The 55,272-nt window shown below is 47.8% G+C and overlaps 2 protein-coding genes across 11 annotated transcripts; both read left to right on the forward strand.

The window, feature by feature from the left end:
* The first annotated feature begins 378 nt into the window (after positions 1 to 378).
* unm_hu7912 (un-named hu7912) lies at positions 379 to 6,996 on the forward strand. 3 transcript variants are annotated; one of them, XM_060054944.1, is made up of 3 exons: positions 379 to 639; positions 2,468 to 4,427; positions 4,527 to 6,996. In XM_060054944.1, exons 2-3 carry the CDS (start codon positions 2,520 to 2,522, stop codon positions 5,736 to 5,738), a joined length of 3,120 nt encoding a protein of 1,039 aa, XP_059910927.1. In that variant the 5' UTR covers positions 379 to 639; positions 2,468 to 2,519; the 3' UTR covers positions 5,739 to 6,996. The 3 variants fall into 3 exon arrangements, with proteins under 3 accessions (XP_059910927.1, XP_059910925.1, XP_059910926.1); XM_060054942.1 differs by having other exon boundaries at positions 380 to 639; positions 2,468 to 6,996; XM_060054943.1 differs by having other exon boundaries at positions 380 to 531; positions 2,468 to 6,996.
* A 1,390-nt stretch (positions 6,997 to 8,386) lies between these two features.
* Positions 8,387 to 43,088, forward strand: gapvd1 (GTPase activating protein and VPS9 domains 1). Of its 8 annotated transcripts, none has more exons than XM_060054945.1 (29): positions 8,387 to 8,535; positions 13,170 to 13,388; positions 14,926 to 15,199; positions 16,155 to 16,727; positions 16,825 to 16,908; positions 16,983 to 17,120; positions 17,603 to 17,795; positions 19,711 to 19,734; positions 21,425 to 21,582; positions 22,048 to 22,177; positions 23,632 to 23,757; positions 23,906 to 24,079; positions 26,518 to 26,655; positions 28,291 to 28,425; positions 29,251 to 29,370; positions 29,623 to 29,697; positions 30,395 to 30,735; positions 31,194 to 31,281; positions 32,628 to 32,660; positions 33,952 to 34,023; positions 34,135 to 34,227; positions 35,114 to 35,240; positions 35,402 to 35,514; positions 36,278 to 36,437; positions 36,701 to 36,888; positions 37,221 to 37,434; positions 37,809 to 37,881; positions 39,259 to 39,456; positions 39,934 to 43,088. In XM_060054945.1, exons 2-29 carry the CDS (start codon positions 13,204 to 13,206, stop codon positions 40,072 to 40,074), a joined length of 4,368 nt encoding a protein of 1,455 aa, XP_059910928.1. In that variant the 5' UTR covers positions 8,387 to 8,535; positions 13,170 to 13,203; the 3' UTR covers positions 40,075 to 43,088. The 8 variants fall into 8 exon arrangements, with proteins under 8 accessions (XP_059910928.1, XP_059910930.1, XP_059910929.1 ...); XM_060054947.1 differs by having other exon boundaries at positions 28,294 to 28,425; XM_060054946.1 differs by having other exon boundaries at positions 16,986 to 17,120.
* Positions 43,089 to 55,272: the final 12,184 nt, after the last annotated feature.

A 55,272-nucleotide genomic window follows, 5' to 3' on the forward strand; every position in this document is an offset into this window, starting at 1 on the left:
GTCTCCTTCAAATGTTTAAATCAATACATAGTTATTTGTGCTGGGAATTATGTTTGATTGTTTTTGGATTCTAGGATAACAATAAGTATGCATTCCTTAGTCAATAACAACAAAAAATTTAGCAATACATTGAGAGTAAACGTGATCTACTGGGACCCCAGAACCAGGGAAAATAACAAGCTGAACTTGCTTGCAAGCAGGCTGGGAAACAATAGGCTAGTGGAACCCTCGTTTAGGAGACCGCATTGCTGCTGCTTCTTCTCGACTGAACCGCCTGTATCCCCCATCTCACCCCCCTCCAGCCTCCCCCACCCCCATTAAAAACAGGCGCACGCACCACGCCTACGACACATGCACGCGCGCATGTATTATTCCACGTTCACCAGCGCAGGCTCAGACACACCTCCTCTCTCAGCCCAGATGATGACACTGCCAGAGCGGAGGAGTCAGCTTCCGACCGGAGATCTGGAGGCGAACTCGCTCACTACGATGGAGGACGGCGTCATGGCTCTTCGGCGCGGATAGCTGCAGGTGCTGACGTTTGACAGCTACAACCACACACACAAACACACACACACCAGAGCGTCGTAGAAGCCCCGGATCTCAGGCAGTCCATCGGACCAGGGCTCTTATGAGACGGTAGGGCCTTTTATTATTGGATCAAATGTTCGTCTTATCGTATCAAACAAAAGTTAACTATTTCTGATCGTCGGCGGCATCTTATGAGCGGGACGTGTGACGGGTTTACTATCTGTGATCATGACGTCATGGGGGCTCAAAGACATCAGGTCAGCCGCGGACGGTGCGGGGGGCCACCGCTCGTGCTGCAACAACAAGATAAAAAGGGGGGACCGAAGTGCACAAGATTCAAAGAGAGAATAGCGTCCCCTATTCGTCTCTCATCGTGCCGAGTTTGTTTGTGTTCGACTACTTGCGTGTCAGGAAATTGCGATGTTTGGGTTTGCACAAGACAAGACCTGGGTATATGAGATGCAGATTCTGCAGTTAAGCATCGCTGTGATCGCAGCCTCGTAAAGCAGCTCAGAGCGGCAGCATCAGAGTTCATGGTCTTCCTTTTGGATTAATCTAGCCGTAGGTATATTGTTGGACACTGCAGATTCTCGCTAGGATGTTTCGCTGCTTTGTGCTCGTTACTAGGCGACTGAGTTTTATGGCATTTGGGCTTTCAGGGAGAAAAGCCTCTGCTGTCCAACTTCAGCAGGAGACGGAGATCTGAGTTACCCTGCAGACCTACTTTAAAACATGCCTTAAATAGATTTTTCGCAGCACCATCATCATGATGTGGCGTAATTACAACATGGATAAGCTGCGCGTCTCACTGAAGCCTAATAGGGCCTTTATCATGAGATATGGAAAACTTGTAGTTGGCCTAAGGAAGAGCAGGATGAGTGGCCTACCCATTGCCAACCTTATGAACCAGATTGTAATAAGCATGAACGTATACAAAAACAAGAACCCTGAACATTAATCTCAGCAACAGCAACATTACCACAAATTACATTGCGAATGGTTGGGAATGTGTCTGTTGTGTGTGTTTGTGTGTGTGTGTGTGTGTGTGTGTGTGTGTGGGGGGGGTGCATGTCAGGGACATGGTCAGTTTTCCTCATTCAGATGAGCAGATGGTAACTCAGGGTTAGCTCCTGAGCGAGAGCCAAGAAGGTAATGTGTGTCCTGTTGGTGGTGGAGGCGTTCAAGTGTATGTGTGTGTTGTTGTTGCATGATTTTCTGCTTGATGGTTGTGTGTGTGGGTGTTATGGTGGTAGCATGCATGTTCAAATTTGTGTATGTGTGTGTGTGTGTGTGTGTGTGTGTGTGTGTGTGTGTGTGTGTGTGTGTGTGTGTGTGTGTGTCTGAGTGTCTGAGTGTCTGTGTTTGTGTGTGGTTGGATGATTGATGATAGTGTGTGTGTGTGTGTGTGTGTGTGTGTGTGTGTGTGTGTGTGTGTGTGTGTGTGTGATTGATGATTGTGTTCATGTGATTGTGTCGTGTGTGATTTAAACATGTGTGTGTGTGTGTGTGTGTGTAATTTAGTGTGTGTGATGATTCTATTATGTGATAAATTAGGCAACGACTAAAAGCTTGACATATTTGGAATCAGTGGTTAGAACATTTTGTGTTCAAACCTTTTCAACAATCTGTACAAATATTTCTAGCAACTGACATAACAGTATTCATGGACTAATGCTTTTAATATATTAAGTTGCAGCTTTAACTGTTATGGATTGAATCTTGTACAAGAGTGGCTAGTCTTTAATTTAATAAATTTAGATTTTTGATCCACTTATCTCTATAGTATTTAGAAAAATAAAATTTAGCCTCCAATGAGCCTCCAAGGTACATATGTTACGACAATGTGTCAAGATTGCCACAGATCACTTTACATTATTGCTTTCCTCTAACTTTGGTTTATAAATATGACAGCTAACCTATTTCCCTCTTTTCACAGGCTGTGTTGATCTTGAATCACACTGCATGAAGCCTAGGGGAGGTTCTCAAGGATGACACGGACACACCCACCTGATATACTGGTATCCACTCTATATCAGGACATCATACCCTCCAACCCCATCACAGGGCGCTCCATTTCTCTCCGTTCCCCCCGGCAATGTGACCTACAAATGATTGACAAACCGGAAATCATTAACAAAAGGCACTGCCGCAGCTTTGACTTTATCGAGTCCCTTGATGACCCAAAGTGCGTCTCTTCCTCCATGGAGTATCCGTACACGACGGCAGGACAGCACCAGACGCCGGCCAAGGATGCCATGTGGAACAGCCTCGACCAACCGGGGCACCTCCGCTTCTCGTCCCCCGACCTGTTCAACGCCCGACAGGTCCAGCAGCACGTCAGCCACGACGCCCCAAGCCCCCCCACCTGGTCCGGTTCCAAGAAGAAGACCCGGTCTAAAAGTGCCCCTCGCTTGAAGCCCACCCTCAAGCCAGTGCCCATCTCGGTCTCCCCGCCGGGAAGCAGGAAGAGGAGGGACATTCCCCGCGCCGTGTCGGATCCGGTGAGGACAGTCGATTCTCACCGCGAGTCCTACTCTTCCAACCGGGCCTATTTGAATGACGTCCACCCCATTAAGTTGCAGCCTCACTCTCCCCTCTACGTCTCGGACTGTTTTGAGGAGCAGAAACCGGATAAACCAGCCATTGCTCCCCATGTCAGGTGCCGCGTGGACATTAAGCCGGACGCGGCTGTCCTCCAGCACACCGCCTGGCAGGTTCCCAGTGTGAGACCTGAACAACCCTATCAGAGGTACTCCCACTCCAGCAGTAGCAGAGGCTTGTATGTACCCCGCCAGTTTGCCTCCTCGCCAACGCCCACTCCTAGCGAGTGTTACAGTCAAGACTTCCGACCAGGGTTCCACCCTTTTACCACCAGTGTTTCCCCCATCTCATACCAGCATCTAGACCCGCACAGAATGCCGTCCCCGACGATACCATACCTAAGTAGAGAGCAACGAGCATACTCCAACCCTAACATACCCACAAAATTTTTCTACACAGAGGACCCTGTCAGATACCCGGTTCATCCGTATGGGAGACCATACTTTCAGGACGACCAAGTGAGTCTTACCAGCCACGGCAGCACTATGACCAGTCAGTACGATCCGAGGACTCGTCTGGCGCACACCCTTCCAGTCAGGCCCTATTACACAGAGCATCCTGCTCTCAGGGAGCCCATGCAGACAGTCTATGGCAGACCCTACTCCACCAGTGAGGCGGGATCCTACTTCTCCCAAACACCCCTCTCCAGACATTACCACGAGGAGGATCCCAGGAATCCGTATCACCTAAACGGCTCCAGGGTTATTTATTCAAAACCGTTTAGCCCCCCGGCTGAACAATACGTCCCAGCGAGGCCATACTACACAGAGGGCCGACGGCCGGTGCGGATCCCCCAGTCTTATTCCGACGACGTGTATCGCTCCAGTATATCTTCCTACTCCAACCAGTCCTTCATGCATACACCACCGACAGTAAGGCAAGAACCCTGGTTCGCAAACGGTTGCATGGAGCCGACTAGGCTCGGTGTTGAAGTGAAAAATCACTCCAAGTCCTGGGACAACCTTCTGAACCCACGCTATGAAAGAAGCCGGGAGCAGTCAGTGCCCCGTGGACGCAGCTACGAGAACTTGTTCTACCAGGGAAGGCATAAGGCCCCGTCCGGTGTCACGCCTCAGCCAGTAATCCTTAACCTGTCCAGCTCCCCTAAGCGCTATGCTGCCCTTTCCCTCTCGGAAAACTCTTTGGATCGGGGTTCAAGCAATCCTTGGAAGAACTCAAAGAGTGGGCTCTGGTTTGTCACTCCGGAGATCACCATCACAGACAATGACATACGGGGGGGCAACAGGAAGCTGCGAGACGTTCACTCAGTGAGCTGGGAATCGGACCACGAGAAGGTACATGCTTCGTCCAGAAGAGAAAGTCATCTAGAAGGGAATTCTCCCACACCAGACATCGCCAAAGACTTTAAACCCAATAATTTCTCCCTTCAACAGAGTCTTGAACAATTGGACGAGCTGTTAGCCGACCTTGTTGTAGACTACAAACCCCCCGGCAGTGGTAAGTCAAGCGAAGGACTTCTGGACCAGCTCAAACAATTGATCAGTGAAGATGACGAAAAAGACAGGGAATCTTCCGGTCTTCAGAACCTAGGATTCCTTAACATGCAGCTCCCGTCCAGTAAATCCAGCCCAGACACGGTGAAAGACCCGGACAGCGGCTGTGATGGCTTACAGAGGAGTGCGGACGGATGTTCTCCAGACCACAGCACAGACGACGACAATGATACGATGGTCTGCTCAAACAGGAACTGCAAGCGGATAGAGACTCTGTTCAACGCGTGCCTGTACTTTAAATCCTGCCACAGCTGCTACACGTTTTACTGCTCCCGGAACTGCCGCCGGGACGATTGGGAGTCTCATAAAGGGAACTGTTTGTACGGCCGCATCAGCAGCATGTGTCGACACACGCTGAAGTTCTGCAGAGAGAGCGCCGAGATCCATAAAGCCTTTTCCCGCCTCGCAAAGGCGGGCTACCTTTCTCGCGGCCGCGGAGTCCTCTTCCTGGGCTTCGCCAATCCAGGGACGGCTGACAACTTCCTCCAAGTTGGGCTGGAGTGTCTTCTCATGTCCCCGACGTATCTTTCCCTCAGGGAGCTGGATGGCTTCAAGGACAACCTCGGAGAGTACTGCAAGGAACTGCAGCACTCGGGCAACGAATATGACCCCAATGAATGTTTCCTTCTGAACGTTTCGATAGCCGTGGGTGAACTCTCGCCCAAAGTACCGTCCCCCAGGGTCCAAGCTCCCACAGTTCGTAAATATGCAAAGGTGTCCTTGGCCTCCTCCAGTCCGGAGAAAAAGCTATTCAAAAAGGACAGCGAGATGGAGACCCTCATTCTCACCCCTCCCCCCGGCACACCTGACATTGATCAGGAGGGGGAGGGGGGGAGGAAGGCAAGAGAGGTGTGCTTTGTCAACATCCAGCGTCAGCTCAGAACCAGAGGAGTGTTCCTCCGCCACGAGTATCCCAAGATCTACACCCAGCTCTGTGAGTTTGTGGAGAGAAACCAGAGGTTCACCCCCACCACAATCTATCCCATCGATAAGAGGACAGGAAGACAATTTATGTGTATGATCATGGCGGCCTCCGAGCCCAGGACCCTGGACTGGGTGGGAAGCCCCAATCTTCTAGATGATATTATATAGCTTAATGCTATACTTTATATGATGCTATGAAATATGCTAAAGATGTCAGATTCACTTTGTGTACATACTGTGGATATTTCCAATAGTTTTGAGGGTTATAGACCAGATGTCTCCTTGTTTCTCAACGAAAACAACCGGAGAAACACAAATTCAAACACTTGACACCACATGCTGCATTTGCTTTGTTATGAACCTGTAGCACGGGAAAAGAGTTTTTAGCTTGCATGTCGACTGATATATTTTAGATCTGATAATTGAGGCGTTCAGAGATCTAAACATGTATATTCGGTGTCTTGGGCGCTATTGTATGAAGCACACATTATGTATAAGCTAAATGAGGCACGGCACATCTTACATTGCTACAGTCACTGTCTTTTGTTTTCTCTCTATCAAATGGTGTATCCAAAACGTATAATTGTACCTTGTTACAGTGGCTGTACTATTGCAACTGTTCAGTAATAGGCAATTTAGATATTATCTCCAAAATATATTTGTGTAAGTTTTTATTTATCTTATTGCTATTTTAGTTTTTTGGTTTAATAGAAAAAAGGAAGACGCGTGAAGACCAGCCAATTTATTTCCTACACATTGATGACACCTTTGATCACATGACCAGAATTGATGTCATTTTTGTGTATCTCACTTAGTTTGAAAGTGGCCTTTAGTCAAATTTATTTTTATTGACACAAAGCAATGTATCAGCTATCTCTTAGATCCTGACTGCTCTTGGCTTAGGTAATGATCGGCCATTGGATAATTATTTGCTCAAAGCATGTTATTTATATTCAGGTATTTTAATATCAGTAAAGCTAATATTCAAATAATTAAGTTCATAGTATATTTTCATTTGATCCTTGGAAACAAAGTATCTATATTATATTTTGAAATGTTTGAACAGGATACCTTATCATTGCGTTACAACAAAGTTATAAACCATATGCAATACGAATAGGAAAACCTTATCAGAGCAACATAATCACATGCTAGGAAAAATGCTATTTTATTAAAGACGTTGAGAAATTCCTCAAAGCGAGGAGCTTCAACAACTTTGTTTGCACTAAAATGTAAATCATAGAATATGAATGTTTCTAATGTAACTGCAGTTCCCTTAACCAAGATTGATATTGTGATTATTTCCATGGTTACGCTTGAATTTACGGTTGCTATTTTTCTTCAATATTTATCTATGTGCAAAACCTCCCCCTCTATTTTGTGATGTTTATAACCCATATATATATATATATATATATATATATATATATATATATATATATATATATATATATATATATATATATATAATAATAATACAAATAAATGGAATTCAGAGACTTGTCATCAGTGTGTGTTTCTCTGCTCTCTGTTTTCTAACATAGGAAAATGCTGGTCTTAACAATACATTTCATTTATCGATGATACTTGAAAATATGCATTCAAATAAAAGGTTCCCTTTCTCTAACTTTCATAAAAGGATTCTGAAAACCCAGTGTCCCACTCCCCGATAGTTATAGGCAATAATACAAGGGTATATTGCAATATTCATGCATTAGATTGAGTAGGCTACATTAAAATGTATTCAATATAATACATTCCATTTGAATGACTATTAGTAGTGAACATAGGCTATAACTTATATTATCTGTTATAACTTAAACTTAAATGAATCATAGTATAGTCAGCTTTGTCTGCATGATTAAGTCATTCGTTTAATTATTTTGTAATACAAACGTGTGTATGTCGCTCTTATAAAAATCAATTCCCCAGAGAGATTCATTAACTGCAGTCCAACCCCCGATGTAGCTGGAGCAATCGGATTTCTTGCATGGAGTTTGAGCATAGCCTAGTGGTTAAATGGCGCTATTGCTCATGAGGAATTTTGGTTCAACGGTATCACAAAGCTTCAGGATTGTTATTTTTCCAATGTAACATGACATTTATATATATGGTTAGTTGTGTAAATCAATGCACACGCCAGATGTTTGATCCAGACCTGTCATTTAATTGAACAGGTCTATGCAACTTGTTAAACACCCTTTACTTTCCCCAGTGTCTCAAACACCACATATCTGGTGGAGTAGGAAGAGAACTATGGTAAAATCAAGCAAAGTCGAGGTGTTCCTATTGTGTATTTTATTTTTATAACTTCATTACATGAAAAGCGATGGTGACCATATGAGAAATTCTCTTGGTAGACTACACTTATACTAAATTAATGCAAATGGTGAGTCACGCATCTAACAAAATATGAATGAATGTTTTTTTATTCATCAGAATTCCTGATCCTTTTGGATAATTTCAGGGCATGGCAGGTTGCCTGGCCACTGACCAATCAACTTGGCAAGATCAGTCTAAATGAGGCCTTGTCCGCTTGCAGGTATGTGAATCACATATACATCAACACACTTTCTCAATACAGACATGTCTCACTAGTGATGACTCTTGTCATCCAACATGTGGGTCTCTAAATGTCATGTCTTATCAATGAAAAAAACACCATAGACAAACATTTAACACAGTCAAATTTTCTTGAACTAAATGCATTGCACAATCTGTACTTGATAGTAAAAACTGGGCCCTCTATCATGTCACTCTTTGAGAAAGACCTACAACCACCAAAAAGCAGAATCCTCAGCGGAGAATATGGTCCATGCGCATGCGCGTTGCGCAGGTCTCCTCGTGATGATGACAGCGGATGACAGCCAGAGTTCCAGTCGGTTGGCCTGATAACTCCTCCGGGACCGAGTAAACAGCGCTCAGTGGATACATCGCGGGGTCCTACCACACCTTAACGAACCAGGTATGGGGCTGAATCCGCGGGTTAACATTCAGGGAGGATGATTTTGTTAATGAACCGCGGGCTCACGGAGCTAAGCTAGTGGAGCTATCGCGTCTTGTTTTGGCTAGCGTCTGTTAGCGAGCCTCGGCTTGGTTCAGGTTAGCCTGGTGGTTTTCAGGTTAGCATGGTTTGTTTCAGGTGAGCCACTACACGGATCGAGTCCCTCCACCTCAGTCCTCACCGTGTTCCCGGGTCTTTCCGAGTCCCAGATCCACATCCAGTTGCAGGGCGTTGGGTCTCTTGTGCGGTTTGATCTGATATCCTCCAGAATGGCTGCAAGCTCCGCGTTAGCTCGAAGCTAAAGACGAGCTCAGCTGACGTTGTGTTCACCTTCCTCTCCTTTAAGGGACTAAACTCGAAATGGCATCTTGAATTAAGACATTTGGAAAAAGGTACTCAGAGCAGAAAATTAGAGAAAATACGCAGATTGTTTTGGTGTCTTCGTGTTGTTGACATTGGATTAATTTAATGTCAGGATACGAGCAGTAACTTGTCGTTTCCTCAGTAAGTTGTTGAAATCTTTGTTTCTACAAGATTACTGAGCAGTTCTACAAGTAGGTCTGTTTACACTCTCATCGTGGAGTCGGTATTAAGCTGTTGTCAGTGACAACATGGTGGACCTCTGATTGTGTTGTTCAGCCCTGGTCTCCAACATGGTACAAACACCTAGTGTTGGCTGTGGGTCCTATTTCTTTATTTTATAATCCTGGACTTTGTTTTAGGCTCTGAATCTTCTAGAGACCCTGAATGACTAAGTAATTTTACTAACTACTCTTTCTTTTATTCTTTAAATAGACTTTGTTGCGTTTTGTGGTCCATCTTAGTGCCCTCCCTTTAGCTGATCATCCTGCTGTGTGTGAGGATGAATTCAGAAACTGAGAAGCATCATTTGTTGTGTTTTTATTCATAGGTGATTTGTGTTTCACAATGTGTTAAATTTATGACTCTGGTCAGATAAACAGCTGAAAACAATGTCTTCCACAAGATAACATCAGAGGGGATTACGATTTAGCCCCATGTTACCAGTTGTGCATTCTACTTGCTGTAGTTTGGTCTGGCTTTGCGAGACTACCAGTTGTGTTAACCAAGACCAGTCTAAGGCCCCCCAAAACATATCGCAAGCCTCACTACTTTAAAACAACGTGCTGGCCGTGGCCATCCCAGTGAGGCAGTCCGCCCACATACTGGTTGCATAATAAACTCCAGGCTTCTACGAATATTGGCAGCGATATTAAGCTATTCTAAGCTCTGTTTTGTATTGACTTGTCTAGATTGACAAAGAAAATGTAAACATCGTCAAAAAAATCCTTCCATTACTAAGACAACAATTCCGTAGGGGGAATTCAATATTTAGTGTTTGCATTGGTTTTAGTAAATAGCCAAGTTCATGGATTCAATCATACAGTCCTACGACAAGCGTTGATGTATAGTTAAACTCCCACAATCATTTGAGACAGCTGTTTATTTCAACCTGCTGATAACATAGTAGAATCACTGCATTCAGTGCAGCATTAGCTTTAAATAATGCTAGGTGGGAATTTCTCTATCCTTGAAAGACCCTTTATATTCCCTTCTTATGGCAGAGTCCATTAACATCCATATTTTATTATGTTGTGTGCAGTATGCTGGCAGATGCTGTTTCATGATGATAGGGAGTAGTTTAACGGAGTGACTTGGGTGTTTGACTCGCAACCAGGAGGTACTTAGCCCCACTATCCTAAATGTACCAGTAAGCAAGCATACTTGCCCAACCCTCTGACCTGCACTGAAAAGGTAGTTAGGATAAAAGTAAAACGGAACTAAATAATGAAATAGTTTCTATACGTCACATTCAAATTGTGAATGTTTTCTCTTCAGCATATACATTGGCCCGATTTGTCCTCGCGGTCTAATCTGGGCTGTGATTTGTTTTGTATTATCTAATTTCTGTATTCTGACCTGTGTTAGAGACAGGCTATCACCACGACTTTTCCATGCCAAGGTTTGGTCTAGCTTATTTTCTCTTCTGCTTTAGAGTTCCTCTAATAGTCCTCCTGGGATAGACTCTCTGTCTGACAACACAACAAGATTGCCTTTTTTAGGAGGCACCTGAAAGGTTTTGGACACCAAAACGTCCTTTATATGTCTGTCCGTCAATTTATTGATTGGATATGGAACAGCCGCTGATTGTAGACGGTTGAGCATCTATACACGACTGTTATACAAACACTCATCTTTAATGTAAGCTTGATACACAATCCATTAAACACACATGTATCAAATCTGTAAAGACCTATTCCATTTCTCATGCATATCAACTGTGATGCTGTGCTTGCAGAGCACTTGTCTGCCCAACTCCTCGGTCTAGTTTGCTGGTCTTGCATAGCAGCCAACCACAAAGAGTCCTGTTTTGTTTCTCATTCTCTGGGGAATCATTGAAATTTCATGCGTTCAATCTGGTTTTATGTCATTGCTGTGTCTGTTTTGTTAAAGAAAGAACGTGATTTGCATATTCTAGCGTGTTCAAAGACACCCTTAGCTTGGTTGAAAAGATGCTTTAGGAACGGAGCCTTTGGCATTGTTGACATGTCAGAGTGGCCACTAAAGCATGCTGAGTGTACAGTTTTCTGTATGTTGTAAGTGTGAGCTGGATCTGCCAGGAATCTTGAACAGTGAACTAGACATTTTCCTGTTTGCCCCCGTGAATTCTTAAACTTAAATAGTACTATAGTCTATTTAAAGATTTATTTTAGCATTTTTATGCTCTATTATACAGTGAGATATAGAGGAAGGTATGGGCGATAAAGGGGAGGACATGCAGCATATGACCACGGCGTACTCGGGTCGCTGCATTCAGGACTGAGCCTATGTGTGACGTTCTACCCCGTGAGCCACCTATAGTCTATTAGGGATGTAACGTTATGAAAATTTAACCTCACGGTTATTGTGACCAAAATTATCCCAGTTTTCGGTATTATCGCATTTTTTTTTAAGTGTGTTCAATATGTTCAGAAAGCATTGATAGGCCTACGCAAACTGAAATAGTAAAAAAAAGTGTATATTTATCTATATATCATATTATCAAAAGTGCAACTTTTTACATCAAAGGAGCAAGGGTTAAGCATGTTAACAGCTTATTTGTCAGGAACATTTACAGTAATGCAGGTTTAATCCAAACATTCAAGACATAAAGAACAATATGTAACCAAATTAAAGAAACACTAATTGTCTCATGATATACTTATTTTCTTTTATTAAAATGTAAAACTGTAAGCATGAACACTGTACAAGTAAACGGAGATGAGTCATGAGATTGAACGTATTGCTGCCTTTAGCAGAAACTTTTTTCTTGCACGTTCTGCAGACAGGATAACTGTCTTCAATCAACTGTCCCTCTGCATTCTTATAATACCCAAAATATGCCCATACTTCAGACTTAGTCCTCAGAGGGATGGGCAACGATCGTCGAATAGTCGGAGTCACGTAGAAAATCGAATAATGAATATAATGAGACCATCGTTATTTATTACACGGCTCTTCTCAATGCTGTTGAACGCTCCGTTCACTTGCATGGGCCTTCACAACTTGGCATATAATGACCGCTGTCAAAGAAAGTGGATTTTTTTTCTTCTGTCATATCAATCCGCAAGTAGTCCGGTAACAACCCCAGCGTCCTCGGTTGCTAAACGACGTCAACGTCTTTGGCAGACTATTTCTCTGCTGATCAACACTACGAATGCTGGTAACAAATAAATTGTAAAAAGACACACCGTGTGAAGTAAATTTTTTGGCCATAGTTTCCATAATGCTATAGACATGTCTAGTTCACCGTCATGCCGGCTGTGTTCAGTAAAATAAATAGCGATCTGTTTTCGGTGCCTGTAGGCCTATCTGCCCAAGCCCACGTTGAAATAATTTTGATGTTGAATGTTGATGGCGCAGTTGTTGAAATAAACATTGATTTCATACAAATCCACACTTTTCATACAAAGTGTGGGGGGTTCTTGATTGACCGATTTTCGAATATTATTCAAATACTTCTCAGCGAATATTGAATAGTATTTTTGCCAGAAATGCACATCCCTGATGGATGTCTTGAATGCTGTCATCTCCTTCCGCCATGATTCCAACTTCAAGAAAATTAAAAACATTATGTGGGCTACACAGTGTGCCTGCGCGGCAACTTCAGGAGACTTGGATGAAGCCCTGGGAAGTATTTAAGCACACGGTTTCGACACCAGGGGCGCGGTTATCCACCGAGATAATTTTGAATATATTGAATATAATATTGAAATGAAAACGGTAATTGTTATTGACCACATTTTTATCGGGGTTTACCGTAACATCCCTATAGACTATTAAAGAAAAACTTTTCTTCTACTATTGACACCAAGATTTTTTATTTATTTTTTAATTTAAACTGCTATCTTATTTCTGAACCTCGTAGTGCTTTTGCTTCTTGCTACAAGAGATAATTTTCCTCTTATAAATAATAATAGGGAAACTTTGTTTTGCTTGAAGTTGTTGGTTACCATTGCCGCTCCCAGTACTGCTGTTCCCCCTAGCCTTCCACATGACTCATCTAACCAACCTCCTCCGTCCCTCCCTGGCTCCAGCTCCTAGCCTCTGTGCCCACCTGAGCCTGGGAAGATGGTGAAGCCAGACATCCACACGCTGGCCCACCACCTTAAGCAGGAGCGGCTGTACGTGGCCTCTGAGAAGCAGCTGATCCAGCGGCTGAACGGGGACGTGCTGAAAACGGCAGAGCGGCTGTACCGCGCTGCATGGATCGCCAAGCAGCAGAGGATCAACCTGGACCGCCTCATCCTCACCAGGTGGGCTTCACTTCCTCCCTCACTAACAGAGGGGGATCCACGGGGCTGAAGATAAATTTAAGAGGGTCATCAACTTATGAGGACTAAAGTTGATTCAATGGAGTCTTTGTTTAAATGGTAAAGAATTGATCATGGTGGGATACTATTTGAATTGATTAAATAAAGATTAACTAGTTCATAATTAATTACAAATATTTTTTGGGTGGATAGATGAAGAGACCAAGGGCGCATGCAAATTAGTTTTCCTGTCATAACAGACACACACACACGTTACATCAATGCCATTCCTTGCTTAGTTAGCCTGGCTCTCATTTTGGCGTCATCTACGGAACTGATACTGGTACAGGCCAGAAGAATAGGTATCGGTGTATCTACCGAGAACAAAGAGTGGTTGAACACAAACTTTTTATTTTCAACTTCCCTTTTATGCAAACACCACTCTGATGCGTTATTTTTATCTCTGATCAATGCTGTCAATTCTTGACTCAGATTTTACATTACCGTACAGTAACGTTAAGTATCGTTCGTTTCATACATTGTTGTGTCGTTCCATAATTCAGTCTTACAGGAGACCGTGGCTTTTGTTTGTCTTGAAACATAGGAGGTGTCAAAAGATAGAGTTTCAGGCTTTCACAATTTGCCATAGAACAAACCTGTTTGGTAGCAAGTTAAACTGGGACACCAGAATGACCTAAAAGGGTAAGTGCTGGTTTGATTGAGATTGAACCAGCACAGGTCTGACGGCCACACGTCACACTTGAATTTGAACTCTGTGGCCAGACTTTCCTGGTAAGATAAATGGCCTGACATAGCGCCAGGTGGAAGAGTAGCCCTTATTGAGGAGGCAAGCACTCGCTGTACGCATTACATCACTGAGTGCAATTTGGGTTCCTGTGGAGAGAGGGGTATGGGTCAGAGAACACAGCCAGCACTGGTGGGAACAAATGGCTGTTGGAGGGACATCCCTGTGCAAAGTATTGGTAGTAGGCTGACTAAGCATACCAAGCATACTGGGAGAATCCTGGCGGGCTCTCTATTTGCATGGGGTGTGGTTTTAAGGACTTTGCCAGCAGTCCGCCCCCATTGGGACTAGATTGTTGTCCACACCTATCCATTCATCAATATACAAGCCTGACTTAATTGTGATGTTGGCTAGCTTATCGGATCACAACGTGATGAACATCCGATTTGTGATAGTGCAGTCTGGACATCAAATGCGTCCTAGCCTGATCGGAGGATTTAAGACGCTTCGAAAGTATAACTGAGTCCTTTTATTGCTATATGAGCAATGGTATTGGTTTCGGCATCTTGGTGGCCTCTACTCATACTGGCTCATGGCTGTTGTTGTTACTCAGCTGGTTCTAGTTGCACAACAAACTGCAGAGTCCAGGGTAGCCCTTGGATCCCGTAACATCCTCCTGCACCACTGTGGCCTTTTTAACCACCGTTTACCAGCCTTGGCTAGCATTAGAAACATCCCCTGCCAAGCGCTCCACAGAGCCTGCAGCGCCGCTGATCAAAGGCCTTGCTTCCACAGCGCCGAGGCCTCACCCTCCGAATGCTGTCAGCACGCCAAGGTGCTGGAGGACACGCAGTTTGTGGACGGCTACAAGACGCTGGGCTTCCAGGAGAGCATCTACGGAGAGTTCCTGGCCAGGCTGAGGGAGAACCCCCGGCTGGTGGCGTCCTGCCTGGTGGCCGGACTCGGAGAGAGGCAGAACCAGGATCACAGCCAGGGGGTCGTCCACACCGTCTTCACCTCCCTCTATGGCAACTGCATCATGCAGGAGGACGAGAGCTACCTGCTGCAGGTCAGAGCGCCTAACCGTGTCTGGTGCCAGCAATTAAAAAACAATCCAATTAAGACTAAGTATATTGAATCACCTATTGTGGTGAACATGTTTTTTTTCTGGGTAAAATTTTTATCGTACCAAGTTGCTTTTGAAATGATGTATGTCAAACATTATTAAATGATATCTGTCGATCCATGAAAATAAACTTCCCAAAGCCTTGCTGCACACAAAAGTGAAGGAGCGGTGTGATTACAAACAAAAGTCAATGCAAAAAAGCCAATGGATGCACATTTTGGCCAGCCGTGCCGGCGGCGCGAAAGACTCATTTGATGTAGCCCGAAGCACGAGGTTAGGCGGATTTCGTGCAAGAAAAGTTTGCCATTCGCGCAAGAAGCTTTTGGTATGAACGCATCTTTTATAAACCAGCCAGCTTAGGGACCCCCACAATTGATAAGTTAAATAATTAAACCTCAGCTTTGCTCTTTGTCGTGGCATTAAAAAAAAAAGTATAGAAACAGAAGTAGAGATGTTCCGATAGAGTTTTTTCCTTCCCGTTACCGATTCCTGAACTTGCCGAGTATATACCGATAAAGCATCTAGCATTGTAGCTACTAATTGCACTTGTTGTTATTCTATTTTAATGGCAGCAATGTTAATGTTGGTTGGTTCACTCATGGTCAACAGAATATTTTTTACATTTACATTTATAATCGATACTTGTAGTTAAGCGTGAGCATCCATGTTTTTCCGACTTCGTAGCTCGAACGCACATAGGTTGGAGACCATAGGTTGTAGTAAAGCTGCTAGTCATGTGAGGGTATTGATCGGCACTTAGACACGCCTACTCTCTTGATACCCGATATTTTATATTAGGAACATCTCTAATCAAAAGCACCACTCAGTATATGCCGTCTCCCCACACTCAGTCGGGCGGTGCGTGACGGTGTCTCTCTTCCTCTCCGCGTCCCCCAAGGTGCTGCGCTACCTGGTGGAGTTCGAGCTGAAGGAGAGCGACAACCCGCGGCGGCTGCTGCGGCGCGGCAACTGTGCCTTCAGCGTGCTCTTCAAGCTCTTCTCCGAGGGCCTGTTCTCCGCCAAGCTCTTCCTCACCGCCACGCTCCACGAGCCCATCATGCAGCTGCTGGTGGAGGACGAGGACCACCTGGAGACGGACCCGGCCAAGGTGACGGAGCGCCTCACGCCCGCCCAGCAGGAGCGCTTCGGGGAGAAGGGCTCGGAGGGCTACCGGCAGCGGGTGCAGGCGGCGGTGGACGCCAACGAGGCCAAGCTGGTGGCGCTGGTCAACAAGTTCATCGGGTATCTGAAGCAGAACACCTACTGCTTCCCGCACAGCCTGCGCTGGATCGTGTCGCAGATGTACAAGACGCTGTCGTGCGTGGAGCGGGTGGAGGTGGGCGAGGTGCGCACCATGTGCACGGACCTGCTGCTCACCTGCTTCATCTGCCCGGCCATTGTCAACCCCGAGCAGTACGGCATCATCTCGGACGCGCCCATCAACGAAGTGGCCCGCTTCAACCTCATGCAGGTGAGGGTCGTGGCTTGGAGGGTCCTTGTGGCGTTGCAGTACGATGGAACAATGTACGTAGAACCCTGTTGTTTATGTGATCTTTATCGTTCTACAGGTAGGACAACTTTTGCAACAACTGGCGATGGCCGACGATGATGGAGACCCCAGGAGAAAGAGCAGCTTGTCCAAATTTGACAAGGTAAGAGCTTCACTGCCGACACTTGCGTGTGCGTGTGTGTGTGTTATTATAAAACCCTTCTATGTTTGTCTCAGCAGAGTTGCGTAGGTGCCTTCCTGGATGTGGTGATTGGTGGGAGAGCAGCGGAGACCCCGCCCATGTCCTCGATGAACCTATTGGAGGGCCTGAGCAGGACGGTGTTCTACATGACTCACGGTCAGCTGCTGACCATGGTGAGCTGCGGATCCCACCGCTCACTAGTGATGAGCCAAGGACCACTAAGTGCCAATGATTGTTCGTACTAAACATTGGTATGAGTAGCTGTGCAATGGCAGGTTTACTGTAAACCGTAGTGTATTTTGGAACGGTGACGATTTAGATGCTAGTGCTGACAAGCTCCAAACCCAACCGTCAGGTTTTCTCAGGATGATCAAATCATTTTATTTGATTAGGACGCGTCATGCGGCCATGTCGAAACATTCTTCATTACACATTGCCTAACATTCACCCATTCGTGCACACATTCACATACCATTACCTACCCAGTGTCAACCACGCAAGGCGACAGCCAGCAGTTAGGGTTAGGTGTCTTTCTCAGGATCACCTCGGCACTCAGTGCGGGGCTCGAACTTGCACCCTTCCGGTTTCCAGGCAGCCCCAGTACCTCCTGCCCGACGGGTTGAACTCACGGTGGGTTCTGTCCCCGGCCTCGCAGGTGGACTTTGTGCGCAGCGTGACGGCGGGCGACCAGCTGAGGGAGGAGGATCACGCCCTCCTGGAGACGCTGGTGGCCACCGTGCCCCTGTCCCGCACCGTGAAGAGCAACAGCCTGGAGATCACACCCTCCAACACGCCCCAGCTGTCCCCGGCCACCACCCCCGCCAACAAGAAGAACCGCCTCCCCATAGGTACGGTGGTGTGGCGCTGTCCTGCGAAGGGGGAACTGGGCAGCCCGTGACTCGGAGCGCAGTTCCCATCTCTGAGTTCCAGTGCGGTTGAAAATGAAATTCTAGGTTTGGTCGCAGGAGGGGAGGATGTAGAGTAAATGTTTATGTTCCATCAAAACTGATACTGAAACCATGCGATTGTGATTCTTGTAATTGTATCTAATCGCAGGAAATCTCTTTATAATCTATCGAATAATATTATAACTCCCTCGTAGCTCAAGTGTTTTTCTTTCTACTGGTTTATTGAAGGCGTCTCTCCAAATTCACAGTGAAAACTAAACACAGCATTGACAAGAAAATATAGAAACCATGTTGGCATAAAACATTAGCATGAACAGCATGCGGATTAACAAAAATAAATTGCCATACCTCGTTTGCTGCATGCTACAAAAGAGGGAATAGTCTTGGAGTTCTCCTCATAACACACGCATCACTCAAATCACGTCGTTAACTTGCACATGCCTTTCACCGCAGCAAACACGATGTCCCTGCTTGCTTTCTGCTCCAGAGCCATAGTCATGTGAGAGCAGCCCAACGAAGCTGGAACTCAACTTCAGAATAACAGCACTGCGACCCTCACTAAGTCAAATAATATACCAGAACAAACTTGCATGACCTCCCAACTATTACATTGTCAGAAAAAGGCAAAATACGGTGTATAATACCAAGCATGTCTTACACAAAATGTAGTGCTCGACAGCATAAAACACAAACTGCCCTTCTGTGTTTACCTAACACAGAGCTACATGTTTGAGCTCAGGTTTGAGCCGTTGGCAGTTGGACAGTCGTTGAACATTTCTCTCGGTACTCTGAAGCTGTATCTTTACACTTTCTCCTGATGGCAGCAGTACTATTCACCAGACCTGATGCGTCCTGGCCTCAATCTGCCCCTCTGAATCATTGGTGCAACAGATTCCTGGCATTGGTGTTGAAAGGGCTACTCATACCATATTTTAAGATTTTTTTTTCCCCCAGCAGTAGCATTACAAACCAGAAGTGGTACCTAGAGGCAATGCATTTCCTCTAATGAGAGATTTGGTAAACAAGCGGCCACTGATGGCGAGCGAACGCCACTTGTTTCATAGGAAGTTAATGAGCTCCCGCTCAGCTTGTTATGCAGACAATTAGCACGGCCCGGACCAGAGCTCAATTACAGAAATGACAACCAATTAAATTGCCAAATATAAATGAACTAATTTTAATTGGAATAGATGGAAAGATGCATAGCCTTCATTAACATCAGCTAGACTAATGATACCGTAAGCAACCGCCGTCCCCCTGTCCCCCTCCGTCCCCCTCCTCGATTAGCGGAGCAACACCTCTCCATTCAAAGAGAACCGAGAGGTGTTCTTACCTGGAGCATGACTTGTGTGGCTGCAGTGCAGCGTTGCATGTGGGTCATCGTGTGCTCCCTCTCTTTAACCTTCAACCCGCCCTTCTTTTCTGCCTGTGCTGCCAATGACCAGGACAACACTTTGCCGCCGCTATCATTTCCTGGGACCCCAGCGCCGCCGCACTCGCTGCCCACATTCCATTAGTCAGCCCTTTTGGTGCGTAGCCTCCCCCCGCAGCACCTAGGGCTGGGGAGGTCGAAACTGTTGTCTGTGTGTTTATCAACAATAACACTAACCCCATGGCTAACTCCACCCTAACCCCACCCTAAACCCATGCCCTGTGCTGCAGTGACCCCACATCGCCACATGTAGCTTGGCAGCCCCGTCACCGCGCCACGCTTGCTGTAGCCGCGATGCTCCTCCCGCCGCAGCAACTTCCCATTAGAGGTTAAATGTCACTTGAGTTTTGGTATTTTGTTTTTTGCAGGGGGCTTATTGCTTTTTTCTGTCTCTATTTTCCGTTCTGCTTCCTCCTCACCCAGCGGGATGTGGCTATTCATTCCCAGGTACAAGGAGAGAATGTGTAGGTTCATCTTTCATTTAGCTCTCGTGCCCAGTGTAGTTGACGAATAGGATGCGGTAGTGGTTCTGTGAGTGCTGCTTAGATGGCGTGATTAGCTTACGAAAGCACTTGAAAGCCACAAGCTGACTGTGTTTTCTTGAGAGGCTTGTGGTAATGTGAACTTAAAGCTGCAGTCCAAAACCAGTATTTTTTTCAAAATCTTTACTTAAAAGGGAACCCAAAGTCTTTTCACTTGAATTAATGGTAATGGTGATATGTCTTGTATGATCTTCAACAAAGTAGTCTATGACATTTTGTCACTGTTGCGAAAACAGGTCAAACCGTATGTTGTTGCCGGTCTCTGCCAACCAGACCTAGTTGCGTTCTTTCGATGATGTCAAAATGCCTTTTCTAAAACGGTCAAATCAAATCAAAAAGCACAGACGGAGTGGTAATAAATTGTGAATGGTATGTTTGTTTGGTTGTTCATAACTTAGTGGTTGGTACAAGACGATCCCAACAGACTCTCTTCATTGCAAATCAGGTCATACCGTGTTCATAGAAGTTAGCTCCTCTTTTAGCCAAGCCATGTATTTCTAACTTTGGAGAGATGGGGAGGGTGACACGCTGTTTTGCTAATTCTGGGACGTAGTGAGTGGTTTGTGCGATAGAAGTCTATATTAAACCTGCCCTTGAAGGATACTCTGTTGCTATAAAAGCTGTTTGAGACCGAGTGGCGCAGACGCATCCAAACGGGCCCGTATTTATAAAGCACACAGAGCATCAGGCACAGCTGCGTCACAAATAATTGGCCTGAACTGCCTCTGAGCTGTCACTCTAATGGCATAGACGTCTTGTGTGGTGCATCGTCCTTCGCTGTGCTCCGCTTGCACTCCTGACCCCTTCAGATGGCTTGCAGCAGGTCACTCGCTGTGACAATAATTACAGTCGTTTGGCTGTTAGGAATTGATTTGTGTCCACCCTGCATCGTAAAGCAAGATGCATTTTTGGCCTTTTATGTGTAATTTCCAGCATTGAATAGTCCGGCGGTGGTTGTTTGATAAGATCAGAGTTGTATTTTATATTTGTGTTTTACGTAGCATGTTAATTCATTCGTATAATTCAGTAGAGATGACATTGTTAGGGTCTTCCCTCCTCTAATGAGGCTCTGTCCAAAAGGTTATGTTGATTCTAATGCCGTAGAGAAAGTCTGCAGGGATTCATGATCATGAACCAGTATAGCCAGTAAAAAGGGTGTCATTCTTTGTTGTGACAGCTGATCCCTGTGCTGCCAGATCTGTTTATATTAACAGAGATCTGGGCCATGTCAGGGAAAGTCATATGGTCCTGTTTTAATTGCAAACAATGGGCTTTGGGTTCAGTGTTATTGAGTTGATAGCCGTGTATATATTTATAGATGAAACGGCCATGTCCGGGAATGCTTGTGTGTTCGTGTGTTATCAGAGATCAGTCTTGGTGCTTTGGATTCTAACTTTCATTCAGAGATGTCCATCTTGCCTCCACGGTGTTCTTTGACATTACCATGTAAACGTTCAGGCCTAAGTCCTGTCCAGGTGATTCTGCTGTTCACATTCCAGCTGTTGTCTTAAGTGTCTGCGTCAAACCATCTCCGTTGACCGCTCTGAGCTCCAGTACCCTCAAAGTAAACCTTTCTCCCCGGTGCCTGTCCCCAGCCACGGCCCGGAGCCGCAGTCGTACCAACATCGCCCAGGAGGGGGAGACAGAGGCCAGCTCCCAGGAGTCGGTACAGGAAGTGATGCCAGAGGAGGTGTTGGTGATCTCACTGAGCACGGGGCCCCAGACAGTCCCCGGGATGATGTCAGAGAATGAGGTAATGGGATATGAATCAAAGCACTCTAGCTCCTAGCAGGACGAGTTTAACGTGTCAAAGTACCATAAAGACTGCTTTTATTCAGTCAAGGGTAGAATGAGGCCGTACGTTTATAGAGCTTTGATTTTATGGGGCCTTGCGGTTGCTTTGATGACAATCGAATAAAGAACTAACTGGACTATAACTGTGACCTTCTTGCATTAAACTGTACATACTCATATTTTTATTGGAAGGTTGATCCCTGTTCTCTCTTTCTCGCTCTGCTTCTCTGTTGCGCTTGCTTTCTTTCTGCTCCTTTTTTCGATCTGCTTTTTTTTTTCTTCTCTCTTTTCACTTTCCTTCTCTCGTTTATTTTCTGTCCTCTTTTGTTCTCTCTCTTCTCGCCTCACTCCTTCCCTCTCTCCTGCCCCCCTCTCTCCTGCTCTCTCACTCTCTCTCTCTCTCCCCCCCTCTCTCTCTCTCCAGGTGCTGAACCTGCAGATGACAGACGGGCCCCAGGGCGACGCCCAGGCCGACGACACCAAGCAGCACGGCAAGCCGGATAAGACGCTGCGCTTCTCCCTCTGCAGCGACAACCTGGAGGGCACCTCCGAAGGTGGGCCGATCTCCCGCTCCTATCGGGGAGGCCATTGCATCTACATTCAGGGCGCTGAGCAGATGTTTTTTTCCAAAGGCACTTGGCATTTGTCAGAGGAAAGAGAAACAATATATCGCTGCCGGTACAGTTAGGATGTTCATAGAACCAAGTGCCAAACACTAAAAATGCAGATTAACCCATTCCCTGTATACAACAAAGATAGCTAGGATAAGATGCTACACAAAGTACTATTTTGACTTTACTTTAAAGGTCCCATGGCAACAATTCCTTTCTTCTCCATGTCTTGGTTCATTTACTTCAGGGAGTTAAAGCCAAAGTACCTTTCCCCCAAATCCTTCTCAAACATGGCTGAGATAACCCCCACTACGAGTCTCGTGGAAATACCAGAGACGAGAGTCTGAAGTGTTATGCGCCATAACACCAAACAGCAGAACGGCTATCCAAATAAAGAAGTGTAGGCCTACAACACTTGTGTTACAGTCCTGGAGCTCTATATCTAAATACTATCATGTAGCCTAATCCATATCATATAATGCATATTATCACGGCCAAAAGCTGTGTGCACCTCCAGACGTTATTATGAATCACAAACGACTGCGTCGGGTTCTCCGACGTCTCTGGTTCGTCCACTTCCTAATCAATCTGAAGTAGACTGAACCGCGTGCTGCCGGCTGCCCACTGCCGGGCGTTGGTGCTTCGTGGCAGTGGTGCCTCGTGGCGGCGGGCAGCGGGGCAGAGATAACCCCAACTACAGTCTGGTTGTGGAAATACCAGAGACGTCAAAGAACCGACGTGATATGCGCAACAACACCAACAGCAGACCAGTTATCCAAATAACAAAGAAGTGTACAACGCTTGCGTTACAGTGTGTGTAAACACACACACACACACACACACACACACACACACACACACACACACACACACACACACACACACACACACACACACACACACACACACACACACACACACACACACACACACACACACACACACACACAAATATATGTGGCGCTCGCAAGGTTGTAGCTCATTGCCTCATTGGCGGGCCAAATTCTCTGGGTGGGCAAGGCAGAGAAAGGGGAGGTAGCTAGGCCCCTTATTACGACATATGGGGCCACATTCCAAATCAGCGCGCTTGAGCTTCCATTTTTTTTAAAGGCAGGCAGGATACCTAGTGCTCGTTTTACACCGAACGCAAGTTTTAGCCACTGGGGAACATAGGCAGGCTAGGGGAACTCATATTAATGTTAGAAAACCTCATAAAGTGAGATTATCATGCCATGGGACCTTTAACCTCAAGGACATACAACATACTAAAAGTGCGTACATTAAGTGCCAGGAAGTACAAGATCCATCAATGTCGTCGCGGTTCGGCGGCGGGGGCATATGACGGGTTGGGTCGGCGTCGGCTGTGGCGGGGGGGCTGATCTGTGTTCTGACTGCAGGTCCGTCCAACCGCTCCAACTCAGTGTCGTCCCTGGACCTGGAGGGGGAGTCGGTGTCAGAGCTGGGCGCCGGGCCGTCGGGCAGCAACGGGGTGGAGGCCCTGCAGCTGCTGGAGCATGAACAGGGTGTGTTTGTGGGCGTAGACGGGTGGGGTGTGAGTGTGAGTGTGACTGTCTGGAGAATAAGATGTTTTTTTTCATACACACGCCTTTTCCACTTAAAAAAAAAGCATAATTAATAATGGTTTTTTTTGCGGGCCCGCGTCTCCCGTAGCAACGACTCAGGACAACCTGGACGATAAGCTGCGCAAGTTTGAGATCCGAGACATGATGGGTCTGACGGACGACCGAGACATCTCAGAGACAGTCAGCGAGACCTGGAGCACGGACGTGCTGGGCAGCGACTTCGACCCCAACATGGATGAGGACCGCCTGCAGGAGATCGCAGGTGAATACGTGATGATCATTGTTGTCCTGCAGTACATTAAAAATTGTGCTGGGTGAAATACTGCCATCTTCTGGTGTGGAGATGTAATGGCATCAGTATTGAAAGCACTCTTCCTCTTAGTCTCTCTCTAATTGATACTGTCACCAATGCTTTTGAATTCAACAATGGGTAAATGCAATGAACACAAATCCATTAGCCCCCTCCACTTCTTTAAATGTTGCTCTGCACTCAGAATTCAGAATCATCACAGTGCCTAAACGCAGCCGTTTTAGACAGTGGATTCTAGCTGCGTCTCAGTTTCTAAATCTGAGTATGATGTGTGATCACATAACCGAAACCTACAAGCTTACTTCTTTTGGAGAATGAAGAGATGTAGTTATGGGAGCTGCTAAACAGCCAATTTGAACAGAATGGATGTCCATTGCTCACCAAATTGGCCACTTTCGGAATGCCCTTACCCGGCGAGAGGTGATGAGTTGTCGTGGCAAACCGGCACAATCCTTTAAATATAAGACGTATCCATCTATAGGTAATGTCAGATGATAATGAAATGAAAGATGAGTAATTCATTGTGATGGTGTCTGCAAGAAAGCTCTCAACAAATGTAAGTTGTTGGTTCTATATTCGCTTTAAGTGCTTTCCAAAGGCAGAGCCTTGCAATTCTAACATCTAACATCTGCAGCATCTCTGGAGCACTGTTTCCAAAAGTGTTTTCCTCATGCCAACCAGTTTAAAAATGGTGAAGCTTAAAAAGGTTAGACAGACTCCCTAGCTTTGTATCATCGTCATCAAAATCTCTGTTTGGTTGAAATCTCCAGATTCTTCTTGTAGCTCTGAAGATGGGCCACCCTCCCCCTCCTCTCCTGCCTGCTCCCTCCCTCTCACTCCCTCTCACTCCTTCTCTCCCTTTCCTCTGACATTCACTCAGTCCCAGCAGTCTTATTGACCTTGGTTACTTCTCATTTGCATCCACCATTTTTCATTCTTCGGAATATGGCGTTGGGGGACTTTTCCATCATTAAGTGAATTTACAGCGATTTCCTTATGTGTTTTCTCCAAGGGATTGGGTTATGAGATGCACATTAAATATCCATTAATACCTCATTATCCCACTGATAAGATTACCATGATAATGAGGCAGAAATTCTAATTGTTTCACTTCTCGTCGTGCCACTCATTTAATCATCCACCTGAAAGACGGCCGCTCGCCGCTCTACCTGGGAGGACTGTAAACAGGGACAGCAGGGTAGAGCCCCCCCCCCCCCACCCCCTGCAGCCACCGGCCCCTCCCCTGCACACACATGCTCACGGTCTTGGCTGAGCACTGGCGGGCGTGTGTGCTCGTGTGCTCGCTCACCGTGTGTGTGCGCGTGATTGTGTTTGTGTGTCTGTTTGTTTGTGTGTGTGTTTGTGCGTGCGTGGAGCCGGCCGGTCTGTGGGGCCGCGGGGGGGCTGGCCATGAGGTTCATCCACCGCTGGTCCGCCCTTCCTCGGGCCCCCCTCCCCGCTGCTCTTCCTTCACATCTGCTCACTTCCACGCGGGCACGCGCACACCTTCCCCAGAATGCACCACGCTCTTCCGCCTTGTTAACCCGAATGGAGATGGAGGTACAGCGCTATGAGGACTTTGAGCGAAGGGGGTTGGGGGGGGGTGGGGGGTAGGGTGTAATTTGGTTGTGACTAATGCCTGCCATAATCAACAGCTCAAAGTCAGGGCCCTGGAGGCTAGGCACAGGGTGAGATATTGCCATTAACCCGTGATCTCTGGCACAGTGGTTGATACGCGCCTGTGGGTCCCAGCATGCATTGCGCTCGTGACCTCAAGGGGTGTGTGTGTGTGTGTGTGTGTGTGTGTGTGTGTGTGTGTGTGTGTGTGTGTGTGTGTGTGTGTGTGTGTGTGTGTGTGTGTGTGTGTGTGTGTGTGTGTGTGTGTGTGTGTGTGTGTGTGTATACACTTTCACTCATCAAGCAGTAAATACTAGGCTGCCTGTCTGAAGGCTAATAACCGTCAATGTTATAGAAGTCACCGAACTGAACATGGAGTCGTTTGACTAATGCATGCATAGTTTCCGTACACAGAATAAATTATCCATATTGTGGTGGAACGTTGTTCATGTCCATGCATAAAATATCTTCCTGTGGAAGTGGGCATTGTTTTTGTCAGCAATGTCATTGACGTCTTGAGTTGACGTTGGAGCAATTCCTGTGCGGTATTCAAATGGCGCCTCGTTACCACACGGCTAAATATGAACATGAATATCAAGAAGGCCAACGGGTCTGGAATCCAACTGACGGCTGGTTTCAAGGCATGACTCTGAAGGGCCGCAATGCATGATGGGCAGTCTCCCCCAAAGCCGTTTCCATCGCCACTCCACCGCCCCCCTGTACTCGTTCTACGAGGGCAGAAGGCTCATGTTTGTGTTTGATGTGTTGATCAGGGGCGGCTGTGGAGAACATGCTGGGCAGCCTGCTGTGCCTGCCAGGGTCCGGTTCGGTGCTGCTGGACCCCTACGGCTCCACCATCTCTGAGACCACCAGCGAGCCCTGGAGCGTGGAGGTCCTACCCAGCGACTCAGGTGGGTTCACTTCCTCTCCTCGTCGTCCTCGTACGAAGCGCGGCCCGTCCTGATTTGTGTATCATTTGGGCAGCGTCACCACGGCGACAGCCTCCTCCAGGGAGGGGCCGGACGCGCCAGGTGTGGCGGCACCAAGCTTGCGTTTTCGTCTGTCAACACGTTTGTGATTGCTTGCTGGTTTTCTCGGGGTAAATCTGAGCGTGGCAGTCAAGCGGCGTCCCGGGGCGTCCCAGGAGGGTGGCCTCCAGGTGCGACGGCACCTGTGGCGAGGCGGTGGGGGGGCGGGGGGGGGGGGGGGGGAACGCACGGGGGTGGCAGCTGTCCTCAAGTCGGTTTCCATGCAGCCCAACCTTTTATCTGTCTAGACGTGCCAAAGTAGCGATGCTTAACTCCACCTTTTCCTCCATCATTCTTTATGGCGGCACAGAAAGGAAAACCTGTTGGGGCTCCTCGCGCCAAACGCGTTATGGTTATGTCACCGAGCAAGCGGAGGGTTATGGTGCACAATCCAATGAATTATGCAAGCACGCGACTGTGTCTGTTTAGCTAAATTAACACACTTAAATCCTAAGCTTTTATTAATGCAAGATTACGCGCACAACCGTATCCCCCTATCCCCTCCCTCCCTTTTCTCCCTTTTTTTTTCTGTAAACCCAATGTTTCGTAAAAATCAGTCGAGTGCTTTATGAAGAGCGCTAAGTGTTTCTTGGAAAAGCAGGGGCTGGGTGCTAATTGAAGCAGTACACCATTTCAATATGTGTGGCGGCAGGAATGACATGCATGAGTGTCTTGATTGCGTTTTGTTCCATTTGCTGCCCCTGTTCTGCGCCGTAATGGCGCTATCCGAGGCTGGCCCGGAGTGGAGCACTTGTTTCATGGCCAGGCAGCAGAAAACTGCACTCTGAAGAGCACTTCGCCGACGCATTATTACTAACGAGCATGCAAATGAGCGCTGCTGTTAGGTGGCCCGCCGCCGGGTTCGATCCAAAGCGCTCCGCTGGGCGGCCCGTGGATCTGGTGCACTGGCTTTTTTATGGTGGAGCGTGGCGGCTGGAAGACGTCATGGGATGTTTTGTTTGACTGTAGACATATGCACTTTTTCTCATTCAGCTTTTTCCCCTTGTAATCATGATTGCACTTTTCCTCTTAGAGGGCATCGCGCTATGCAAAGGTCCGCCATTTGTAACAAAACACGGGAAAAATAACATAGTTAGGTATGGTTTATTAACATGATTTAAAAACCCTGGCTCTGTGTCTTCATGGTTTAAAAACCCTGGTTCTGTTTGTGTCTTCATGGTTTGATAACCCTGGTTCTGTGTGTGTCTTCATGGTTTGATAACCCTGGTTCTGTCTCTTCATAGTTTAAAAACCCTGGTTCTGTTTGTGTCTTCATGGTTTGATAAGCCTGGTTCTGTGTGTGTCTTCATGGTTTGATAACCCTGGTTCTGTCTCTTCATGGTTTGATAACCCTGGTTCTGTGTGTGTCTTCATGGTTTGATCACCTTTGTTCTCCATATGTCTTCATGGTTTGATATCCCTTGTTCTGTGTGTGTCTTCATGGTTTGATAACCCTGGTTCTCTGTGTGTCTTCATGGTTTGATAACTCCGGTTCTCCATGCGTCGCCTTCCCTCCAGAAGCAGCTGACCTGAAGCAGGAGGAGCGGCTGCAGGAGCTGGAGAGCTGCTCGGGGGTGGGCAGCACGTCCGATGACACGGAGGTCAGAGAGGTCAGCTCCAGGCCCAGCACCCCAGGCCTCAGCGTGGTCTCAGGTAGCCCTCCATGCCTTTCTTTACCGCCCTTCCCCCACTGTGTCTCACTTTCTCTTTGTCTCTCTCTTCATCCCGCCCTTCTTTTTAGTTTCTCTACATCTCTGCCCTTCTCGTTCCCCTTTTCACCTTTTTATCCAATTCCAGAAGTCATTTTCTTCATTTACTAGACGAGCCTAAACTGCATTGCAAGGTAGTTTCGTCCTACCTGGTCAATGTTGCAATGACTCAAAAGACTGGCCCTCCGCCGGACGCCGTGTCTCCGGGCGGAACAGGGGGCTGGGCGCGCGCTTGTTAACCAGAGCAGTGGGTCTCTGTAAACGCTTGGCTAGGACACGCCGGGGTGGGGTGGGGGTGGGGTGGGGCTGGGGTGGGGGGGGGGGGGTGGGGTTAATGCCGGGCGTCATTGCCGCGGGGGGCTGAGGTGGACGTGCTACCTTCTGTGATGTGCATGAGGTAGTTTCCCCGATCAGGAGGCCCGTGGCTCTGCTGACGGGGGGGAGCGGTCCCCGGGGAGCAGGCCGATGGATGGCGCCTGGTCCTCTATTACTCTTATCGGGTGACTTTCCCCCTGCCCAGGGGAGCTTACGCTGCCAATTCAGCGCTCCCAGTGGGCTCCCATCTGAGGGATATGGGCCATTCTGCACGCCCCTGACGTTCCGCTCCGTCTGGCGCTCCGCCGCGTACTTCTCCGCCAAAGGAGTTCACAGCCCGGAGAACGGCTTTCACAGTGTATGCCTGACTCGTGGTTCCGTCTGAATCATGACTTATTCAGTGTGTATTGTCTGTGTGCTGTGTTTGGCTGTCTGGACGGTGATCGCGTGGCAGGCATCAGCGCCACCTCAGAAGACATTCCCAACAAGATCGAGGACCTGCGGTCCGAGTGCAGTTCGGACTTCGGAGGGAAGGACTCTGTGACCAGTCCGGATGGGGAGGAGGCGGGCCATGGTAGGAGACACATCCAGTGGTTGGCTAAGCCGCCACTCTTGTTTGAGCTGCTCAAAATGGCAGCTCTCACCGTCGCTCTCTGCTGCTGATGGATCTGCCACCAGCTCCTCACTGCAGTTGATTTGCTAAATGCAGCTCATGTCGGACGTTTTTTTTTTTAATTTAGTTTGATAGTCGTTTCTGGTTTGATGGCTTAAATCTATTTAGGAGTGAGGTTAATTGACTAAATGCTTCTAATCCCGTTGTTTGCAGGGGCACACCAACTGACCTCTCCACCCTCGCAGACGGACTCTCTGCTGGCCATGTTCGACCCTCTGTCCTGTGACGGTAAGTTCTCCATGTCCTGGAACTGGAGAAGTGACACATGGCAGCCACTAACACTCTTTGTCCTGATGATGGGGTAATGGTACCGTACTAACGTACGCCACTTCATCCTTCCCATTTCTATTGTTGTGCTTCCGCTTTTGGTCACTCCTCATCTCAGCTGTGTGTCACTACAGCGCTGGGGTGGGGGGGGGGTGGGGGAGGAGGGGCTTGGTGAGAGAGTGGGGGGTGCTGGGGAGGGGGAGGGGGAGTGTGTGTGTTTGAGGTGCAAGGTGAAGGGATGACAGTTTGAGAGACCTCTCCCCGGGCCCTTTTGGCTCGGCCCCTCGCCCCACTGAGCCAGCGGCACGAGGACGCCATTGGAGTCTCTTCAGCAGAGAGCTTCTACCCTTGGAACAGGTGGCCGCGCTGCACAGAGGGCTCGTCTCCCACGAACAAAAACCTCGCTCTCCCTCTCATTTATCTGCTACTACTAATACCACTACTAGGTTTCATCTTCATGTAACTTTTTAAATATTTGAATGTTATTGAAAAAATCCATAGTTCAACTGGTCAACAATTCAACTGCTCATTTCATTGTGGTTCGCGGCCCCTTTTAAAACAAAAAATTCCCATTGGTTTGCGTACCTTTTTCAACCCCTCCAGCCAATCACTGTACACACTGGACACCGGTGCTTAACGCCGGCCCCCCTCCCCACAGGCTCCTCCACTGGCACCATCGTGAGGCCCAAGGTGCACTACGCCCGGCCCGCCCACCCTCCCCCGGACCCCCCCATCCCCGAGGCCTACGCACTGGGCCAGGAGCCCCGCCACAGCATGTTCACGCCCCACGGCCTGGTCCAGGCGGAGCTGGAGCACTGCAAGCAGCGCCACTCATGCCCCGACCGGCTGGTGCGCAGCCGCAGCTCCGACATTGTGTGTCCCGGCCGCCGGCCCACCAGCGACCCGGGGCTGAACCGACGGACCATGGTGGAGGAGAGGGACCAGGGCTACTCCCTGGGGCCCACCTCCTCGCCCAGCAAGGACTCCCTGAAAGGAGAGGTAACGGGACAGGCGATGCACCGAGGAGGGTCAGTGGGCCTCTGTAGATCTTGGCTCAGGAGGCGGAGCGGGTTGACTTGCAACCGGAAGGTTGCTAGTTCCATCCCGGTCTCCTCCTAGCTGATGGACGAGGTGTCCCTGAGCAAAACATCGAACCCTAACTGCTCCCGACGAGCTGTCTGTCACCTCGCATGGTCGACTCCGCTGTCGGTGTGTTAATATGTGTATGAACTCGCTTTGGATAAAGCGTCAGCTAAATGCCCTAAATGTAAATGTAGATACGGATGATGGACGATTTGTTGATAACCATCAGGGATTCTGCATAAGGTACAAATTGTCTCAATATGAATATCATGACATCGAATGTTAAGGTGATCTGATTGCAATGCGTCCAATGGTTTGTTTGACGAGCCTTAAAGCGGTCGGTTAAAAGTGATTTTTGTTTTCCCCTCCCCAAGGTTGAGGACAGGAAAGACAGCGACGATGAGAAATCGGACCGCAACCGGCCGTGGTGGAAGAAGCGCTTTGTCTCGGCCATTCCAAAAGGTACTGCCCGCTGTTTTCTGGCTCATTTTTTTCAATATGTCTTTCTCTGCCAGAGTGGGTTCAATCGATTTGTCATCATGGAACCTGTCGGTCGACACCGTTAACTTCTGCTACCTTACACAAAATAGAAAAGCTCTCTTGACCGCAGCCGTGACGGAAAATATTAGACTTTAGAACAGAGGCGCCAGGACGATTTATAACGCGGTGAAAGAGTGATGTGATCCATGCTCTACTCCACTCATGATGTTACTCTTGGAAAATAATGCCTCTTGTTGTTCCAAAAAGTTCCTCCCAAGACATGTCTTCTACATGCCCTATCTCCATCTCCGTTTCTTCCTTTTTGTTTCCTTCTGCCTCTCTCATTTTGTCTCTTTCTCTCCCTCTCTGTCTCTCTCGTTCTCTCTCTCCGTCTCTTTCTCTCTGTGTCTCTCTCTCTGTCTCTGTCTCGTTCTCTCTCTCTTTCTCTCTCTGTCTTTTTCCCTCTGTCTCGATCTCTCTCGTTCTCTCTCTCCGTCTCTTTCTCTGTGTCTCTCTCTCTGTCTCTCTCTCTGTCTCGTTCTCTCTCTCTTTCTCTCTCTGTCTCGTTCTCTCTCGTTCTCTCTCTCCGTCTCTTTCTCTCTGTCTCTCTCTCTGTCTCGTTCTCTCTCTCTTTCTCTCTGTCTCGTTCCCTCTGTCTCGTTCTCTCTCGTTCTCTCTGTCTCTCTCGTTCTCTCTGTCTCTCTGTCTCTCTCTCCGTCTCGTTCTCTCTGTGTCTCTCGCTCTGTTTCGTTCTCTCTCTCTTTCTCTCTCCGTCTCGTTCCCTCTGTGTCGGTGTCTCTCTCTTGTTCTCTCTAGTGTTCACTAGCGGTAGATTTATATAGCCCGACTAGCAGCTAATCAGTCATCAGAGGGGCCTGGGCCGGGCTGGTGGACGGCGTGGCTGCAGCCCTCCCAGCAGTGCTGTCAGCCAGCGGCTAATGGTCATTAGATGGACCTCTCTGTCATCAGGCGCTGATAGATGGCACATCTCTCGATGCCGTTCAACTGCAACCGCCGTCTCTCATACATCTGTCGGGGAAATAATGAGCAGCGCGCACACGAGATGACTGCTTATTACTCTTTGAGATAATGACCCTCCGCGAGTAAACATTAAACGGATATGCATAAAAAACCGAGATGGTGGGTGGCGGGGCTGCAGGCGGAGAAAGTGGCGATCGATGCAAGGCTTTGGTTCCCGCGGGCCGCCTGGCGCCGCCATGTTCCTTTTGTGTATGTGTGTGTTTCCTGCCGCTGTGCGCGTGCCACGCACACATGGCTGCGGCATCAGCGTGTGTACCGGGCCAACCTGTCTGTTGTGTTCCTCACAGTGCTGTATTGGACGGCCGAGAGTGAATCACCAGGTAAACCCGACCCCACCCCCCCCCCCCCCACCACCCTCACCTCACCTGTCCCATCGTCGTTGCCCTCCTGCCTCGCCGGCCTTGCGTCTCTAGAGCCGTGCTGCTTTGTCCCGTCAGGCGGCCCCTGTGGGGCCCTAGATCTAGAGCTGTGATGGGGTGCCAGAGGCCCCGTTCCGTCCCGACATCTCCACCCTCGCCGTCATCCGTGCGTTGGCTTGGGGGCGAGCCAACCGCCCCCCCCCCCCCCCCCCCCCCCCCCCGACCGACCCCATTTTGTTCTTGTCCTTTTAAAGCTGCATCACCCATTCTGTTGTGTGGGGTTATCGGCAACGATGCTCCCAGAGTCTCAACCTAGGATCCCCTGACCAGACACTCCCACTCTCACCGCGCTCCTCAGAGGAACGTTACTTCTAGTTGGCTTTCACATCCTGCAATAGCCTTTTGTGTTGCTATGAAGCCATGGTCGTAGGACACCAAGCCAGTACATTTACACACTGCTTTATTGTACCTAGAAACAACAGTGTAATACTATTACTACTACAGTAGCTTCTTTACGCATCGGATGCATGCAATTTCACAAAATCCGTATATTAGTTATCATCTTTCTTCGCCTGAGAGCGTCCTCTAGTTGGAGGGATCAGAGGATGCCTGTGCCGTGAGAGTGGATGTGTTCTGTCAGCGTATCCTGCAGCTTCTTCACCAAACCACTCTCACAGAACCCTGACAACCATAGAGCTATAAGAAACAGAGGGAGTGAACACCTGGGCTGGCCAGGAAATGTAGAGTTCTTGGCGGGCGAGTGACGACTGTAGAGTGTGCGTTTTCACTAGAAGCAGCATCATCCAACTGCAATCTTTGGGACCCCTCTTTCCGATCACCTGGAGCCATTTTGCAGCCATTCTAAGTGAATGGTTAGAGGAGGTTAAAAACAGTCACTCTCTCTCTTACCTTTATTAATCTCTATGGTTAGAACCCGGGTTGGGTCCTGTTAGCATCTTGGTGTTACTGGGATGCCCTAAATGGCCAGTCAACTTCAACTTATCATAGGCCTGCACTTGGGCCTTGTTGATGCATCGCATCAACAAGAAACGACACATTGTGTCGTTTCTAGTCTGCATTTCTTTTTGGATCAACGTTAAAGATTAAGAAATTATTTTTACATCTTATTTTGAAGAGCAAATGCCCTCAATCCTGCATCGATAAATATAGACAATAGGCCCCCCACTAAGAGGGCCAATCATCCTACAACGTCCTCCTCTGTCTCCTCACTACAACCCTCTGCTCTCCACAGCTCCCATCGCCGCCTTCCGGAAAAAGGAAAAGCATGAGAAAGACGACCTGGCTCATGAGCGCTCACAACAAGGTCGGCCATAGTTTGTTCCAGCCAACCATTTCCAAGGTTTTATCTAAAATCGCAGATGCCCAACACAACTTACTTTAGAATCCACTCACCATGCGAATGTTCCTACTGCAGACGAGCCCCTTCACAGGCCGAGCACCCAGGCCCAGGCAGCGGAGGACATCCTGGACAAGTACCGCAACATCAAGAGGACCAGCCCCAGCGAAGGTGGGTCGTCGTGGCCTCCTACTACACCGCAGGAGCTTTGGCTCGTAGACATCGGAGGACCGTAAAACATTTGATTGTGAAGCACTCCAGAAAAGTGCTTCCACTGGTAGCAAGGCGTTGGTGGCACCAAAACCATTCTGGTCGTAGCGTTTATTTATGGCTGCACCAGTTATGACCTCCTCTTCCTTACCATCCGTCAAGTCAGTGATCCGGGGAATGAAGTGTGCGATATGTTTGGGATAATGATTGATAGGAAACGATATAATGAACAGCAAAGTGAATAAATAATGAAGAGCTCCTAAATGATGCGTAGGACTAGGAGAACTAGGACTAGGCTGTGTGATTTGACTTATATATATAAATATATATAAATTATCTATCAATTATATATAATTGGTGCCGCAGATATATATGGCATCAGCGTCTTCACACATCCAACGAAACGAAAGCAGGTCAAAAGAGCGACAAGCAACGTTTGCTTTCCCTTATTAATTTTCCTGTTTCTGTCACGCTAGTCTTTTTGCTTATGACTGCACCTGCAGAGCCCTCAAAACAAATTTTGGTTACAGTATTGATCAGGGAATACTGTGGGAACAGCACAATAAGCTTGATCCTTCTACATGACTTGGCAACCTAGTTAAAACAAACACCTCTGCTGGTGGACAATATAAAAAAGAATATTTTTCATGTCAGATCATCCTCAGTCCCCTCCTATGATTTTAATAAAAGAAATACTGCATTTAGATCACACAACTAAAGTGAAAGGTTGGATGAGGATCATTTGGTTGACGTTGGGGCCGTGTTGTTGTGATTGCCTATAATGAAGTGATCTGTGTGTGTGTGTGCGCGTGTGTGTGTGCGTGCGCGTGTGTGTGTCTGTTGACAGACCTGTGTGTGGAGGAGAGCGTGCACGGCTCCCCCAGGGATGACGGGCTGCAGAACATGGCTTCAGACGACCTGCTGGACTCTGCCAGCCAGACGGCGCATCAGCAGGATGCCAAGTTCTCCTTCAGGTCAGACATGTGACCGGGCCAGGGTACCGCTCACCGAGTACCGCTGGTGTGGCTCAGACTACCAGGAGTCTCACGCTACGCCACCTTGGGCTTTCACTGCATCTGGTACGAAGGATTACGCTGCGGAGCTGATTTTGTTTTGTTTCTGTCGATCCTTTCAGTGACGCCAAGAAGAAGCTCCGGATGGTCCTGTGTTCTGCGGACTCTGTGGCCCTGCCCATCATGGCTCCCACCACCACCAGGAACGGACTCCCGGACCACAATGACCCTGAAGGTAGACAGACCCCCGGACCACAATGACCCTGAAGGTAGACAGACCCCCTGACTACCCTGTCCCTGTAGGTAGACAGACCCCCGGACCACCCTGACCCTGAAGGTAGACAGACCCCCGGACCACAATGACCCTGAAGGTAGACAGACCCCCTGACTACCCTGTCCCTGTAGGTAGACAGACCCCCGGACCACCCTGACCCTGAAGGTAGACAGACCCCCGGACCACCCTGTCCCTGAAGGTAGACAGACCCCCGGACCACCCTGTCCCTGAAGGTAGACAGACCCCCGGACCACCCTGTCCCTGAAGGTAGACAGACCCCCAGACCACCCTGTCCCTGAAGGTAGACAGACCCCCTGACTACCCTGGTCCCAAAGGGAGCCAGTCCTCTAGTCTAGACCACCGTGGTCCCCCCCCCCCCCGGTCCAGGTCTCAGACACACATTATTTGCTGACCATATTCAATCTACACTGAGGAAGACTGTGACGTCTAGCTTTCAACATTTGCCAAAAGATGTGTGGCCCCATTGGCTCAATGGGGGTCTCTCCTTCTGGCCTGTACGCCAGGCATTGGCAAGGAAAACAAAGAGAACGACACTCTGAAACGGTGTACGGCGAATTCTCAAGAGGCCGTCTTTAGTCAACAGCCATCAGTCAAACGCCGTGGCGGGTTGATCACATTACAGCGGCTCACAGAGTCGCGAGAGCCCCGTCTAATGCTCCCCCCCCCCCCCCCCCCCTCTTCCTCTGTCTGCGATGCTCCCCAGACAATGAGATCGTCTGCTTCCTGAAGGTCCAACTGGCGGAGGCCATCAACCTGCAGGATAAGAACCAGATGGCCCAGATCCAGGAGACGACGCGCTGCGTCAGCCGCTTCGATGCTCGCTCCTGCAGAAAGCTGCTGGCTGCCATCGCTGAGGATTACAGGTGAGCGCGGGGGGGTCTGCACAGGGAGGGGGGCGCTCTCTCGCCGTGCAGTAGCCGCAGCAGCAGATCCAGATCCGTGCCGCTGCGCACGCTGAACGCACGTCTCCTTCAGCTGTGCGGCGCACATGTTGTCTCTGACAGCCCCCGGGGTCCTGGGATAACCACGGAGAGCCCCGTACTCTGACGGCACCCTACTATGTCGACGGCTGACGGTTCTATGTGTCGTCGTCGTCCTCCCCCCCCCCCCCCCCCCCCCACAACAGGAAACGCACGCCGTACATCGCCTACCTGACCAGGTGTCGCCAGGGGCTGCAGACCTCCCAGGCACACCTGGAGAGGCTCCTCCAGAGGGTACTGAGAGACAAGGAGGTGGCCAACCGCTACTTCACCACGGTGTGCGTGAGGCTGCTGCTGGAGCACATGGAGTCCAGGATGTTGGACTTCATCAAAGGTGATCCCCCCCTGCACGCAACGCTGGGGAGCGTCTCGGAGATGTTTGTGTCTTCCCCTTGTCTTTACTGTTGGGCTCGTAGGCGTTTTTAGTGCATGCCATTTTGTGAACACTTTTCTCCCAAGTTGTTTGCTATTGTAAAGTGCTTGTGTTCTTGGTCGGCCCCAGAGTGAATCAAACCTCTAACCCTGGTCGTGTCAGTGCGATGCTCTGCACAATGTAGACACACAGACAGGATTACATCAATCAGAAGTAAGACGCTAACAAACGCATTGTTCAATCATAACGGTGTGTGTGTGTGTGTGTGTGTGTGTGCGTGCCTCCGCCCGCAGCCTTCCAGGGGTGCACGGCGTCCGACGATAAGACGGCCGCGGTGGAGGACTTCCTGCGCTACCTGTACGGCGCCATGGCGCGGGACACCATCTGGCAGTACGCCAGCGAGGACCAGCTGCAGGACGCTCAGATGGCCATTGAGCGCAGCGTCATGAACCGCATCTTCAAGCTGGCCTTTTACCCCAACCAGGACGGGGACATCCTCAGAGACCAGTGAGGACATGCCTAGCTCGGCCCCTGGCTCGGCCCCTGGCTCGGCCCCTGGCTCGGCCCCTGGCTCCCCCTGTCTAGTTTTAGAGCAGTATCGGAATACCTATGGCACCTTAATGTGTCTCCAATTAAAGTGTTCCTATAAACGTCCATATCATTTTTTTTTCAATTTTGATCTGCTCTTTGAAATATACGAGTTGTCATGTTTCATAGAAGATGTGTGTAATTACCCTCACCTGCCACTACTTTTGCCCTTTTGTACCTATTCCCTGGAGCCCCCCCCCCCCCTCAACTTCCCCCCTATATAACCGTTCATTTAGACCACCTGTGTGGCGTTTGGTTGTCCCTGGCTCATTGGTTTGTTTTTCTTCTCCCAGGCTTTTCTATGAACATATCCAGCGGCTCACCCGAGTTGTGACGGCCAATCACAAAGCTCTTCAGATCCCCGAGGTAACGATCGCTCCTCCCCTCAGCGGTTAGATGTACTCGCCCAGGATCTCCGGAGAGGTCTGACGGGATGTTCCATTAGATCTATTCGTTTGGCAGACACCTTTATCCTCGGTTACTCACAGCCAAGGCTGAGAACAATCAAAGCAGAAAATCAATATTGGAGCGAGTACAGAAATACCAAGTGCACGTCCAAGTTTAAAAAAAATATCATATGGACAGACTGCAAATCATAGCAAGATGTTAGCTTTCTTTAAGTGCAATAGGTACGTGAGTGGTAGAGTTTTAGGGTCACAGCAGGCCCTGTTTCCACAAAGGAGATATGTCGATTCTATATCCCGTTTTGGAATTTGACTATCTTGATTCAAAAAGGCCTCAGTTTACACAAGAGGCACCATGCGCTCTCAACCCTATCCTATCACACCCTATCAACACATAGGGGCAGTTTACCAGAGATCCACCCCTTCTGTGGTGAACCAGTTCACATTGCTCTGGAGAACGCCACAAATCATGTTTAATAATAGTCCTGGTCTGGGACTCGTACAATCGTAAGACATGGAGGCACAGCACTAGCCTGGTTCTACCAGACTCTCGTACTTCACTTCATTTCATTTCATTTGTACAGAGAGTCTGGACCTAATCAATTGACAAACGTTAACTCACTTGAAGGCGGGTGTCTGTTGAAGTTTAAAATGATTGGATCTGCCCAGTGCCACTCTGGATCTGCCATAACCAATCGCTAACGTTTGGTTGTGACGTCGTATGTCATGCGCCGGGAATCACGCGCAGGTTGTACACAAACCAAACACCTTGCGCGTCTGCACGAAAATGGCTGTCAACGACAGCTGCAGGTTTTGTTCGTCGAATTTAATTTATCAGGGAAAAATTGCACATTGTAAATCAATATTTTATAGTAAGGCCAGAGATGATGTATGCAGTCAACTTTCGAAGCTGGGTCTAATCGTTGACAACACGCCATCGTCATTGTTCTCAGACACGCCCTCTGTTCGCTGATTGGGCGCCGCTGTGGCGGCCCCAGAAAACCAAATTACATACAGCAGGTCCAGACCTAGTAGTGAAGGGAAATTCAAATTGAGCGGAAGTACTTAGGCGGGCGGAGCCAGGCTAGCACAGCACTAGTTTTGCCGATTAATCAGCATGTGTCGCCTACTTGCTTTCTGTGAGTTAACCAACAAAGACGTGTGAGCGAAGTATGTGACTCGACAAGCCATTTGCAAGACATTCAGACTGAATGTCGTAAGCCCTGTTTGGAAGGAGGAAACTTAAAGAGGGCTGTAAAGGGAATGCGAGAATGCGAGTGTAACCAAAGCCATAGAGCTGGTGCACAGCAGCAAACACTGACCTGCCCTTGGTCCCCAGGTGTACCTGCGAGAGGCGCCCTGGCCCTCTGCACAGGCTGAGATCAGGACCATCAACGCCTACAAGACCCCGCGGGACAAGGTGCAGTCCATCCTGCGCATGTGCTCCACCATCATGAACCTGCTGAGCCTGGCCAACGAGGACTCGGTCCCCGGGGCCGACGACTTTGTCCCCGTGCTCGTCTTCGTCCTCATAAGGGTGAGTCCAGGGAGACGCACACGCATGGACGCTGACATGCACACGTATGCGCACAAGATACGCATTCACGCATATGCGCACGGATATGCACACACTGACATGCGCACACACACACACGTAGAAGCACGCATACACTTGTATGCACGCACACACGTATACGCATGCATACACACGTGATCCCACACGTACACACACACACACACACACACACACACACACACACACACACACACACACACACACACACACACACACACACACACACACACACACACACACACACACACACACACACACATGTTCAAACTACTTGGGAGGTGTTGGTGTTTTCTTTCTTTTTGTTTCCAGAAACACTTTTTCGCTCTCCCGTCTGCTCACCTTCGCGGGCCCACTTTACATATTTGCATATTAATGCAGGGAGTCGCCGGGCCCCATTTGCGCGGCTAACGCAGGGCCCACGCCCCTCTTCTCCTGCAGGCAAACCCGCCCTGCCTGCTGTCCACCATCCAGTACATCAATAACTTCTACGCCAGCCGGCTGAGTGGGGAGGAGTGCTATTGGTGGATGCAGTTCACCGCGGCGGTGGAATTCATTAAGACCATCGACGATCGCAAGTGAAGCAGAACCGCCACCTGTACGGGCAGACTGCGGGGCCGAGCCGGGAGACGGGGGGGGGCGGCCCAGCCAACTGCTCCCGCAGCCCCCCCCCCCCCCCCCCCCCCCTCCCCCCGGAGCCCTGGCCCCCAGCCTGCTGTGTATAGCTGTACATATCCGACAGACAATAGGAGGGGAATACAAAGCATATATGGTATAATGTATTTGTGTTGGACCACATCCAGGGCATAGACGGGGTGGGGGAGGGAAAGGCCTCCAAAACAAACAAGCAAGCAAACAAAAACATACTGCAAAAATAATTGGTTAATCTTCTTCCTTTTATCTCTTGTCTGATAGTTTTTTCTTCTTCTCCTTGAGTCTTTATTAGGAAATTTTGTACCCAAGGTTATTATTTGTATTATTATTATTGTTACTATTAATATAACATTAAATTGATAGAAAGGATGAAACTGATGAAAAAGGGACCACGCTTCCTCGATTTGATTCACTGGTTGTGTATTTTTTCTCTCAAAGCTGAGGTTTCAACTGCGGGTGAATGCATTGTTACTTGGGAAAGTTGAGTAGAGGGTGGCTCACTGGAGGAGTTCAGTACTGGAGAGCTCATTTCATGATCACTATGCTTCTCATACCGCTAACCAGCCATATAAGGGCAGCTCGTTGACTTCAACATGAAACCGGTCACCTTCTCTATTCCCTAAAAACACCCCACTTTGAGGCAATTTGGAAGCAAGGACCCTAATATTTATATTAAATAAATGTTTATTTCTTCATTTCTTTTTAATGCTTCCTTTTATCCTTCATAAGGAGGTGAAATACTTTTCACGTCTGTTTTGAAGATTCCTGAGCCAACAAAAGATTTTTAGATGACTTGCTTTTTAAAAAAAGGTGCCGATATACGAGGGCAGTCTGGGACCGCACCTGTTGACGCCGCGGAGGGCAGATCACTGGTGCGGGTTAGAAACAGGGTCAGAACTGGAAACGGAAAGTAAAAAATGGTGCCTTTTATGGCAGACACTGTGTTAGCTCCGTAGATATAGCGTTTAGCCTTGCTGTACGTTGAGTTGGTGAGGTCGGGTAAGAACCCAGAACATTAACTATAATCCACTCCAGGAACAGCTTCATACAGTTCACTGAAACGATCTCAGCCCAAACCTCAACGTGCAATTGAGGTGCACGTTAGAAGAATCTTCGCTCTGATGCTGGGAGATCCTACCTTAAGGTGGACCCAGATGCCCCGCCCCCTTCATGTCCGCTTGAGATTCCCACCGTTCCATTGGCTAACAGCAGAGTCATCAATTCTCTTTTGCACTGTTCAGAGGGTTAGCTTTAAGTTCCTCAACATAGCACCTTGTACTCGTGGTGCAATGAGACCTGCTGGTTTAGAAACATTGGATGCATCAAACTGCTGTGACGCTAGTTCCGATCAACCCTTTATGCGCAAGTGTCTGAACAAAGTGCGTGGGTGTGCGACCTCTGACCTCGCGGAGAAGTGACACGATGGGGTTGTGATGATGGAGCTCTCTACCTCCTCAGAAGTTCAAGAAAGGGACTCCTCTTTGTGCACTTATGTTTTCTTTTTCATTGTTATATGATACTTATACATTGAATTTTTCCAGCCCGGTGTTCTGGTGTACTTTGGAGCTCAAATACCATTGTATCATGCGTTAGTAGTATCTGTGATTAACCTGTGATTACTAAACTCATTCTCCCCCTGAATTCCGCTGCGTCTGTCACATACACAAGTGTGCCATTCATATGATATAGTTTTGGATATTTCATTACGCTAATCGCTAAATGACCGGACAGCACAATATACAGTAGGATAGAGAAGAGCATATAATCAACACTATTCACCCGTTAGTGATGTGTGCGTGTGTGTGTGTGTGGGCGTGTGTGTGCTAGGGCGGTTGTTCTCTCAGTGCACTGGTCAAGTGGGCGTGGGAGAAGATGTTGTCTTGACTGGCCGTTTGACCCTCTCTCTGGTCCTGCATGATGTCATGGAGCGGTCTGTACATCCTCTCTCATGGTAACAGTACAATAGGATTAGTATCTGACACCGAGCAGTAATGGAGGCTGGGAGGAGGACACTGAGGCCTCGGCTGATGCCTTTGGATCAGCTGACAACCGGTGGCTGGTGGCTGTTGGCTCAATGGATGTCCCGCTCTCCTTCTTAACACGAGGAGAGCAGCGCTGTCCCTGGGACTTGGATTGCCTTCACAGCCGCAGTCATCTGACAGGAATATAATGTTTGTAAATCCAGCAGTGATTTAAGTAGATTAAGGATGTGACTGGTTGTTACCCTTTGCCCCTTGAATTAAATGAGTTATTCACATTTACAGGTTACTTGACGATTAAAAAAAGAAAGCTATAAAGGGTTTTCCCACACTTTGGTTGAAAACATGAATGCGTGGTTTATATCCAAGTCTTTTCCTGATAAAGAGTATGGACTAATAGATGCAGCCAGCAGCGTTGCATACGGAGAGAGCATCTCTATAATGATGCTGCTTACATGTGGATGTAATGACACTTCAATTAGACTATACCAAATCTGATTAAATTATTTAAAATTATATTAGATAATAGCACCTGGCTATTGTTTCCATGTTTTCTCTGACAAACGAGCTGCCCACGGCTGTTAATGGTGACCCGACCGAAGCAGAAAGAATTGAGACGTTTGACGCCGAGGAGTCTTAAGGCGGAACCCAGACGCACGTGACAGTGTCAGCAGCTGTAATTTAGCATTGATTGTATGCAAACCGGCCAGATGTTTTTGCTGTGGCGTGACTAGATGGGCTGAAAACATCTGTTCTGAAAGCTTTACCCTTCTCCCCGTGCTCTGCCGTTTCCCCGTGTACAATTAGAGTTCAAAGGCTGGGTAGATAAATGCATTTTACATTTTTATCTTAATTTAAAGATGGCTTGCACACATATATGGTCCGGGATAAGGCACTTTGTCATTACTGTGAAGAATGCATAATTCTTTGAAAATAAAAACAATAAATGAAGCAAAAACGTTATTGGTTCTGTGTTTAAAACATCTCTGTGATGCTGTTTTGAGAACTTGTACTAATTTTTCTGAATAATGTCACTCACCTGAAGCCTACATTGGTGTGCGGTGGAGGTCCACGCAACAGCTCATCATACAACTGCCATGGAAATGCCCGCCGGCGGCGGAGTCCCTCCAAGCTAGCAGCTACAAATAGCAACCTCTCTGCTAACATTTAATTACTGCCGACGTGTACGGTGGTTCTTAATTGGCGATATCCCCTCACATGCATCTCTCCTTACTGTACTCATCGCCTACCCCTCAGCTAATAGCCTTTCTTCTCTCCGACCTCTCGGCGGGCGCCTCGTGCCGCTGATGATCTCCAACGTTCCACTCAAATTCAAATAATGGCGCGAGTGGTTAATTAAAGCTGCTGTATGTTCCACGGACTGCCCTGTACCTGATTTAAAATAATCTGCTCTACACCTGATTTAAAGATAGGTTCTTATACTCCATTTAAATATAGGTTATAAACTGCTCTATACCTGATTTAAAAATGGATTCTTATAATCTGCTCTATACCTGATTTAAACATGGGTTCTTTTGTCAAGGATGTGGCTTTGGCTGTTTTTCGGCGGCCTAAAGTAGCATTTAAAAACTATTATAGGCCTATTTAAATAAAATTACATATAAATGCGTTATGGATGTAATTAATAATAGCTCAGCTAATACATTTACTTAACATAGTTTGACTAATATAATTAATTATTTAATCTTGATCCAGTCGGTGGATGATTTTGGTTTGCGTTTATTTGACGCAACTGTTCCGTTCTTGTTGTCCTTTTGCCTGAAGACACAAACAGCCCTGCAACTCATCTGCAGCTCATCCTGTAGCTCATCCTGTAGCTGATCCCAGATGGCCGTGAAACAGATGATCCGTCCAGTAGTGCTGCTGCATGATTTCATACACAGGTCTGCAGCACGACGCTTAACTGTGACGGTCCTGACTGCATATCAGTGCCCGTTTAAACAGCTCACTCACCACCCAGGTAAACATGACCAAGCAGACCAGTGCGCTGAACATAGTAGGCCTAGTTACATTATATCAAATGTATGAAGTCTAACAACAATAAAGAAAATAACTGCAGCAATACTAGTAATTATCATATCGTCATGAGATTAATGTTTTAAAGTGTACCTGGTGTAATGTTGAGACCGCGTCGTGCTGGCTCTCTCCTGCAGATGGCAGACGCGCCATTCCGGGCGACGCTCCTCGGACGCAGCGGACAAAGAACCGCGTTCACGTTAATATCCACTGGACTCGCTGGATGCGTTTTTATTTGAGAAACTAGCCCGATTAAATTGAACAAGTTAAAACATTTTTCAATAATAAGCCTTATTTATAATAATCATAATAACAGCGATATTTGTTTATATTAATAGTAACATTATATATTAATAATAATAATATTAATAATAGTATCGCCCTGTTTTGAGCTTGAATATCAAAATAACATATTTTAAATGATAAACCTAAATTTAAATCGAATATGCATTTCGGACAAACTTCGACAGATACTACACTTCTACACTCCAGAGTCAAATGTTAACTCAGACTTCACAGCAAGATCGCATCATGATGGTAATGATAGTTTTTTTATGCCCATGCACAAAAGTATATGCACACACACTACAAGGGAGAGCTTTTCCTCATCCTGATGGTAATGGTGTTTGTGTGTGTGTGTGTGTGTGTGTGTGTGTGTGTGTGTGTGTGTGTGTGTGTGTGTGTGTGTGTGTGTGTGTGTGTGTGTGAGAGTGTAAGAGACAGAGAGGGAAAGAAGGAGTATCCTTTTGAAGGAAATCTACAAAGGATAAAAAAAACAACAACACGTCCATTACATTACGATGGGGGAAGGGGTGGGGGGGGTCTAAATGAACAAAATGTCAAATCCACATATTAAAACTTAAATTGGAATAGCCGCAAGGAAACTGGGAGACGGGGAGATTAAAACTCAGAGGGATGCCGGGGCACTCCAGCCTGCTGTGGTTGTACTGGGAGGGATGGAAATAGAGAGACAGATCTCTCCTAGTTAGCTCAACACACAAACACAGTGTGTGTGTGTGTGTGTGTGTGTCTGACTCTGTGTGTGTGTGTGTGTGTGTGTGTGTGTGTGTGTGTTTCTTGGGGGCACGGATTGAGATATAAAGTCGATGCCAACGTTTCAGAGTCGATGACTTTGTCCAAACTTGCCTCTATTCATTATGAAAGAAAAGTTGGGGCCGAAAAGGATTCTATTATGGCGAATGCCTCATATCGTTTCATAAGCTTACTTCCATGTCCATTTTATAAAATCAATCTTAGTAACGTTTGTCCATTGTTACATCACTGTGTGGTGTGTGTACACAATAAAAAAACACCCTATGTTTTTCCCTGCTTCCTCTATTGTGCACCACAATCGCATCAATTAGTTAAAACTGTCAGTGGGGAGTGTGCTTCTCAGGCCACAGCGTGCCTTCCAGATATGATGCTTGTGTCATTAGAAAGGAACAGTTTTCATAGGCACAGCTAATTACCTGCGAGCCAAAGAGTGGGTGGGTGGTGGCATCAGGCAGCACCGTGCAAACGGAACAAGAACTGGATGCACTTAGCCTTAGCACGTTAATGGCACCAATCAACAGCCAATTACCTTGACAAGTGCAGGTGTACCCGCGCCACGCGGCCCTTTGGTACATTTCCATAAATACAGCCATAAACGTCCCTTTTTTTATTGTACATGCATTTTCTGTCACATTTGCAATTAAGCGCTATTGTTAGCTAAGTGTCAACTGAGGTACAAATTGATAAGTCTCCCCATGGGGCAAGTGTTGATACGTTCAGAGCCTTCGCCTCTCTCTCCAGAACCACAGGACTACTGAGCACAGGGAAAGTTTTAAGAGCTCTCACTTATTTTTGTTGATTTAAAAGAAAGAATTAAAGCAAGTTCTGTTCGATTTGTCAGGTCGCTGGTAGATAGTGTTGTTTTACACGGGAAGGATTTGAGGGTTAGCTCTTGGCATGAGTCTGTGTTTGTTTTTGTGTGCGTGCGTGTGTGTGTGTGTGTGTGTGTGTTTTTGCAGCATGCTGCTGATGCTGATTATCCCTGTCATGTGACTGCAGTCAGGGCCCTCTGCTTACTACCGGCCCCGACACATCCAGGGCAGGCACTCACAAGCTAGTAGGAGAACCGCACTGTACAAATCAGGCACACACGCATGCACGCACACACACATCCATGCACGGGCGGACGCACGTACGCACAGACGCACGCAAACACACACACACACACACACACACACACACACACACACACACACACACACACACACACACACACACACACACACACACACACACAAACATCATTGGCACAACATACACGGATGAGGCACAAAACATTTTATTTGAGTGGTGTATCCATTGTCGTGATTACAAAACTCATACCAGGTGATGGTATGAGTTTTACTGCAAATTCCTCCATGACACTGCCCCACCCACACACACGAACACACACACCGGTTCAGAACACGGTTCAGGGCCCTGGGAGAGGCGTCTGGCAACATGCCCGATCTACAAGTGAGCTGTCCTATCGCTGACATCAAGTGAGCTGAGGATGTCATGTCTTCATCTTGTGATAGTTCAATCCCCCTTTCAGGAGGGATCAAGCTCTGTGTCGCTGCGGAGGGAGAGAGAGTGGAAGAGAGAGAGAGAGAGAGAGAGGGAGAGCGAGAGCAAGAGAGAGGGAGAGAGGGAGACCGAGAAGATAAGTGTGGTGGATCATGCTAGCTTTCGGGGACGTTTGAGAAAAAACCCATGTGACACAGAAGGCTTCTAATAACGCCATCACATGATCACAGAAAAGAGTCTCAGGGTTCTGCACGCGGTTTATTTGTTTTTTGATGGCTCGGTTATCCTACCGTTATACATAACGGCAGAATGTCTGCTGCCTTGAAATAATCAACTATAGGCGACGCAGCGAATGTCTTGGAAATAATAAGTGGATCTGTGAGAGGAAAAGCTGTTTCCATCAAGGGGGGGTGGGGAGGGGGAGATGAGCGGAGTTGGGGAGGGCACCACCACCACAAGGATCGCGGTGATTATCAAGCTAACTATCTCTTCGGGTGGTGAGTTCCACTGCTGTCGTGATCTCAGCAGCTGGGAGGAGGGGCCGACCCAGGGCTGCTGGGAGGAGGGAGATGAAGTGTGGACTGAAGACAGCCACGGTGTTCATGGAAAAAAGTCTTTCAGGATATTTACATTTTGTTTAAAACGGGGCTCGTGTGGTAAAGTGGGAAGAGTGGTGATAATAAAACTGCTTTTCAGAATACACGATAAATATTTACTTTTTTATTAGAATGGATAAATACTTAAGTGAAATCAAATCAGATATAATATTGCAGAACTTGCAAACATGTATTGTTTAGATAGCATGAGAATATCGCCACTTACATTTTTTTCAATCGCTTACACAATAAAATGACACTCGAAGTAGAATTAATTAAACTGACAGAGGGCAAAACCTCAGCTCTGGTCTCAAACTCTGAACACATTCACTGCTTTCAACCCAATTTGCAATTCAACATGGCAGCTTTTGTGACGCTGCAAACGGTTCCCTACATACAACCCAGGAATCTGACATAATCTCACTTATTTGGCTTTTCAAAAACACTTTCTGTATGTTTCCATGTAACCAACCATCGGTAGGAGAGGCTGCAGAGATGAGTCCAGCCCAGCCTGAGCACATGTACTGGTGCCTCTGTCATCCTGACACAGAAAATAATTCAGCACTCCACCGATCAGCTGTGGGACAGCTAATAACAGCAGTTGTATGTAATGTAATAATAATATTGACCAATCACTGTATTTTTGTTTATTATAAAGGTTTGAATGTTCAATAAAGCACAGGAAGCAGCAATAATCGTATTTCGGGGGAAATAATGCAATTAGGCTCAGAGGGAATCAAAGCCACATCATGAGGGGACGACACAATTCAACAACATCTGGCCGCTTCACAGGGTTCCTCTGGGGAGAACTTCCGTGAATCAGTATCTGAGACATGCAGATGCTGATGCGAGTACAAGAATGAGTACAATGCACCACACTATGTTATTTTATATCGACGGACTTTGGGAATCTTTTCTTGTTCTGAGAGAGCAGAGGAAATGGATGCTACTGGGATCCCACTCAGGTGAAGTGTCATGGATAAGGCTTCCTATAAGGGAGCATAGGAAGGAACGTCAGGGGTCATAGAGCCGTTGATGAAACATGGCCGTAACATCTCAATGTGAGGGGCCATCGAACATAAAGGTGTCCTCCAACGCCACGCCAACCTTGATCAATCCAACACAGCAAGCTGATGTTTCTGGACGTACTGCATAACATGTTGATACCAGCAGACCATTTGGATGATGCAGAGCCGCAAAGACAAGTAGTACGGTACAATGTCAGCTGCAATGGTGCAGCGCTGGTCCAGAACTGGGTGGTTGGCCAGTACCTACCATCTCTTCTTCTTTACCTTCCACCCTACACTCAATACCTCAATCCATTTGAAGAGTTATTGTGAACGCATTACTACTTTTTTCAGGATGTTTGAGGTTTGTTGTGAATTGTGCTTTAAGTTCTTAGAAAATTATCCCTGTCTTAGGGCTGTTATTTAGCAATTCAAACCTATTTTAATTGTGTCGGATTAACATTTTAAGCAATATTGCACATTGCATTTTTGCAAGTGCAACATTATCCATTGTTGTTGTGTACTTGCAGCTGCTATATGTTACACTAAATTAACAGTTAATTTTCAGATACTGTAACAACAATAAACATCTAACTGCATCATAGAATATGTCAGCCCTTCTCTCTCTCTCCCTCTCCCTCTCCCTCTCCCTCTCTCTCTCTCTCTCTCTCTCTCTCTCTCTCTCTCTCTCTCTCTCTCTCTCTCTCTCTCTCTCTCTCTCTCTCTCTCTCTCTCTCTCTCCATCCCCTCTCTCTGTCGTTTGCCCTCAAGCTCCTAACCTTGCTCTACTTGACTCCTGAACCATTGGAGAGTCTGATTGCTCTGGTCTCTCCTTCTCCACCTGTTCTGCTCCGCCACAAAGGCTCATATACGAGACGCCGTTTCCCCAGACCAACCTCTTCCACGTTATAATACATGAAGTCATGCCTGAAAAGTAACAAAAGCTAGAAATATAAAAGCAGCCGAGTGTTCTAACGTCTAATGACAGGTTGTGACCGTATGAATGACCCTGTTTAAACACTGAGTATATATATATATATATATATATATATATATATTGAATAGCAGTATAATTATCTGAGGTTTTCGAAATCCAAGGCCTGAGTCGATACACTTTGGTGTATCCGCTTGGCTTCGCTTGGTGGTAAACACTGCGGCTGCTTAACAATTCATATTAATCACTTCTGAAATGACATCAATAAAGCAGCCCAATGGAAAAATGGCAATTAAGCACTTATTGGCCCTAACGTGATCGCTGTTGTCAGAGGTCACGCGTCAGCCATCAATGCATGCTTTTTTGTGTGTATGTGAGTGTGTGTGTGTATGTGTGCGTTTATGTGTGTGTGCGTTTATGTGTGTGTGTGTGTGTTTGTGCGTGTGTGTGTTTGTGTGTGTGTATGTGAGTGTGCGTTTATGTGTGTGTGTGTGTTGGTTTTTCTGTGTGTGTCTGTTTGTGTGTTTTGTTTGTGCGTATGTGTGTATTTGTTGTTATGCCTGTGTATGTGTGTTAGTACAAATTTTGTGTGTGTGTGTGCGTATCATGGCACTTGGGCTCCACCTGCCTCCGTTCATTTATGACAAGTGATGGCACAGTTTGACCATGCAAGGAGAATGGGAAGCCGGGGCCCACTCCGTGGTGGTGTTGTTGCGTCGCTGCGGGGAAACCCCTGGCTCTCCATCACTCTGTCACCGCCACGCACCACTGCTCCCCCACAGAGCTCTCCACAATGCTATATATTAATTAAGAGCCTTCACAGACCATAATGCACACGATAAAGCCGGCCCTCCCTCCCCGTCCGGCCGCCTTCCACTGTCAGGCGGCATTAGGAGGCGCGCGAGAGGCGATCTCAGAGAGGTGGAGGAGGAGGTGGTGTCTGTTGGGCGGGGGTGGTGGTGGTGGTGGTGGTGGAGGTGGAGGAGACGCCTCCCTCAAGAATGTAATCTCCCTGACGTTACACGGTGCAGCCCCTAAACTGATAAATTGCAGATTAAATGGCGGCCACACTCCAGTCCCCTACCCCCCCCCCCCTCTCCTCCCTGTTGCCTTCACACAGGGCTTCTTTTGTGTTGCCACTCGCTGCTCCTCGGCCCGTCAATTGGGCCTAATCGGCAGAGGTACTAAAACACCAGGTCCTGACAGAGGCAGATCAAGAATGATGAACATCTCTCAAAGGCAAGGGGGTTGGTGCCCCTAACTCTGCTGGAAGGCACCGCATCACTTATGCAGAACTCGGAGGCGCGCCCCGGCACCCAGGAATTATGCCCGCTGACAGGAGACGCATGAGGTGCGCCCGGTGCGGGGGGCCTTGACAAGTGATGGTTAACTGCACCAGCGGTGACCCCCGCAACACACAAGGATACGGCTGCTTATTAATGGAGGAGCCTCCGTGTCAATAAGCTCTTCTTTTGGGGGCGGGGTCCGGAGCCACGCGTCGGGCTGCAGCGCCGCGCGCCAGGGGACAACACGTCCACTGGATGGGGGCTTTTAATGAACACGCACCGATGCACGCACGCACACACGCAAGCGAGCACACGCGCACGCACGGGCACATGAATGTACGCACGCACGCACGCCCGCAAGCAAGCACACGCACGCGCGCGCACGCACGCACGCGCACGCTTGCACGCACGCACATGGACACGCACACACACAAATGCACATGCACACGAACACATACACACACACACAAGCACACACGCACACAAAAGTCGTGAATATAATTATGAATAGAAAGAAACTCTGACCTCCCATGTGTCTCACACAAACGCACAAACACACAAACAGACGATGATGAACAGATGAAAAAAACCTGCTGTCCTTTTGGACTTTTTCTTGCCATAGATTAGCCCATATACCATCTGGCAAAGTAGAAAATAGAGGTGAATATTAATCAAATTATATACTTGTGTGTTTAATTATTCATATGTTTCTGTTTCCCTTAAGAAACCTTGCCTGCGGTATGGGGTGGAGGTGTGTGAGCAGCCAGATCCATACACACCAACACAAAGGCATAAGCCATTAAAATCCTAAATGCATGTTGCTCTTGTCGTCTATGGAAATATTTGCAATGTATATTCTAATTTTTCCGAATAAATTAGGCAAGGATGCATTCTCATGTAAATTTATTCAAGGCGAAAGCAAGAGAGAGCGTGGGGGGTGCGGTTAGATCTGCCCCGATTATGCATAATTGTAGTATTGTAGCCTTCATTTCTACATCTAGCTGTGTATTGCCTGGTCATTAAATTCTAAAATAATGGCAACCACGCTCTTCTCCATCCTAATTGCCCCTTCCTTGCAAATGCCTTCCCTGAGACAATATGATGAAGTGCACTGTAGGATGTGTTAATAAGATGGCATTTTCTAACCCACCCAGACGAAGACGAAGAAGAAGATCTCTCTATTCAGAGAGCATTTCCCTTCTGCACGGTCCACACAGTCTTCATCCGTATCTTGTGTTCTTTATATCCTGACCTTCGAACGTCTGTCTGTCTGTATGTGTCTCTCTCTCTCTGTGTCTCTCTCTCTGTCTCTCTCTCTCTCTCTGTCTCTGTCTCTCAGTGAAGTCCCGGCAGGCAGCTGGGCGAGTCACGCCGGAGTTAACCCTTGACCCCCGCTTAACAGGATAAAACGGGGACTTTCCGCCCTCAGTCTCGACTCATCACAATATGCATGATGAGAATCAAAGGAGTGCGGAGGCTCATTAACGTGGCGTGTCTTTAATCCATACAGGGGTCGGAGGGAGAAGGCGTTTGAAGACTGCCTGTTCTTAATGAAATGAAATGCAACGTGTTACCTAATTGCGTGGCCCCCATCACGGCCGCCATGGTGTGAATAACAAACGCTGAACATACGCAGAGTATACATTTAAAAAATATAGCGTCCCTCTCCGCGAGCGCCGGCGCCAGTGGCGGGAGCAGGTGGGACGGGTGGGGGGAGATGGCGTTAGTGTTTTTTTTAATGTGTGAAAAAGGGGCCGGTCCATCGCGCGCTCTCTCTTTCTCTCTCGCTGAACAACACACTGTGCTGCACCCCCATTACTTTCAATTTGGCCCGGTATGAGCGTCCATTAAACAACAACAACAGCCAGCATAATAAACACCTCACAAAGAGCCGAATGACAAACCAAAAACACCCCTCGCTCCCCAGGTGCGGCCGTATCCCTGTGGCGCTCTCGTTCCCGGGACCGTACCTGAGAATAACTCGGGGCGGAGGCGGAGCGCGTGACAGATGGTTAACGTAATGTGTGCAAAGTGCACCCTGGTGGTCTGCGTGGAGTAGTGGACTCACCGGTGGACTCTCTCCACTGGGCTGCTCCTGGTCTCAGTGTCCACCTCCCCCCTCCACCTCCCCACTGACTCCTCTGTGCTCCTCCTCCTCCTCCTCCTCCTCCTCCCAGACTCTCACCTCTCTCCCTACAGTGGCTCTGTGCTGCCTCGGACCATGCCTCAGCCTCCTGTATCCGTTAAGAGCAGAAATTAATGACAAGCACAAAGCTGCTCATTTATAATTGCTTCATTATAACGTTGTGTTCTCCTGACAATAATAGTGTTGCTGCTGTTTTTCTAATTATGGTAGCTTCTTCTTTTTTTTTCGCTCGTTATCAAGGACTTCAGGTAATTGTGGTGAAAATAATGACTCTCTCTCTCTCTCTCTCTCTCTGTCTTGCTCCCTCTCCATCTCTCATGGGTTGCTCATCACAAACAGTCTCAGTGCAACACAGAGCCTTATCAAGGAGTTGTGTGTGTCTGTGTGTGTGTGTGTGTGTGTGTGTGTGTGTGTGTGTGTGCGTGCGTACGTGCGTGCGCGTGTGCGCGGGACGCCTTCTTAAAGCTGACTCCATCGTGTGCAGCTCCTCCTGGCTGTGGCCTCCGCCTCTTTAATGAGCTACTTGTGTGCCGAGCGTTTAACTCAGAGGTTGACGACAGCGCAGAGATAAACTCAATCTCAGCTGCATCTGAAGAACAAAAGAAAACATCACAACGCATCGCTTAATTATTTGTATTAATATAAATATTCAGGGGTAAAAAGATAGAGGAGCCCCTCAAACCGGGATAGTGGAATGGCGCATGCGGAGACGGCCCTGGGTGATAGCATCAGTAATAACGGCGTCTGGCCGCCGTGATTACGTACAATGGAGGGGAGATTAGCGGGGCGTGTCAGGGCAGCCCGACCGGAAATGGCCGACGGCATGAAGAGTATGAAGGGATAACAGTGTGTGTGGGGGGGTGTGGGGGTTCTCCCTACTGTCACATCCTTTTGGAGGAAGAATCACCGATGTGGGGAATAACAATAGTGGTAATAATACAAATAATAATAAAATGAATAATAATAAGATGCTCTCTATGAGTATTATAAACACAGAAAAAGAAAAAGGCAGAAAATAAACTCTTGGTTTTTCTGTCTTTCTTTTCATTTTTTTCAAACGTTTTTTGCTCTGCCGTTGCATCACAGAGCTCAGCGCGGTCTCAGAGGCGGGATTAATTAGCTGCTAAGAGAAAGCTGCCAGTGGGGGGGGGGGGGGGAGGGGGGACACACACTTTGGAGGGGCTCTGAACTTGGCTAATTATCAGGTAGGCTGTAATTTAGTGCGGACCCTGGAGGCCCCTGACGAGGGCCGCACCAACGAAGAAGAAAAGAAACAGGAAGAGGGAATAGGACATGTGAGAATGCTGTTGAGAATAATGACGATTATACAAAACAACATTATTGTTAATAATAATATAACTAAATAATTACAATATTGTTTGCAGTAGGATGAGCAGTGGAAGCCAAAGTACCACATAGAGATGCAATCAGTCATCCTTTGCCTGCGTCTGTGTGCGTGCGTGCGTGCGTGTGCGCGCACATTTCTTGTGACACATCACTGAAGGTAGGAAAGGTATGGTGAACATATCGGCCGCGCTGGTGAGGGCGGAGGAGAGAGAGAGAGAGAGAGAGAGAGAGAGAGAGAGAGAGAGAGAGAGAGAGAGAGAGGAGAGGGAGAGGGAGAGGGAGAGGAGAGAGAGAGAGAGAGAGAGAGCGCGAGCGAGGGGAACAGGACGTAGTATTACTCAGTACGGTGACCGAGAGCGCAGGGTGGATGTCATCTATTTGCAGGAGTATGAGCCTGACAGGGACTGTGTTTAGCAGATTCCTATCCACATGCATCAAATTATGATCCTGAAGTGGCCCAGACGAAAGGGAAGGTTGAATTGCCGTTGACCTGAGTGAGCTAAAATGACATAGAATTCAGACAAATAGAGCTCTGAGCCAAGCACGGGGAAAACAAAGATGGATTGTGTCGTGGCAAGGCGTCCTAGCTACACACCACACATACACACTCTCACACACAGCGCTCTCACACTCTCTCTACGTTTGATGAGTGCAAACTTTTGACGCGCCACTCTAGAAACATCATTCAAGTCTATTGCTGTCGGAGTTGATTTCCATTTCAATGTGCAAAGAAAGCACAACTCAGAGCACTCGGTAGCTCCATGGAGCCAACTTCACCCACTTTTAAAGGGTTTGTAACGGTGCAGACACAGGAATCCCCTGAATCTCTTCAGCTCCTCTCACAGTGGCTCACTTTATGAAGAGGGGGGGGGGGTGGGGGGGGGGAGCTCCAAAATATTGGTGTTGTCGACCAGGGCGGTGTCCGGGAATACCCCCCGAATCAGAGTCCCGGAAAGAGAGTCCCCTGTGTGTGTGTGTGCGTCATGGTGTGTGTATCATGTGTGTGTATGTGAGTGTGTGTGTACATGTATGTGTGTGTGTGTGTGTGTGTGTGTGTGTGTGTGTGTGTGTGGTGTGTGTGTGTGTGTGTGTGTGTGTGTGTGTGTGTGTGTGTGCGTAGGCATCACTGGGGGTGCAGCGTCCAATTATGCACGGCCGAGCGCATTGAGAAAAGAGAGCACTTGTTCCTCACTCACTCTAATTGTTCCACAGAGACTCGTGGAATTGGAATCTAA

The sequence above is a fragment of the Gadus macrocephalus genome, chromosome 6 (assembly GCF_031168955.1).
Source record: "Gadus macrocephalus chromosome 6, ASM3116895v1".
Lineage (NCBI taxonomy): Eukaryota > Metazoa > Chordata > Actinopteri > Gadiformes > Gadidae > Gadus > Gadus macrocephalus.

Excerpts from the sequence above, each read along its gene's own strand:
- unm_hu7912 (XM_060054942.1), top strand. The coding sequence starts at position 2,520 with ATGACACGGACACACCCACCTGATATACTGGTATCCACTCTATATCAG.
- gapvd1 (XM_060054945.1), top strand. The coding sequence starts at position 13,204 with ATGGTGAAGCCAGACATCCACACGCTGGCCCACCACCTTAAGCAGGAG. Across the intron at positions 17,796-19,710 it reads GAAGAACCGCCTCCCCATAG|CGGGATGTGGCTATTCATTC; the intron begins GTACGGTGGTGT and ends CTCCTCACCCAG. Across the intron at positions 30,736-31,193 it reads AGGACTCCCTGAAAGGAGAG|GTTGAGGACAGGAAAGACAG; the intron begins GTAACGGGACAG and ends CCCCTCCCCAAG.